Source organism: Nicotiana sylvestris, chromosome 11 (genome assembly GCF_000393655.2).
Source record: "Nicotiana sylvestris chromosome 11, ASM39365v2, whole genome shotgun sequence".
Taxonomy (NCBI): Eukaryota; Viridiplantae; Streptophyta; class Magnoliopsida; order Solanales; family Solanaceae; genus Nicotiana; species Nicotiana sylvestris.
Window position 1 is genome coordinate 79,528,432 of NC_091067.1, and position 72,089 is coordinate 79,600,520.

At 37.7% G+C, this 72,089-nt stretch overlaps 2 protein-coding genes across 2 annotated transcripts; one reads left to right on the forward strand and one right to left on the reverse strand.

The window, feature by feature from the left end:
* The first annotated feature begins 27,988 nt into the window (after positions 1-27,988).
* Positions 27,989-29,383, forward strand: LOC104245249 (hydrophobic protein RCI2B-like). The gene is made up of 3 exons (XM_009800830.2): positions 27,989-28,177; positions 28,669-28,766; positions 29,150-29,383. The coding sequence occupies exons 1-2, from the start codon at positions 28,097-28,099 to the stop codon at positions 28,756-28,758; spliced, it is 171 nt and encodes a 56-aa protein (XP_009799132.1). The 5' UTR covers positions 27,989-28,096; the 3' UTR covers positions 28,759-28,766; positions 29,150-29,383.
* A 14,933-nt stretch (positions 29,384-44,316) lies between these two features.
* Positions 44,317-55,488, reverse strand: LOC104245248 (anaphase-promoting complex subunit 11). The gene is made up of 3 exons (XM_070161425.1): positions 55,343-55,488; positions 49,311-49,429; positions 44,317-44,938 (listed from the first exon to the last, which is right to left on the reverse strand). Exons 1-3 carry the CDS (start codon positions 55,486-55,488, stop codon positions 44,823-44,825), a joined length of 381 nt encoding a protein of 126 aa, XP_070017526.1. The 3' UTR covers positions 44,317-44,822.
* Between the last annotated feature and the right edge of the window lie 16,601 nt (positions 55,489-72,089).

Genomic DNA, 72,089 nt, shown 5'->3' on the forward strand with positions numbered 1-72,089 from the left:
AAACCTAGTGGACTTTTGGACAGGGCTATCATAAAGGATTATTATGTGGATAACATTACTGACCTAGCTAGGTTTGACCATGATGCATGCATAATTAAAACAGAGTAAGGTTTCTATGGGGTTTTATACTGGTACCATTGAGCGGACAACTCAAGGGGGAAGGCACAGAACTATCGACTGCACCGCTGATCGACTAGTTTTACTGAAAATACGCCTTTCCGAATTTAAAGTCAACGATATAAGAAGAGCGCAACCACTCATCAAGCGTTGCTATAGTATTTGTTTGGCACGAGTGGAGTATGATGTTGAGCATGATTATGCAATAATTGAAAGCATGTTGACATGTATTTGCACACTAAGAAAGCGATAAATATAGCAGTTTTATAATTTAAAGCAACAATAAAGGAAGGAAAAAAGAAAGATATGTTAGTTTTACTTTTGAAGAAGAAATTGAATGCTTAAAGAAATTAAACAAGTAATTGAACATAGGGAGGGGTAAAAATTCACAAAAACGGTATGAAATGGTAAAAGCCTAAATATTCCCAGCGGAGTTGCCATGCTGCCGCGCCCCCTTTTTTCCCTTCCGCGGAAATCGGGTTTATGACATTTTTGGGTATGGGAAAATTCTTTCCTTTTGGGAAAGGGGTTTTCATTTTTGAAGAGTCGCCACCTAACGATTTTAAGGTGCGTTAGGGCACCCATAAGGTTCATTTGGTAACCAGAGATAGGGTAAGGGCTTGAAATTATCCTTAGGGGAAGGTGTTAGGCACCCTTCAGGATTCACTAGTGTGGTTCACGACCAGACAGTTTTGGTGAATTTGTACAATTAGCAAGTAGACAAGTAGGGATCAAATAGTAGGGTATTTGAGTTTAAATACACATGTGTTTGAAAACAGCTAGCGAAAGGCGGAATTTTGAAAAGAATTACAATCTGAAGCATGCTTATGAATGTAAAGGGGTGTCCTAGGTTTGTTTATAATATGGATCACATCGATGCAATACCCGGTATGACACTCCTCAAAAGAGGGGATACACATGGTATTAGTGCACCGATCATCATATCCATATCTACCCTTCCCACCCCATGAAGGTAATTGAAGCGAGGATTGGTCTCGACCACTATTGCATGTTGTTACCCGTCCCTTCCTATCAGTCCCAGAGGAATTTAGTACTTCAATCCTATTAGGGGGGTTCTAGGCAGACCCTCAGGTTTGAAGGCAAAATAGTAAGGCGACATACAAAACAGGTAGGACTGCATTTAAAAGGGAAACACAGAAACAAGCAGAAGGCTCAGTTATACCTCCACAAGTAATGCACATAGATAGCATCACCCATACACAGTTAAGGTCTGAATTCAGAATCCTAAAGCTAGGTGTTTAAGTGATAACATCAAAACCATATTTATTACATGACTCAGAAAAGAAGTTTGAATTAGGCTTGCCTACCGATTTTAATAGTTGATAATTAGACAAAGGCAGTTCTAGGTTTTATTTAAGCAGTTACCTAAGGCTTCCCTAGGCGTAAAGCAATTTGCAGTAGCTGTTCCAAGTCATTAAGACAGTTTGGAGATTATTTTTATTACCTAAACATGTTGATCTAGTTGCAGAGATTGTTGCCAATTTTATTCAGAAAACATCACAATGTGAAAATTATTTCTTTACTACCCTTTTTATGAATCGGTAGTTAACTAAGCGTTTTTTTGGACAAAATGCAAACAGGATCCTAGAACATGGTATCTAACATGCAAATGCAAATTGCAAGGTTGTTGAAAATAGAATCCTTAAGGCATGATTTCTATGTGTACACAAGAGTTGCAGAATTTTTGAAATAACAGCTTTTTATACTAGTGTTGTTATTGCCCTGGGAGCAGGATTTCTAAGTGATAGACATAAAGCATGGACTAATGAATGAAGTGTTGAAGCAATAAACATAGGTCCTAAGAACATGGTTTTCTAATGCATGTACGAATCCTAAACATGGTTTCTATTGCACAATTAAGAATATAAACCTAATAACATGCTTTCTACCCTTTAACAACTATAGCATGCGTATTTCCCCATCCCTTTTTCACTAGCCACCCCAATACTTATTCACAAATTATTACAGACCATGATAGAATTACGTAAGAAATGAAAAGTAAGAAGTTATAACTACAGGAAGCCTGATTCTGACTTCCTCTCTGAGTTATGTAATAAACCACCTCAAATGCCAATATTGTTCCAAAGCCTTTCTCATATCTGGGTGTATCAGAGTTCCCTAAGGACCTCAAGGGGTCTCGGACAGTGCTCACACCCAAATTGCATAACCAACAGTAAATACAGTGCGGATGGGCCAGCTCTTATGTGTCCAAGTTCAAAGGGAGCTCAAGGGTCTGAAAGAAAGGCTCACAAAAGAGGGGCAGAACCTATTGATCTAAGAGTGCGTGTGAGAGTGCTTGACATAGATTTAAGAGAGTTAAGTTGGAAAACAGTTTTGAAAATGATTGGTTTGAAATAAATTTGCACCAGTAACAGAAGAGTTGCATAGGGAAAACAGTTTTTGAAAGGGACAGGGGATAGGAGCAACTATCAACATATACAGAATAAGTTCAGAGGGTAGTACAGCTTCAGCAGTTACAAACATGGAAGTAGGGGTTAGGGACATAGAGGATCCAAATTAGAAACACATCATGAATCATGTGCATTAGAAAACATGCTAGTTGAAGGACATAAACAGGAACAAGTAAACATGTTGATTACATTTGAACAGAGGAGGGCAGAATTTTAAGCATGCTGAGTAAAGCAGTAAACAAGAAGTACCAATTAACAACATGAGCTAGTAAATTAGTGTAGAACGAAACAAGGGTTGACAAACAAGGGAACACATAGAGTTGAGTTTCAGTATTTAAACTAAGAACATACCAGTTAAAGAAGAAAAGTGCAGAAAAAGGTAAAGCAATCAGAGCTCCACAGTCTAGCCTTGGCTTTCAGCCGGCTAGACAAAGCAGTAGCACAAGTAGTAGTAGAGAAAGAGAGAGTTTGAGTGTGTAAGTGTGTGTTCTGAACTCAATTGTTCGTGTGCTTAGAGAAGAGAGGGTAGGGTATTTATAGCTTTGAAAACAAGTAGAAAATAAGGTAACAAGTAAAGGTTTAACACAAATATGGAAATAATAATCATCAGTATCAATTAATACAGGTATTTCCCCTTAATCAAGGAGTTACATCTCAAACGAATACTACAGGGATAATTAAGAAAAGGAAATCCATTTGAGAAAGATTGATTTTTACCATATAAGGGGGTAGTAAAGGTATAGAGCATATAATTGAGTCTAGGTACAGAATATATTTACTTTAGGGAAAGGATTCAGCAGGGGTGAAACATCACAACAAATAAAGGATGGGAATCAATTAACTTAAACAACCGAGTAAAATTATGGGTTTATAAGAAAACCTTGCAATCAAACCATAACTTAAGGAAGTCAAGATCAATCAAGAAGGAGTCATGATTCTGCACTTTGACATATAAATAGAAAAGAATGAACAGGCGTATCAGATATACAGGGTCAAGCATATTGACAAAAAAAGGCAAACTAGATGAACACAAACATACAAAGGTGACATGAGTAGGTTAAGGACTACTCGAATCATGGTAGTCAACAAAGTCAAGTAATCATGGCTAACACGTAGAACCAGAGTGGAAAACCAAACTAACTGGTAAAGAAGGTCAGAAACAAGAAACGAAAGCCTTTAAACTCATAGTAATAAGTGAAGAAAAACTTCTAAGAAATTAGGGTTTTGAGTTAAAAAGCAGTGAGAACTCAGAATCATTCAAGATAAACAAAGAAAGGGATCTAACCATCGAAGCAAGTATACATACAAAATAAACAAAGACAGTTTCAGAACCCCAGATAAAACCAAAAATACCTAGGGTTTTCAACACGATGAACCAGGTAGAAGAAGACATAAACAAACCATTTAAAAATAGTAAAATCATAAGACAACATTGAAAATCGGAGAAGAAGTCTTTAAAAAAGAGGTTAAGAAAACCCTAATCGTTGAAGACGAAGAGTCACTTTGAAAGAAATCAAAAAACTTTTGAGAAAATACCAAGAGATTCATAACATGCACTGATCTAAGACAGATCTGAAAGAAAATCGGAAAGCTCTTAAAGCTAGGGTTTCAGAGAACCCAAAAAAAGTGAAAAGACTTCGAAAAGTTACCGATCTAGCCGGAAAAGCCATGGATTTGACTCGAACGGCCATGGATGGCCGGAAAAAGGACCATTGATAGAAGCTGAGCAAGGTCTGAACTAAATCTCTTTGAGATATTTCCATGAAATCAAGAAAACAGGCAACCAATAGACATAGGAGACCGGTATACGTCTCAAACAGCCTTGGAAGTCCATGGACTGAGTGAGAATCGGAGGGGATTAGGGTTAGTTTGGGTGGCGGCGGCTAGGGTTTGGGTGAAGTTGTAGAGAGAGTTGGAGAGGGAGAGGATTCAAGGGCGGCGGGTTGGTGGAAATGAATTAGGTTAGGGGGTCGTTTAGGTTTATTTTAGGTATGTGAAATGGGGACAATTGATCTGAATGATCAACGATCCAGATTGAGTGGGGTTGGTGGGGATCCAGTTTGTGTTTGGGTTAAAATTGGGTTAGAGTCAGGTTTAATCATAATTGGGCTGGGGAATTGGGGTCCGATTTGGGTTATAATTGAAATACAAAAGGGGTTGTTATTTAAATAGCCAGTTTTCCCTTTTAATTTATAAAAATAGTAAATAACTTCTGAAAAATAAATTAAAGTATTAAAATGATTTATAATATATAATTAACAATTTAAAAATACAAGATCCAATTTTACAAATATAAAACCTAATTAAACCTTAAAATGGCTAATATTGCAATTATGTGCAATTTAGCTTTAAAAACATTAAATAAAATTATAAAAATATGTAAAAATTACATTAGTCATATTTTGGCATAAATATAAAAGTCCAATAGATTAATTATCAAAATAATAATTTTGAAAATAATTATTGGGATTTTATGGATAAAAAGGGGGAAATAAATCAATTAAAAATCTTTAAAATTATGGGAAAATAATAAAATACTTAGACATGCTTATATATGCATATATATGCTATTTTGAAGTTATTTTGAATATTGAAAATATAAAGGAAAAAATTGGATATCAACAGAGTCGCCACCTTACGGATTAAGGTGTGTTAGGGCACCTAGAGCAATTAACTCTTGGATTGGTTTGCATTACTAGAGATTAGGGTAAGGGATCGAAATGAACTCGAGGGGAAGGTTCTAGGCACCACTCTTGGTCTACAACTGTGGGTCCCGGTCGAACTTATATTTATGAATTAGTCCATTAACAAGTAAATAGTTGAATCAAATAATCTGCAAGTAAAGCACTCTGTATAACTCAAATAATAAGGCAAATATTTTACACAAGTTATATACATAAAAGGAATTTTGGGAAAGGAGGAGTCCTATGTTGGTTAGCTTATAGGATCACCCCACACAATGTCCGGTAAACACTCCTCAATGAGGGGCTACACGTGACATTAGCGCGTATTCATCATATCCCATATCTACCATTCCCACCCTCTTAGTGGTCATTAAAGTGTGTGTTGGTCAATGATCTCTATTGTGTGTTGTTACCCATCCCTTCTTAATGGTCTTGGAGGAAATTTAGGACCCCTACCTATAGGTAGTTCTAGACAGGCCCCTAAGGTTTTAAAGGAGAAAATACTAAGGCGACAGGCAAGAACAATTAGGACCTTAGCACATAAGATAGAAAAGCAGCAATTAGAGGCTCAAGTTTACCTCCACAAACATTGCACATAGGCAGCACGACTCAAACACAGATAAGGGCCTTTTGTTAAACAATATCCTAAGGCATGATGTCTAAGTGAATATCAAGACAAAGAAGATAGGCTATTTATTTTATAAACTCGGAAGTAACGGCCTTATCAGTTTGCCTACTGATTTCAAGCTTGTTAAATCAGTACAACATTAAGTAACAGAAACAGTTTCAGAGTTACAGGATTTGAAAACGCTTTATAGGCTCGCCTACACGCGAAATAATGATAACTACGTTTTTATATAGTAAAACATGGGCAGATTTTAAAACTGAATCTTAAGTCCCTATAGGCATGCTTTCTAATAGTGACTTAAAGCAGTTTTTGAAAGAACTCATTTCAGGAAAACACTGTTAATTAAACCAACTTCGAAGCGAACTAATCAAGAACTGGATTAACTTATTTAAACTAAACTTGTTTTAGATCTATAGGCAGAATTTCTGATGTTGTTTCCTATAGGCATGACATCTAATTGTTTAAGAGATGATGTTAAAAACTTGTAGGAATGATAACAAATGAAAACACATGTAAACACTCGTTATAATAGAAGTTGAACTAGACCATATCCTATAGGCATGGTATCTACTTGTGAAGTCGATTTTAAGACCCATAAACATGATTTATAGTATTGGAACTACTTGACCTATAGGCATGATTTCTAACATGGTAAGGCAAAACATAGCAAAATATAAAGTCCTATAGGCATGGTATTCTACCCGTATTACCCCACAAATATGTAACTACCCACCCTTTTTCACTAGTTACCCCAATATTCGTTTACAAATTATTACAGACCATATGAATTGAATTACATAAATAGATAAATAGAAAAGAAGAAGTTATTAAGCATATTGGGTCTTACTCACCTAGTTGGTATACCAGTTTTCATTTAAAATACAACTCAAAGCCATATCATTCTTAATAAGAAACCCATACTTTAATCATTTATTGTTCAATATAAGGCTCGTTCAGCATAGTCAAGTTTATGAGTTTATAGGGGATAACCCGGAATGTAGAAATTAGGGGTTTGGACCGATCATACTTAAACTTACGGAAATATTATGGAATTCAATTCCGAGAGATAAAGTTTAGCCCACATACCTAGTTGAGCTTTCCCTTAAGTTACTACAACATTTCGAAAGTCCTAGAATTCCCAATCTATTTCGAGATATAACAAAATTGAACACAAATTAGGAAGATATTCATAGTCTTAGCTCGTTTGAGCATTCCATCAAACACTAGGTGTGCATTAAGTCTTTAAGGTCCTTTTATAGAGGATTTCATCAACCTTCAACCCATCCTTAAACATATTTAGCTCAACAATGTTCCTACACATGTTGATAACACATGCAAGCAAGATAACAACTCCAATACCCACAAACTTTCTTGATAATTACACATCTTTTAGTTAAAATTCGAAATTAAGTGTTAAGGTGTAGAATCTTACCTCAAGGATGAAGATATAGTGTATTTTCCTTATTAATCTTCAAAGCTTTTTGTAAGAATTGAAGAATGATTTAATGGAGATCATTTTCTCACTATAGGGATCCCTCTCTCACTCTATAACATCAGATTTTTGCTCAAAAATGACCCATTGTGTGTATTTAATGAAGTTGTGTTGCTTTATAAAGATAGAAGAATGGACAGTCCAAGATTCCGGATCAGGCTACAGGCTGGCATCGCTAGCTTAAAGCCTAGTCTAGCCTGGCTTTATCTAGGCCTCCCCAACTTAAAGCCTGATCTAACCTGGCTTTATCCAGGCCTCGTCGGCTTAAAGTCTGGTCTAGCCTGGCTTTATCCAAGCTTCGCCAGCTTAAAGCCTGGTCCAGCCTGGCTAAAGCTGGTCTAGCCGTAATGAAAAATTTCAACTCCCTAACGCATTGTTCAACCCAAAACTCTGAAAATACAATGTATTAGCCTACCTTGACACCACAAAATCTTAATTTACATAGTGAAGTTTTCCGGGGCCTTACACCCCCGCCCCCCAAACCCTTAGTAAGTTTTGAGCTCTTCTAACAATGAGATGGGTAGAATTGAGAATATGTTTAAACAGATGATGGAGATGAATGCCGACTCTAATGCTCAATTAACCTCTCATAACACTTATATTCGCAATTTGGAGTTCAATTAGGCCAAATCTCGCAAGCTTTGACCATTCGTCCTAAGGGGCACTACCTAGTGATATGTTGGTGAACCTGAAGGGTGGGAATAATACGGGACATACTATGGTCGTGACTACTAGAAGTGGAAAAGGTGGAGATGCAACCATCTCAAATCAATGAAGAATTGTTGATGAAGATATTGTGATTCAAGAAGATGAAATCCCAAGAAAAATGGTTCAAGATAATGAAGAAGTGAGAATTGATATTGATGAAAGTGTGGAGGAGACGCAAGAAGAAGTGAACCTGTCTAGGGAACACGTAATTGACATGCCGGAACTGGTAGTTGCAAAGGCTAAGTCACCAATGCCAAGGCCTCCTCCTCCATACCCTCAAAGGCTTGCAAAGCAAAATAGTGAGAACCAATTTAAAAGTTTATCGATATGATGAAGAGTTTGTCCATTAATGTGCCATTGGTTGAAGCCTTGGAACAAATGACGGGATATGAAAAATTAATGAAGGACTTGGTGATCAAGAAGAGATTGATGAATTGTGAGACAATCAAGATGACGCATCAAGTGAGTGATATTGTGCACTCAATGTTCCTAAGTTGGAGATCCGGGCGCTTTCACAATCCCATGTACAATTGGAAGAGCCAACTTTGCCAAAGCATTATTTGATCTTGGGGAGAGTATCAACTTGATGGTCTATTCAATCTTGGGAATTGGGAAAATAAGACCCACATCTATTAGGTTGCAAATGGCGGATCGAACATTGAAGAAGCCTTTGGGTATTATTAATGATGTGTTGGTTCGTGTTGACAAGTTCATCCTCCCAGTGGACTTTGTGATTCTTGATTGTGAAGTGGACTATGAGGTGCCTTTCATTTTGGGTAGACCTTTCCTTGCTACGGGGAAGGCTCTTATTGAGGTGGAAGCTGGTGAGCTCACTTTCTGGGTGGGTGACGAAAAGGTGGTTTTCCATGTGTGCAAATCTATGAGGAACCCGAATAGAAATGAAGTTATGTTCGTGGATTTAGTGACTGATGTGATAATTGATGGTGCTAGTGCCACAATGAATGTTGAGGACAAATTGAAAGATGTTTTTCTCAACCTTGATAATGATGAGGAGAACGAAGGTTATGTGGAGTGTGTGAATGCATTGCAAGGCATGGGGTCATAAACATTTGAGCCTCGCAAGCTATCTTTGGATCTTGAAAACTAGAAGACTCCCCCAACAAAGTCCTCAATCGAGGAGCCTCCTACTTTGGAGTTAAAGCCATTGCCTCTGCATCTCAAGTATGAATTCCTTGGCCCTTCTTCTACTTTACCGGTTATTCTTTCTTCGTGTTTGACTAACATGCAGGTAGAGTCCACATTGGAGGTGCTGCAAAGGAGAAAAAGAGCAATCAGATAGACATTGGCGAATATCATAGGCATAAGCCCCGCCTTTTGCATGCATAAGATTATTTTGGATGAGGGTGCCAAACCCTCCGTTGAACATCAAAGAATGATAAAAGAAGCAATGCAAGAGGTGGTGAAGAAAGAGGTAATCAAGTGGTTGGATGATGGGGTTGTGTACCCCATTTCCGATAGCTCGTGGACCTCTCCGGTGCAATGTGTCCCAGAGAAAGGGGGCATGGCTATGGTAACAAATGAAAAGAATGAATAGATCCCCACAAGAACCGTCCACCAGGTGGTGAGAGTGCATGGACTATAGGAAGCTCAACAAATTAACTCAGAAAGAATGTTTCCCATTTCCATTTCTTAACCAAATTCTTGAGATATTGGTCGGACGTGCTTTTTATTGCTTCCTTGATAGATACTCCAGCAACAACCAAATTCTTATTTCTCCCGAGGACCAAGAGAAGACCATTTTCAAATGTCCTTATGGTACTTTCGCATTCTCGCGGATGCCATTTGGGTTGTGTAATGCACTGATGACCTTTCAATAGTGTATGATTGCTATTTTCACCAACATGGTGGAGGATATTCTTGAGATTTTCATGGATGATTTTTTCGTGGTTGGGAACTCTTTTGAAGATTGCTTGAACAATTTGGATAGGGTATTAGCTAGAGGTGAGGAACCAAATTTAGTGTTGAATTGGGAGAAGTGTCACATCATGGTCGAGGAAGGCATTGTCATCGGCCACATAATTTCAAAGCCTGGTATTGAGGTCGATAAGGCCAAAATTGAGGTGATCTCCAAACTCCCTCACGTATATCCGTGAAGGGAGTGAGGAGCTTCTTGGGTCATGTGGGTTTCTATCGCCGATTTATCAAAGACTTTTCCAAGGTGGTATACCCTATGTGAAAGCTTTTGGAGAAGGATGCCAAGTTCCATTTCAATGAAGATTGTATGAAGGCATTCGAAATTGCTTAAGTTCAAGTTGACTACTACTCATGTGATTACCGCACCGAATTGGAGCTTGCCTTTTGAGCTCATGTGTAAAGCTAGTGATGTGGCGGTTGGAGTAGTGTTGGGGCAAAGAATCAAACAAAAATTCCACCCTGTCTACTATGCTAGCAAGACCATGAATGATGCCCAAGTCAACTATATAATGACCGAAAAAGAGCTACTTGCTATGGTTTTTTCTATGGAGAAGTTCCGCCTGTATTTGATGGGTACAAAGGAGATTGTTCACACCGACCATGTGGCATTTTAGTATTTGATGAGCAAGAAAGATTCTAAGGTAAGGTTGATGTGATGGGTGCTTTTATTGGAAGAGTTTCATCTTGAGATTCAAGACCACAACGGTAGTGAAAATCAAGTGGCGGACAACTTGTCTCGTTTAGAGGAGAAGGAGAGGCCACATGACGGCCTTGAGATCAATGATTCCTTCCCCGGTGAGCAATTTCTTGCCATTTCAATGGCCGGGGTGTTGTGGTTTGCCAATTTAGCAAATTATCTTGTGAGCGGCATTGTACCGAAGAGCTCTCTTCAAACCAAAGGAAGAAGCTCAAACGGGATTTGCCTTGACTATTAGGATGAGCCGTATCTTTTTCGGATATATACCGATGGTGTGATTCGACAATGTGTGCCGGAGGAAGAACAAATGGAAATTCTTGAGGCTTTCCACTCTTCACCATAGTGGAGCGAGAACGGCTACAAAAGTGTTGAGTTGTGGATTCTATTGGCCTACTCTCTACAAGGATGCTAGTGATCTAGTCATGCATTATGATGAATGTCAAAGGGCTGGTGGGATTTCTAAGAAGAATGATATGCCCCTCACCACCATCTTGGAAATTGATATCTTCGATGTTTGGGGTATTAATTTCATAGGATCATTTGTGAGCTCTTGTGGGAAAACTTACATTTTGGTAGTTGTAGACTATGTGTTAAAATGGGTTGAAATCGTGGCTTTACCCAATAACAAAGCTCAAAGTTTGGTGGCATTATTGAAAAAGAACATCTTCACAAGGTTTGGTACTCCGAGGGCCATTATTAGTGATGGGGGTTCGCATTATTGTAACATGGCTTTTGATACCTTACTCACAAAGTATGATATCACTCACAAAGTATTGACCCCCTACCATCCTCAAGCAAGAGGATGAGTTGAAGTCTCCAACAGGGAGATCAAGAGTATTTTTTCAAAGACTGTGAATGCCAACCGGAGGGATTGGTCAAGAAAATATGATGATGCTTTTTGGGCTTATAGGACGGCCTATAGGACACCGATTGGGATGTGTCCATATCGATTGGTGTTTGGGAAGGCGTGTCATCTTCAGGTAGAACTTGAGCATAAGGCCATGTGGGCTTTGAAAAAGTTGAACCACGAATAGGGTGTTGCCGCAAACTTGAGGGTGGCACAATTGAATGAGCTTCATGAATTTTGGTATCATTCCTACACAAGTTCGTCCCTTTACGAGGAGAAAATGAAGTACCTCCATGACAAGTACATCCACAATAAGGAGTTTAAAGAGGGTGATCTAGTGCTATTGTTCAATTCCCTATTACCGATGTTTCCGGGCAAGTTGAAGTCAAAGTGGAGTGGCACCTTTGAAGTGGTGAATGTAACCCCCTCTGGTGCTTTAGATTTGAAAAATAAGAATGATGGGGTGCTTAGAGTCAATGACATCGGGTTAATCATTATCTTGGCAAGGTTGATGATGGCCACAATGTGGCGGTTCTTCATTTCAAGTGATTGGTAATATGCATCGTGTCAAAACGTTAAATCAGGCACTTCTTGGGAGGCAACCCATTTGTCTCTTTATTTTACTTATTTTTCTTCTTTATATTAGATAGGCTTTGTTTTGGGATAACTAATTTTGAAGTGTATGCAGGCATGGGTGTGCATTGTAGGGACTGTGCAAGAAATATAGGCTAAGTGTCACAAAAGTGCGGACCACACCAGAATTATGCGGACCGCACAATCACTCTGCGGCAGCACAATTCTGTGTACGATCGCACAACTGGAAGATCAAAAATGCATGTTCTCTGAAGATTGGCCTATCAAAATTCCTTAACAATCTACGGCCGCACAGAAAATTATAGGGTCCGCAAAAATTCTGCAGTCGCACTCATTTTTGTGCGGTCCACAGAACTTCTTCACAGGATCAGGTAAATAGTGCGGACTACACTCAAAATTATGTGGCCACACTCACTTTTGTGTGATGTGCACTTTTGGTTGTACGGCCACACACATACTTGTGCGGTCCGCACTCGGCTGTCTTCGGCCACATACAATTTTGTGCGGTCTGCACTGCCTCTTCTGAGACTGCTTTACTGCAACTTTCAAGCATGCTTCTGTATACACTAGGAGTTTCAAGTCTAACTAATTCCTATTACTTAATTATGTGTTGCAAAAAATGGTTAGATCAAGGGGCAGAGGTGATACATCAAAAGGGAGGGCAGTACCCTCCTGAGGCCGAGGTCGAGGCAAGAGTAACCTGCCACTTGCCATCCAAAGGGCCATAAGCAAGAAATATACTGCCAACAGAGTTATTAAACCCTGTGAGACCAGTGAGTATCTCCCATATGTGGAAGCTTCTGAGGGTAACTCCGTGCAAGCACAACCGGAAGCCCAATCACAACAAATCTGGGTAGATTCCACTTAGTGTATGAGTCTTCTTCCGCTGCTAGTTCATCTAAAGTTTCGGAAGAGGGCAACCAAGATTCTGAGCCCTCTTCCTCGCATGCCCCGGCTACTGAAATCAATTTAGATGATGATGATGGTAGAGGGGGTGATACAGTAGTGGGGGTAAAGAAAGTTCTAGGAGAAGGGAGATGTGGGAAGATAGATTCTCCAGCTTCATTGCATTCAACAAATTTAGAGAGTGGTGGCCCCAGAGATCGCTCACTCTTGAGCGACAATTCTTCCAGGAGAGAAAATGATGGAAATAGTTCACCCAAAGCGTCCTCAATGCAAAATGAGCACTTGGTTAAGGAATTTTATGCCAATTTGGCTCACACTAAGAAGGGTTCCAAGGTGAATAAAGTGCAAAATCTAAACATCTGATTCGACTCTTGTGCTTTGAACTCTTATTTGGGATTTGACGAAGTGGAGGCAGTCTAATACTTGGAAAAGTTGGCTATGGGTAATGCAGCTCGCCCGTGGCTAGCTGAGATTTTGGCTATTCGAGGATCAATACCTCCATGGCTTACAGCAGGGGTTCCTATAGTCCAGGTCACCCTAAACTTTGAAGCAGAAGGGTGGCAGACATTCGTATGCAACCGCATTGATCCGTGCCTAAATGAGAACAACCTCCCAATTCCCGTGCAGTCCTGGTGGCCTCAATTATGGCTGGGTACCCGATTAATGTGGTTTCCATCATGTCCACCAACATCACTCTTACTGTCCAGAAGGATGAGAGATCATACCGTACCCAAACTTCCTTACAGAATACTTCAAGGATAAAAAGGTAGAGCCGAGGCAATATGATACAGAAGTTAAGGCCAAAAAGCCTTTCTCGTGGTACCATCTATAGGGTAGTGACAACCCGAAGTTCAAGGGTAAGGTAACTACCTCCACTGTCCAGTATGAGGAGCCAATAGTAGTAGTTACTGATTCAGCTATCGAGCCTTCCACAGCTACTATGCCTTTTACATCACCCGGTCCTTCTACCGGGATAGCAACCATGCCACCATCTTCTTCTTCTAGACCACCAGCCTCATTATCAGTGCCATTATCAGTGCCAGCCTCCTCTACTTATCCACAAATTGAACTGCGAGTCTCCCAGACATTGGCGAGTCTCAACAACGGGATGCAGGCAGCTACTTCAAAGTTGTATAACATATCCCTTGTTGTTGCAGCACAGTCTTCTGCCCCAGCAGCACCACAGGTACCTCCATCAATTAAGGAAATATTGAAAAAGCTTCTGGAAAACTAGAAGACTATCATGGGTACAATGGTGGCACACGGAAAAGCTATTGAGGATTTGGGAAAGCAAGCAAAGAAGATGCGCAAGTCTCAAGCGTTGAAGAAATCAGTGGAGAGGTTGAGGAAAGAGATTGCCAAGATTACATCTGCCGGAGATATACCATTGGACTTGCTTATAGAGCCAGCAGCACCAGTAGTACCCGAGGCATCAGAAGCAGCAACCGGTCAGTTTGAGGAGTCGGTTGTGACTGCCCATACCACTGAGGAGTTTTCTACCCGTATTACCCCACAAATATATAACTACCCACCCTTTTTCACTAGTTACCCCAATATTCGTTTACAAATTATTACAGACCATATGAAATGAATTATATAAATAGATAAATAGAAAAGAAGAAGTTATACTATAGGGAGCCAAAATCAGGCCCAAGTGATTTCCCAAGACCTCCAATAGTCTCAAATGCCAGTTTTATAGACAATATCATTGTCTAGGTGCATCAGAGCTCCCTAAGGATCTCAAAGATCCCGGGCAGTGCTCACACCTAGACTTTGTAACAAAATTGAGTAAGTGCAGTGTGGAAAGGCCAGCCTCAGCATGCTATAGTTCAAAGGGTTCTCAAGAGGATCCCAGGGCAGTACACACACTGGAGGGGACAGAACCTAGTGACTTGGGAGTAGAGTGAGAGTGCTTGACACAGTTTGAAAATTTTAGTGGGAAAACAGTGTTAAAGAGATTTGCTTGAAATAGTTTTGTAAATAAAAAGGTTGTTTAGTAAAACAGCTTTTGGAGAACAGTCATATAACTCAACAAACAACAGGTCAGTCAAGCAAAGTTCAGCAAACACTCAGGGAACAAGTCTCCACACAGGGTCAATTAGGGGTTGGGGGACAAATAGGGCAGGTGTGATGAACACATAGCAGACATAAGTCCTTTGCCCTTAGTGCAGGTAGTAAGACATAGATTAAGGAGTTTTAATTAGAGCACAGTTACAGAACCAGAGATGCCTAGGGGTATTCATGGGAGTTGGGAGATAGTAGAGTATAGGATTTTATACTAAACATGGTTGAGCATAATATTAAAACAACTTGGGCAATAGCCCAACAAGTGCATACTAGAACTAGTAGACAGGCATTAAACAGAGTAGAGTCAAGCTACTAGTTCATGAGAGCTTGTTGAAGCAAAGAGATTAAATATATGTTGAACAGCAACACCATAGGTAAAAACAAATCAAGAACATGATGAACTGAAGCATTGAAAAAAACATATTATTTTTGGGGCTTGAATTGAAATCAGAGCATACCAGTATAGAGATAGTAAGCACAAGGTGAAGAACAAGAGAGCACAATAATTAGCCTTGGCTTACAGCCAGCTAATTCAAATGGTAGCAAGTAACAAAGAAAGAAAGCAGAAAGCTTTTAGGGTGAGAAAGAGAGTTTTGAACCAATGTGTTTGTGTGTTTGTGTTAATGAGAGAGTAGGTATATATATAGTAGTCCGAAACTAGGTAAATAAGGCAATAATCATAATAGTGCAGTAATTATGGTAATCAGAATCAATTAGAGCAAAATCAGTACCAGCACTCCCATAAGTTAAGGGAATTAGTTCAAACGGTAAGAACAAATAACAAATAAGGAAAGAAATCACTGTATGACCAATAAGGAAAGATTTCAAATTCATTAAGTATAGGGTAAACAATTAGGGCTAAGTTCAAAAACTCTATTCAAGGAGATAATCAGTAGGAATAAGATACCAATGCAAACAAGGTAACAAATAAATCAACTTGAATAGAAAGAGTAGGAATCGAAGGTTTAAAGGAAGGTATTCTAATCAAACCATGAAATAGGGAATCCAGAATCAATCAAAGAGAAAGTCATGATTCAGTGTTCAGCGTATAAATAGAGTAAGATAAGAACAACCAGACATAGCAAACACGAAGGTTAAACAGCACTGATAGAAAGAATCAAGTCTTGATCAGTCAAGATGGACACAAGCACATAGAAGTGATATAAGTTAGGCTAAAACTCAGTAAGAACATATTCGAGGCAAGATAGTCACAGAAACTCAAACAAGCAACGATCAGTCATGCTAATACACAGAACCAAACGAAGAAATCTAGAAAATTATGGCTTTCAACATAGGCGAGTTGAGAAGGTAGTAAAACCATAGAATCAGTCGAAATATGCAAGAAATAGAAGTTTAAACATAAAGAATCAGTTTAAACAAAGTCTTAAAATAAGTTCTGTAACCCTAATTTTCAGATGAAGATAAAAACACTTGAAATCACATGATTCTTGTAAAGAGTTCCAAGGACAGTGTAAAACATTAAAGAAACAAACTCAAATCATTCTAGATCTGTACAGATCTAGGAGATATAGGCAGAAATTAGGATTTCAGAAGAAACGCATATAAAGATGAAAGAACAAGTCTAGAACCCCAAGGATCATAACAAATAAGGCATGATTTTGCTCGAAATCATACTGGAGTAGCCAAGAACAGACAAGTGATAAACCCTAGATGCAAGTCGGTGTGGCCCCGGGCCCTTGAAGACCTTAGAGAAGGCAAGCATGGCATGAGAGAAGCCATTGGAGGCTTACGAGTCGATGAGAGATCACTAGAGAAGACCGGAGAAGAGAGGTCTACGATTGAAGGGCTAGGGTTTGATTGAGTTACTGAGAGAGGAGAGGAGATGAGAGAATACAAAAGCAGTGGATTTGGGAGAATGAATTAGGGCTAGGGGTCGTTTAGAGTTAAAAAAGGTAAGAGTTGATACGGGCCGTTGATCTCTCAGATCAACGGCCATGATTTAATTAGTTCTGGGTCGGGTAGGCGGTTTTAGGGTTTGGGTTGGGTAATTTGATTAGAAATTGGGCTGGGGTTGGGTTAAAATTGGGGCTAAAGTTGAAATGCAATCTGGCTATGTCTTAAATAGCCAATTTAATTCCATATAATTTATAATAAATAACAGATAATTCCTAGAAAATAATTTTGTGTACTAAAATGATGTAAAATATATATTTAACATTTTAAAAATATAAAAGATCAATGTTATGCATATAAATATAATTATTAATAGGGCTAATATTACAATTATATGCAAATTAGCTTTAAAAATGCAAAATGTAATTATAAAAATGCATTAAATATTTTAACAATATTTTGGCATAAATATTAAATTTAGATGACTAAATTGCCCCAACAATAATTTGAGGGATAATTATTGGTGATTTTATGAGTAAAATGGGAGGAAATAAATCAATTTAAAATCTTTAAAATTATAGAAAAAATATTAAAATCTTGTGCATGCTTATATATGCATATATATGCTATTTCGAAAGTATTTATGCATATTAAAAATATATAGGGAAAAATTGGGTATCAACAACTCTCTCACCTTCACGAATTTACTTATTACTTGTTTGAAAAAGCATAATATTTTTAACCTCAAAATAATCTCATTCCCGAGCTTTCATCAATTCACTTATGGCATACTTTCATGTACGAAAACATGGGGTGTAACAGAACGGGAAGTAAAATCTAATGTAATATTCGATATCGTATGAGTTGGATAAACTTCCAATATATATGGGCACTAGATAAGCCAAGTATTCATGCAACAAGTGGCAGAACGACCAAGAAAAATAGTTGCTTACTTTTAACGAAAGTTGAGAAGGCACGAAAGGAATTATTCGATCTCACGTTATGAACACACTTAATATTTCGGAATGTTATCCATGCAGTATATATGTTGACAACGATACAGCTATAGGAAACACCAGTATAAGTTAAAAGAAAAAATTGAGTCCATGTCACAGACAAAAGCTTGATTTGCTAGAAGGTTATATCATGGATGTTCCATAGCGTGCAGGAGGGGCTAAAGTAAAAACTAATACCCTGATCCTCAGATCAGAAGATAGCGTAAGCCTACTTAAAGGCTGAGATAGAAGAGGAAACTAAAGAGCTACATCATCTAAGTGAATTAGGAGTTTGATTATTAAACCCTAGTGAGTATAGAAATCGTGATTCAGAACATTATAAAATCACTCTAAATATCATAGGTACAAAAGATATAGTACAACGACCATATTCTATAATGGCTCTACGATAAATCTAGTAAGAAGAGTATCAATCTCATAAGAAGTCAGTATGAAGCTTCTGCCATATTTTGTATGCCCGTGAGGTGCAAGAATTATAGTAGAGCTATAAAGTGTGGATGTGAATTCCACTTATGTAGAAATGAGGTATGAAAGAAATAGAAGATACGGGGCAAATTTAAAGGTAAGTAAGGTATAGGTAAAGAAGGTACGAGATGCCCAAGTAGAGAAGGTTACAAATAATCCAGATATCAGATAGAGGGTGGAAGCATCGTAATTCTGTATCAAGAAATGATAGTGGTGTCATCAGTGGCATATCTTCCAGCCTATAGTTTCCAAGTACAGATAGGTCTAGTTAAGAGAGAAAAGAAGAGTTAGAAACGATATGATGTCTCGCTTGAAGTTCCAGAATAACATAATAAAATCTATAGTTCTAGCAATTTAAAAGAAGGTTGCGAGTAGTATAAATAGATATATGTAGTTACAAGCTAAAGTATGGTAGAGCGATAAGGTTTTAGGTAGACAGGAGTAAGGATACAGAGAGGTGTAGTTAAGAGAGTAATGAAGAGCTAGAGACGATATGATGTCTCGCTTGAAGTTCCAGAATAACATAAGGAAATCTATAGTGCTAGCAAGTGAAAGGAAGGTTTCGAGCAGTATAAATAGATATATTTAGTTACAAGCTAAAGTATGGTAGAGTGATAAGGTTTTAGATAGACAGGAGTAAGAATAAGAAAATGTGAGTGAGAAGGTGACAAGAATAGGTAAGTCCTCGGGATTAAATCCACCATAACAAAAGATCATATGGTTTTCATAAGTTATAAAAATCTCAGTATAGCATGAATGATATCAGAGGAGTTTAAGACTATGAGAAGAGATGGAATGCTTAAGACTAGGAGAAGAGATGGAATGCTACCCTAGTGGTAGAATAAGGGTGTAATTGCGATAGATAAGAGGATGATGTTTAGTCCTTTGATTGGGTAATGATTTAAAGAAAAGTGATTTCACGAATTGTACAGGATTAAAATACCCCCATAATGTGAATCACGTTGGGATGTTATGAAATACGGTTATTGAAGTATAGTATTGTTCCTAAGTGGATCAAATAAATAACTTCAGATGTTCCCCCGATGAAACATGAGCCCTAGTGACAATATATTACATAAGAGGTTTCAAGTGATCAGTGGTAGATTATAGATCAATATTAAGGTGAATCAACAATAGATGGATAAATGTTCCAAAGTGTGAGATAGGATTAGGCTATCATTCTTAAGATGAATAGTAATGATGAAGCATTAAGGGACTTAAATTTATACATATAGGATAAGTAGCGAGAGAGTAACCTGGCTGGGTAGCAAACCTTGGTCATAATAAATAAAAGTAGGTATTCTAGAATAGTATAAGCTACCTAGATATAGTAAATCCATAAGCATGGCTAACCGAGGCTATGAAACAATAGTCGTAAGTTCGACAAAGTACCTGGCGAAAAACTTCAGTGCACCTATAGATCCCTAGAGGGATAGTTTGTCATAGTTCTGTATATGTTCACAAAAGTGAGGCCTAAAGATTGGCTAAAATCTAAAGGAAAAAGGAGAGAAGAGTAACATAGGCTCACATATAAAGACAGAGTCGTACAGGCTGCATGCTATAAGGCAGCAATAGTTACGAGATTGGAAGAATTTCGACCATAAGTCATTGAGAAATAGTCCTAAAGGGGTGAATGCCCTAGCCTATGGATTTATTCACAGAACAGTTACCTAGATGGAAAGGAAAGCAGTAAAGTATTTCTAAGAGCTATATGTTACACCCTTGTTTTCGTATGTAAGAGTACGACGTAAGTCAATTGATGTAAGATCAGAAATAAAATCATATTTGAAAAGTCTACAAAGTTAGTCAATCATGTTAAGGTGGAGGTTAGAAATATTTAAGATCATGAATACCAAGTACCAAGAGGGTTTGAACGCTTAAAAGCTACACGAATTGAAGAAAATAAGTTTTGTCAAAAGTCGACAAGTTGGAATGTTATAACATATACCTTTGGGGTGAGACTAGGGTGCTTAACATTATAAAGAGATTATGTTGTGAGCTATTTTAGTCATATGATAGTTGTATGTTATGTTTTGAAGTCAAGCGAGTTGTGGAATAAAATTTGGAAAAGGTCATCACAAGTTCAATTCATAAATGTGTTGAAACATAGGTCAAATGTAGCTGAGCTTTTTTTCCAATATACTTGGAATTAAGAGATGATCTACCTAACAAACTAAATATCTATGAGTCTAGTTTCTAACGCATTTAATTTTTATCTATACAACATTAGAGTAGAGATATATTTGCATTTTTGTGAGATTGCGCAAGCAGCTCCCATGGAACCCACAAAGTCGATGTAAAACTCCAGCTTGTATTTAAGTTCATTCTAAATAATTTTCACTCATTTTTCTCGTCCAAAAAAGTTCCTAAATCCTCCTAAATTCTTTCTAAGGGTTTATCCATGATTATAGGGTGAAACCCCAAGATAAAAATATGAATCCAACGCTAGAAACCTCGTGGTGCTTGCTAGATCGTAGTTCTTGATCTTGTGGCTGTTTTGGAGGGTTTTTCAAAGTGAAGTAACCTCAGGTTTTGTGTTGTTCTTGTTGATTAAGGTAATAATCAGTCCTTCCTTCATATATATTAGATTTTCAAGGCAAACTACAAGTGTTTACATACCAACTTGAACACCAAAAGTTGATTCAAGAAGAGAATACAATACATATAGTGTTGTGGTGTCATTGAGGATAATTGTGGGATGTTTTTGGCTGAAATTTCACGTTTTTGCTACTGTCTAAGGTGAGTATAACAGCCTAATAATTGTACTTAATCTTTCTTGTATGTTGGTTATGTTTTTAGGATGATAAAATACAAGATAATACTTGGTTTAGCTTGGGATGTTGTTGTTCGTGATGGATTAATTAGAAAGTTGCTTTTATGAACTATAAGTGGCTGGAAATTATAGAAACTAAGTTGGCTATGATATTCTTAGTATGATTATGTTGGTTTATATGTCAATGTTGTTGAGGAAATTGGTAACTAGAAAAGGAAATGGATATAAAGCACTTGGAAGTTGTCGACAGTGATATTATCATGTGTTGGGCTATTTCGGGTAACTCTAAAATTTAGTACAAGGTTGGAAATCCTTTAAAAGGCATTAGTTATTATATTGAATATATTACTAAGTTTGAGAATGAATGATAATGGGGTTGAAAGGTGCTGAAGGGATTCAATCCGAGCTTGCCGCTCGTCATGATATGTTGTTGACTTGTTATGAAATATTGTATACTCTATTGTTGATGTTGTTCTTATTGTATTGCTCTGGTTGTTGTTATTGGTATATGGTATTGGAGGAAGCCCTTGTTACAAGGGAGATGCTGCCCAAATTTACATAAAACGAGCTATTAGCTTAAGTTATAGACTTAGCCTTTACTCAGCACTAATTTTGAATCTTCCTATGTTATGGTAGACTGAGTTGAGTTGTTTGAAGAGTTGCTTGGAAGCTATCAAGGACTCAACGAGGTTAAGGTATGTTAAGGTTAAATTTTTCCTTCATTTTGGCATGTTCCATAACTACATATGTTTGATAACGAGACATAAAGAGAAGTTTATATTCCTGAATTTATGTACATTTTCCTAGTCTCATAAGTTACAGCGTTGTCCCTTATGGGGACTTCATATTCAGTTTAGTTTTGTCTTTTTTTAGCCAAGAGAGCAGAGAGTCTATATATATACAGTATTACAGTATTTTCACTACCATCGAGCTATAATCAATGGGTAGGCCTCTATTGGGCAACCTCTGATCAGATGGTAAGTTATATACCGAGCCTACTATGGCCGAGCACCTATGAGCAAGCCCAGAATGGCCGAGATATAGAGCCTAGTATGGCTGAGCGCCTATGAGCGAGCCTACTATGGCAGAGCAGTTACACATACCGAGCCTTATAAAGCCGGACAACTATTTTACTTATTATATTAAGAGAGTTGAGTTAGTATTAGCAGGTAAGCATATATTCAGATTATCTTTGACTCTCAGTTACTTTTAGTTATTGTATTATCAGTTCAGTTTCAGCTTTCAATTATTATATTGCCTTACATACTCGGTATATTATTTCATATTGACGTCCATTTTGCCAGGGATGCTGCATTTCATGCCTGCAGGTCCTGATTGTCAGTTGGACAGACCCTCCCAGCAGATAGAGTCAAACATCAGCTTGGTTAGTAAGCTCCACTTCATCGGAGTTACTAGGTCTAGAACTTGGAGTCCATTTCATATATACAGGTTTGATGGGTAGGTCGAGGTCATGTCCCAATCATGGTACAATTTAGTTATCTCTAGAGGCTTGTAGACGAGTTTGGTGTATTTTATATATCAGTAGATGTTCATGGCAGCCTCGCCGGCCTGCACAATTATGTATATGAGCTTTTAGGTATGTTTACCCCTCAAATATGAAAGACATTATTTTCATATTATTCAGAATATGGCCTTATCTGCCTAAGTTGAGGGTTACCCCTCCAGAGTTCACAATTACAGGGTGGTACACTCGGGCCGAGTATGGTATCGGGTGCTGGCCATGCCTCTTCAGGTTTGGGGCGTGATAACAAAAATATGCAGAATTGTAGTATGCGTACACTACAATCGGTACCTAGTAAGTGTCAAGACTAACCTCGGTGGAGTAGTGATAAGATTCAAGTCAAGACACTCACTAGTCAAATAATCTGTGCGAGTTATCAACATAAATGGACAACGGAAACCATAACAAAACAAATATTAACCACCTCGAAGAATGTGTAACAACAACTCAATATGGAATATTCCGGCTTTGCCAACAAAATATCAATGGGGTCGGGGCATGTGATAATATATCAAATTCCACCAACAACTCATAAAAACACAATGGGAAGTCATTTAATGAAAACAAGAATCTGGTCAAACATCAACCCTCTATTCCAACACATGAACAATAAGAAGAATCACCCCCGATATATCTCATAGCAATCTCCGCCATGCCACTCTTATGTCGCCGCATGCACATTAACAGTGGAATGTCGCCCTTATGCCGCCGCATGCACATAAATAGCCATCCTTATCTCTTCGCATGCATATTAACAATGGAATGCCTCCCTTATCTCGCAGCATGCGCTTCTCATTCACAACACAACAATCATCTCGCACAACACGTGCCCAAGTGCAACAATGTCACCAAACATAACCATACCAAAGTCACAACAAGATATAGCCCACGACTCCACAACAATGCATACAAGAATCATATCAATAATATAAGGGTACACGAATTTTTCAACAGGAAGGCATGTTTCATATAACAAACAAACTCAATTCAAGGCATATTAATAGACTAAGGTCTAATTCAGTCAATTTCCACACATACACCCACAGTATATACACGTTGCTCACATAGCATATCTAGTGTAAATTAGACCAAATTCTAAGGGTAAATTCTCCCACACAAAGTTAGGCAAGATACTTACCTCAAATTGCTCCAATCAATAATCTAAATATTCTTTTCCTTTAAAATTCACCTCCACACGGCTCAAATCTATTCAAAAATAACTTAATAACATCAAACAATGCAAGAGAAACCAACTCTGATTAATAAAATTAATATCTTTACATAATTTTTCAAAAGTTAACCTCGGGCCCGTTCGGTTAAAACAAGAGCCGAAAGGTAGATCACGACTACCCATAACCCCAAGAGTCCAGATATGCTTTTGGTCTTCAAATCCAAGTCCAATATGACTCTTAATTCTCAAATTTTTATTTTTCAAAACATAGTCAAAATCCCCCAAAATTCCTCTTCAAACCTCAAGGATTATATGTTAAAATTCATAAATAATCATGTTATAATATAAAAATGGAGTCAATATCACTTACCCAATAGATTTGTATGAAAATCCCCTCCTAAAATCACCTTTCACTGAGTCTAGGACTCAAAAAATATGATAAAGCGACCATTTGCTTGCAAGTGCGATGCTTGCTGAGCCTAGGGAATGTTGCAAAAGCGACATAGACTTCGCATTTGCAAAGTCAGTCCTCTTTGCAAAAGTGACCCCTTGATTGCAAATGCAGTCATCCCTGGCCAGATGCCTCATCGCAAATGCGATCCAAAATCCCGCAAAAGCAAACACCCCAACACTAGCGAGACTCGCAAATGCAATACCCACCTTGCAAATGCTAGGTCCTCAAATGCGAACATGATATCATATTTGTGCCAGCATCAACCCAAAAACCAGCAACATCGGAAATAGTTCAAATTACTCTGAATCATGCCCGAAACTCAGCCAAGCCCCGGAGGATCCATACCAAACATCCAAACATGTATAAAAATATCATATGAACTCTCTTGCGAACTCAAAATACCAAGATAATATCCAAAACCACGAATCTGGCACCAAAACACATAGAATTCACAATAAAACTCAAGAATTGTTAAAATCACAACCAAACATTCACTTCCTACCAAACAAACTCAGAATGATACCAAACTTTTCACACAAGTTCTAAATGAAAAAATGGACCTATTCCATGTTTGAAAACTACAATACAAACCCGATAGCCATAAAATTAACTCAAGGTAAAACTTAGAAAATTTCTAAACCTTAAAATTGCCTACTTTTGGCAAAAAAAAAAGCCAATTCAGCCTAGGAACCTTTGAATTCAATTCCAAGCATATTCCTAAATCCATAATCACCATACGAACCTATTGGAAACATCAAAATACCATTCTTGGAAGTTTTCACAAATGTCAAACCTCGCTCATACTTCCAACCTAAGCTTTCAAACCAAAAACCAAGTGTTCCAATTCAATCCAAAACCTCTCCGAAATCAAACCAACCATCCCTGCAAGTTACATAACCATAATTACAAGCGGGAAATTCCAAAAGGGGAAATGGGGCTCTAATAAATAAAAGGACCGGTAGCACAACAATATAGCGTTTGGGCTGAAGAAGCCCCTTGGGAGTCTGCACACATCCCTAGTGAGCGCAGTTGATTTTATATATATATAGGGGATCGGGTTGCACGCCGCAACGAGCCTTATGGCTATATATGTATATGGATCGGGTTGCACGCCGCAATGAGCCTTATGGCTATATATATGTGGATCGGTTTGCACACGCGCAGCGAGTATCATACAGTGCTGAGTAATTGAGTGTGCTGAGTATTGAGCATAGTAGAGAGAATTTGAGACAATGAGATTGAGTACTCTGAGAGTGTGAGTACATGAGTTCATCACTAAGAGGCATTTCATTTGACATGTGTACTTGAGATACATGCATAGAGATACAATTCCTTCTGCTACCTGGTTTTGGTGACAGTCATGATTTTACCAGTATCTTGACATGTAGGCATAGAGATGTACGTTCGTCATGCTATCTGAAAATGACATTTACCTGTTGAAAGATTTTTGGGAAAAATTACAGTTTTCAAAGTTACTCTTATTTTTCGACAATTTCGGTAAAAATTTGGGTTTTCACTGATATACTTGAAAAGCGGAACTATTTTCGGGAACTATGAATAAGCTGAGCATTTTAAATTTTGAGTTACTTCTTTTATTACTTGTATTACGTTATTATGAATTGTTGTTGGCTATATGTGTTGGACCCGACCTTTGTTCTAGCTCGTCACTACTTTCAACCTAAGGTTAGGTTTGTTACTTATCGAGTACATGGGGTCGGTTGTACTCATACTACACTTTTGCACCTTGCTGCAGATGTTGGATGCTGATGTTGTTATGTTCGACGGGAGCTGGATTATAAGATGTACCTGCATTTCAGTTGTGCTACCTCCTGTTCATGGTAGCCTTAGATTCATAAAGATCTGTTTATGTACTTTTAGAATGGGTGATGTATTTATTTTATACCGGCTCTGTAAATTCTATTCTTAGAAGCTCATGATTTGTGCTACCAGTCCTTGGGGAATGTATAAGATTCAGTTAACTTCTCTATTTAATTATTTTATTAATTTCATTGGAATTGGATAGTTGTTAGTTGGCTTACCTAGCGGGTTGAGTTACGTGTCATCACGACTAATTGAATTTTGGGTCGTGACAGCTTGAATCTTTTTTTTGGTTATTTATATATTGATTAATGTAGTGTTTGAGATCTATTTACTTTTGCAATAATCTCAAAATTTATGATAATAATATATACATATGATGATAAATGTGATTACTAGATATATGAAATTATTATCAAAGGCAACACTTTATAAGGGTGGCCTCAAGGTAGAAAAGGAAACGATTTAAACATGTAGCCTTAGAACATGAAAAATGTTGCCACACGAGGTATTACACGCGTAGCATTTGTACCTTGTAAGCCACACTTTTGAAGCGTGGCCTTTAAAACAACACTTAAAAAGTGTTGTCTTAGGGAAAATGTTATGTTAGTTTAGGTCAGCCCTAGAAGAGCGTTGCTTAAAGTTGAAAAGTGTGGCTTTTGGTCAAATGCCACACTTTTTGATAGTTTAAGCCACACTTTTCAGGAGTGGCTAAAGACCTAAAATGTTGTACAAAATGAGGCAAGTGTTCAATTTTGATTAATCCACCTTTTTACACGGTCATAACACCAAGGAGGATACAAATTCCTTGATCTTAATTTAAAATTACCTTTTTATACAAAAGTACTTCGTACTTATGTGGAGCTTATGTGTGCGTCAACAGTGAAAGTAAAATAGTTACTTATACTTGATGTTGCACTACATCGTATTAATTTAGCACGATTAAATGACAAATTAAGATAAAAATATATAGCATTAACTCTGATTACAATAATAGTATACCCAGTATTATTCCGCACCGTGGAGTCTAGGGAGAGTACTGTGTACGCAGACCTTACCCCTACCTGGTGAGGATAGAGAAGTTGTTTCCAATAGACCCTCGGCTCGGGAATAACATTAACTCTGGTTAAACAATAAAATTGTATATTAAAGATGCATGTCGTTTGTTGATTAATAATAGTTCGTATAAATACCAAGTGTAAGTGATTCTTTTTTTTTTTCAAGCTAGTGTCTACATTGAGAGTTGGAACGTTGAAAGGTACAGAGTCCAGTGCCATCCAGAAAGATTCAATTGGTGTGTTCGGCCATAAGAAGATGATGATAAATAAAGACGTATGGGGCCACATGGGACAGCCTAAACCTAACGTTGTTGTCCAGATAAATGAGAATGAGCTGTTGGATTTTAATTTGAAATTTACAAAGCAAGTGTTCAAAGCAACCATTACCAGAGGAAAGACGGAGAAATTGAGACTTCTTTAGCGGAAATTGTATCTATTTCTTTTATGTGATATTACTTTTTTTATTAATTTGTTCTAAAAAAAACATTTCTAGGTATTTAAAAATAATGTTAAATTTTTTTATCTGACCCATAATGATATGTTTTTACAATCATAAAAAGATTATGCAAATTTAAAATTACAAGAAGTGATGAGAAAGGCAAACCAGGAAAGTAAAAGAAGTGATGAGATTAAGGTAACAAGAAGCCTCCGCGTAAACATAGAAAAATATCGTCTTTTATCGAATAAACATACAACACATGGACGTGGGGTATCTCCTTTCCCTATATATCAGCAGCCACTTTCCCATTTCAGTTTCTGTGAAATCACTTTGGCCAGTCCTTAATATCCTCTTTCCCCAGTATATGCCCCTTGTCCTTTCTTCTTTTCCTGTGTAATTTCTATTGAATAATAAAAAATATGGGTGCGATGACTTGCATAGACATTCTTTTGGCCATCATATTACCTCCCCTTGGTGTCTTCCTCAAATTTGGCTGCAAGGTATCCTTCAATTCTCTGTTTTAGTTCTGTAATAAGTCGTGCAGTGTTGATCTGTGATGCATAAGTTTTACATTATCAGTGTATATAAAGTTACATCCCTAATGTTTTGGTGTATGTATCTTGTCCAACTTTTTTATCTTTTACATCATAGTAAAGTTGTAGGACAAGCAACTAGATATATATAGCTTTTTTAGGATTCGAATTTGTAATACTGTGGTTATAAGTTATAACGGGGCTCGACTGTCTCGAGAGGAACTCTAGTCTTGTTAAAATTAAAAAAAAAAAAAACAAATAACACCCTGCCAAGAAGTGAAAGATGAAAAATTACTGCTCATTGACGTAGTATGACTCCAAAACATCGTCGTTCATGATAGTGAAAAAGGAATTCGGAAACTTTATGATTATAACCGCAGGTTGTTTACTTGTGTGTGTAAAAACTTTAACCTGATAACGTTACTTATGGTTGTGTTTGTGTTAATTGATAAAAACAGTGTGAATTCTGGATCTGTTGTTTGCTGACTCTCTTTGGATGGCTGCCTGGTATTATTTATGCTATTTGGGTCCTTACCAAGAAAGAGTGATGCACATGGTAATTTTACTCAAATTCTCCACCTCTACTTCACATACCGCAACACCCCCCCCCCCCCCGGAATATATGAAATACTTTTATCTTTCTTTCCTTTTCAAAATAAATACTTTTTATCTTGAAGGATGGAGTAGTAGCATGGAATTTTTATTGTTACACCCGATCGATTTTTATAATAAATTATAATTTTATCATGATTAAATAATAAATTAAACTGAAAGCACACATTTTTTAACCATAATTAAGTGATAAAATTGTATATAAAAGACATATATTATGTTATGATTGGTTTGGTGTAAATACAAGATTTTCTTTGAGTATTATGCCAATTTGCTAAAAAGTCATATCTTATACGTGCAATCTTTTTCCTACTGTATTCTTGACAGGTAAAGATGTGGAACTTCTCTTTCTGCTAATGTTGCTGGTTCCTATGAATCAAGATGTGTTACTTTTAAAGCTGTATTTTTTTTGTTAAGTTTTCGTGAATTTTGCGTGCTTCAGTACAGAATTCTGGACAGGCTGTTTCATTTATTAGTGTTTGTATTCATTACATTGGTTGTATGTTTGAATTTGTAATGTGATTTAAAGTTTGTGATATTGTATATCAAGAGTTATTAGTACTTTGATGCTCTATATCAAAGGGCTGGTGATTAGAGGTGGAGCCAGAATTTAAAATTTATGGGTTCTAAATTTGTCACAGAATTCATAGTCGTCTTAGTTACTGGGTTCGTAATTAAATATTTATACATATTTAATAAATTTTCTAGTACAAATACAGTGTTTAAGCAAAAGTGACTGAGTTCGGCTGAACTCGTACCTCACACGCTAGCTCCACCTCTGCTAGTGATGTTCTAATAGTCTATATCTTAATATGTGTTGGCGTACACTGACTGTATTCTGTGCTGGCAAAAAGAAAAATCAGAAGGCAAATTGTTGAATCATGTTCGTGCTAGTTAGGAGTGTACATAGGTCGTGTTTGTTCGGGATTTTCAATTACGAAATCAAACCAATTGTATCACCAATTGTATCGGGTTTTTAAATTTATAAACCAAATCGAGATTGAAAAACCCGACTTTTGAATCACGTGGACTACCAGTAGTTTTTTTTTAAAAAAAAAAATTTAACAATTCGGTATTCTAAACTAACTAACCCAATTAATTTATATTGGTGTCAGATAGGTAAACTATTCTTTATTGAAAGATTTTTCATTTTCGGAATTTGAACAAAAATTTGTGATTAAGGCGAATGAATTTCAACCCTCACCACAGTCCTCGATGGTGTAAATTTGATATTTGATCACTTCATGCATCCAATCTTATCCAAGCACCTTAAGGTGTTTACTAATTATTTTATTATATGTATGATTTTTGTTGTTCCTTAAAGACAAAGAAGGAAATATATAAAAAGTAACACGGAATCAACATAACGTTTTAATTATTATCATGAAAGCAATAAGTTAGAAATTATTGCCTTGCTTTAGAATATTAAAAAAGAAGTTGCTTTCAGGCTCGGTAGTGGGGGTTGGTATTTTTGATACGTTTGCTGCCCTTCTTAGAGAAAATTTAGCCCTTCACGTGTTTGATTTTTTAAAATCATGCTCACATTATCAATTTTATAAGTTTGAATATGACGTGTGTATTCTATTGTTGGTAAAAACGAAAATGACAAGGAAAATTGATGAATCACGTTTTGCTACCCCTACCACTAATATAGTTTGGTAGGTAGGATACTTCAATAGACGCGTCAAATCTCATCCACTTATCCAAAGTTGTTAAGATGGTTTTGAAATATATATTTTAATTTAAATGTGTTTAGTGCGATATTTAAACTTTTTCTTAAAACTATAGTATCCCTTAACTTCATAATATTTACTTCAAAACTTACACTTAAATATCATTATTAATTAATCTTTTTTATTAACAATTTAACCAAACCACTCTTTAATTTGTTAATAATATTATTAAACGTTGATATATAATTTTTTGAAAGATATTTCTCAGTCACCAAATACTGAAAAATAATTTTCAGAAAATATTTTCATTGGATATATTTTTTCTAGAAAATAATTTCCATCATACCAAAAATACACACTTGTTTTCGCACACATGTAAGGTTTAATCCACAAATATTTGATTCTGCAAAATTCACGAACCTATGATTATGATTGTTAATTACTTTTATTGCATGAGTGGTTTTTTCTCCTTAAAGAAAAAAAAGGAAAATAAAATATATATTTAAGAAAAAAAAAAAGGAACTGGGGTTAAGATATAGTCATAATCATCATGAAATAAATAAAGTTAGAATTAGTGCCTCCCTTTAGAATATTAAAGTAGAAGTTGAGTTCAAGCTTAATAGTGGGGGTTATTTCTGATACGTTTTGCTTCCCCTCTTGGAACCAAATTTACCCCGTCCAAGTCAGCGGATTAACTCACTAATAATTGTCGGCAAATATTTGATTCTGCAAAATTCACGAACCTATGATTATGATTGTTAATTACTTTTATTGCATGAGTGGTTTTTTCTCCTTAAAGAAAAAAAAGGAAAATAAAAAATATATTTAAGAAAAAAAAAAGGAACTGGGGGTTAAGATATAGTCATAATCATCATGAAATAAATAAAGTTAGAATTAGTGCCTCCCTTTAGAATATTAAAGTAGAAGTTGAGTTCAAGCTTAATAGTGGGGGTTATTTTTGATACGTTTTGCTTCCCCTCTTGGAACCAAATTTACCCCGTCCAAGTCAGCGGATTAACTCACTAATAATTGTCGGCAGTGACCCCAATTACGAGCAATATCTTCACAATTAACAGGCGAAAGCACTATCGAGAAATGATGTACAATTGGTGATTGATGGAAATTTTTACGTGTCACATTGTTAGTGTGAATTATAAGACGCTAGTCACATAATTAGTCTAAAATGATACTGTATTTTAGACAAAATTAAGATAAAAACATCATTTAAAAGCAAAACGTGTAAAGAGACAAATGAGTTGCATTGTTTAAATGGATCTGTTATAATAAAGCTTTTGCGTTAGTTAAGTGAGCCCTCGAAGATTAATAACCACTCAAACAAACAAAACAAATAATTTGAGCCCTCGATACAGTAAATTTTCTCTTTGATTGATTATAGGAATAATTGCAAGCACCACTAATGTTTGGTTTCTTCAAAGTAATTTTCTTTAGGATTTACGAAATTATACTTATCTCTAATCTGTAATAATAATTAGGAAAAAAATTGATTATTTGTCGAGGGATGTGCACAGATAGCCAATTGATTAAGTACATAAATTTTTGCAAGTCTAGCCGTTTCAGTCACTACTTCAAACATACACAACTGAAGGAAGTTACAAATTTTGCTTGAAGTTTGACATATTGCTGGTGCAGGCAAACAGATATTTTTATCTAAACTACAGATTTGAGACTAAAGTTTAGGTTGCCATAGCCAAATTTCATACATATGCGACTAAACTTCAGACATATACTAAGCCAAAGTTCAAGCATTTGTTGTGTCAGTGGTTTGCCATTTTGAATCTAAAAATTGTGAAAATCTAATTGGTCTCGTTGTTTGAGCTTCGTGTGATTTGGTGTTTATCTGAGTGAAATTGAACGAGCCAAGGGTTGAAGAGTTTGGGGTAATTAAAATTTTTGTTCCAACTGCAGATTGTTTACGACTCTGTGATTGGAATTTAAATTGCGGAGTTGCTGATTACTGAAATCTGATTGTGAGTTTTTTGTTTGAGTTGGAGGCTGACTTGGAAGAATCTTTGAATCGTCTGTTCTTTGAAGCCAACTCACTGTGTTTTAATTTTGTCAAATTACATTCTACACGAAAGGAGCTGCCACATATTGACTTGAAGTTACAACAGAAGATAAGAATTGAAGAGGTAAACTAGTATAGATGTCATATGCTGGACTTTTGTAACGATCCGGCCGGTCGTTTTAAGAAATTACGTCCCGATCCCCTATTAACTGCTTTCTCCTTGTTTGTTTCTGCTGTTTTGAATTGCCGTGATGTTTGGTTTTGAGTTTCAGAGTGTTTTGGGACACTTAGTCCCTAAAAAAGAGCTTAAGCTTTAGAATTTGGACCACAATCGGAGCAGTGTGAAGACGGCCTCAGAATGGAATTATGTCGGTTCCGTTAGCTCCATTGGGTGATTTTGGGCTTAGGGGCATGTTCGGACTATGTTTTGGAGGTCCGTAGCTTATTTAGGCTTGAAATGCCGAAAGTTGAATTTTTGAAGTTTGCGGTTCGATAGTGAGATTTTGATATCGGGGTCAGAATGAGATTCCGGAAGTTGGAATAGCTCCGTAGTGTTGAATGTGACGTGCTTGCAAAATTTCAGGTCATTCGGACGATGTTTGATAGACTTTTTGATCGAAAGCGTAATTTGAGAGTTTTTGGAGTTCTTAGGCTTGAATCCGATGTTAAATTGGTGTTTTGATATTGTTTTGAGCGTTCCGAAGGTTGGAACAAGTTTGAATGATGTTTTAGGTTTGGTTGGCATGTTTGGTTGAGGTCCCGGGGGCCTCGGGTGTGTTTCGGATGCTCAACGGACCATTTTTGGACTTAGAGAATTTGCAGAAAAATTGCAGCAGGTCAGTTCTGGTTTCCTTCTTCGCGTTCGCGAGTGGGGTCTCGCATTCGCAAAGAGGAGATGGTGCTGGTGGAAGTTTAATGCTTCGCGTTCGCGAAGGTGTTCCCGCGTTCGCGAGGCTGTGTGGTCTCATACCTACGCGTTCACGAAAATGGTCCCGCGTTCGCGTAGGAGGGGGAAAGATGGTCACCGCGTTCCCGACAGGGACATCGCGTTCGCGATGAAGGAAGACTGGACCAAGCGAAGTTGTGCTTTGCGAACGCGAGGGTCCTTCCGCGTTCGCAAAGAAGGATTAATCCGGGCAAAAGATAAAATTTCAAGGTCGAGGGTTTGGCCATTTTTATCAAAACTAGAGCTTGGGAGCTCGGATTTGAGCGGGATTTTGAGGGATTTTCAGAGATAGCGATTGGGTAATGATTCTTAACTCCTTTTTGCTTATAACTCATTAATCTAAAATGAATTCATCATCTAATTTCGGATTTAGGGTGAGAAATTGGGGAAAATTTTGGAAAAGTTCTTAGACTAAATTTTTGAGTTTTGATTGGGAATTTGACATTGGATTTGGATAATTTTGGTATGGTTAGACTCGTGAGTGAATGAGGGTTCATAATCTGTAAATTTTACCCGATTCCGAGACGTGGGCTCGGGGGGCATTTTGGTCATTTTACCAAATTTCGCGTATTAGCTTAGAATTTATTTGTGGAATCAGTTACTTGAAGTTATATTTATATTGTGCAATTGAATTGAATAGATTTGAGCCATTTGGAGTCGAGTGCTCGTGGCAAAAACGTGGTTTCGGGTTGATTTTGAGCCGATTCGAGGTAAGTGGCTTGCCTAACTTTATGTGGGGGAACTCCCTTTAGGATTTGGTATTGTTGATATTTGAAATACCTTGTACGTGAGGTGATGAGTGCGTACTTGTGCTAATTGTTGAAAATCCAGTTTTCATTAAGTAACTTTAATTGTGTTTCCCTTCCTGTTTTATACTACTTGCAATTTAAGCCTGCTGTTAGCTTAGGGAAGAATGTCTAATTGACTTAATTGTTTTACTTGCTCAAACTGCCTTATTTGCATTATGTGTAGCATGCTAGGTTAGAAATACCTGTTTTACCTTGGTATGAAATTTGAATTTTAATTAGTATTCTTCGTGTTGCCGCTGTGTGTTTACTTTGGGACTACGGGACGGTATCCCGGGAGATCCCCTGCACATATATTTATTGGACTGTAGTGCGGGATACCGAGAGATCTCCAGCACGTATATTGAAGATACTAAGAGATCCTTGGGATACCGAGAGATCCCCAGCATATATATATAGGATACTAAGAGATCCCCGGGATACTGAGAGATCCCCAACGCACATATTGAGAATACTAAGAGATCCTCAGGGATACTGAGAGATCCCCGATTGTTATCTCTATGTTGAGTGGTATTCTTTTTGTGATTATTTTGTCTCTGTTATAGTTATTGTCATTCTTATTATCCAGTGTTACTTCTTACTGTTAGCATTTGATTATATTGTCGTATTCTATACTATTTTACCTCGTTTTTCAGCTATAATCAGTAGGGCACTGACCTTCCTCATCACTACTCGACCGAGGTTAGGCTTGGCACTTACTGAGTACCACTGTAGTGTACTCATGCCTTTTCTGCGCATGTTTTTCATGTGCAGATCCAGGTACTTCAACTCAGTCCTACCACCCTTGAGGCGACGCGATTCTCCAGAGACTTCGAGGTATATCTTCCGCGTCCGCAGACCGAGGAGTCTCTTTCTATTCTCTCTCATAATATCAGCCCTTCTGTATTTACTTTTCTTTAGACATTCTGGAGTTAGACACTTGTAGTTATTCAACAGCTTGTGATTTCATGAGATTCCGGGTTTTGGGAAGTTGTTTAGTTTTTGAGATCTTGTATTAGTATATGCCGAGCGGCATCTTAAACGTTTCTATATTTTTCTTATCTTCAGTTTTTATTAGTTTTTCTGCATTTTGGTTGTTTTTCCGCAATTGTTAGTCTTACCTAGTCGTAGATACTAGGTGCCGTCACGACAGTTCACGAAGAGCGAACTTGTGTTGTGACAAGTTGGTATCAGAGCTCTAGGTTCATAGGAGTCATGAATCACAAGTCGGTTTATTAGTCTCGCTGATCGGTACAGAGACGTCTGTACTTATCTACGAGAGGCTATGTAATTGTTAGGAAAATTTCCACTTCATTTGATTTCCTTGGCGTGCGAGATTTTGATATCACAATTCTAAACTTCTGTATTCTATTCTCTCACAGATGGTGAGGACACGTGCTACCAGAGATGATCAGGCACCCGCGCCCCCTACTAGAGCCGTCAGAGATCGGGGTCGTGGTAGAGGCCGAGGACGCGCACGTGGTACAGCCAGAGCACCCTGCGCGAGCTGCCACCGAGGTGCCACCAGTAGTTCCAGCCGGAGTCCAGGCACCTGATACGCCTACTACTACTACTACTCCAGCTCTCCAGGAGACTCTTGCACAATTCATGAGCATGTACACAATTCTGGCTCAGGCAGGGTTGCTTCCCCTTGTTGCAGCTACATCTTAGGCCGGGGGAGGAGCACAGACTCCCGCCGCCCGCACTCCTGAGCAGCGAGTGCATGTTGATCAGGTCCCAGAAATTATTCCTATACAGCCTGCAGTCCTAGATCAGCCTGAGGACAGGGCAACGACTTTCGAGGATGAACAACTGAGGCTTGAGAGGTTCAAAAAGTACAAGCCTCTTGTATTCAGTGGTCTAGCATCAGATGATGCTTTGGGATTTCTAGATGAGTGCTACTGTATCCTTCGTACCATGGGTATATCAGGATCGAGCGGGGTTTCTTTCACTATCTTCCAGCTTCGAGGAGCCGCCTATGAGTGGTGGCGTACCTATGAGTTAGATAGTCCGGATGAGGTAGCTTCCTGACTTGGACTCAGTTTTCAGATATGTTCCTGATAGAGTATGTTCCTCAGAGCCTTAGGGACGCATGGCGCGCAGAGTTTGAGCATTTGTGCCAGGGTGCTATGACTATCTCGGAGTATGTTGTCCATTATACTAGCTTGGCTAGACATGCCCCAGCCTTGGTTTCTACTCTTCGCGAGAGGGTTCGCCGGTTTATTGAGGGGCTTATTCTCAGCATTAGGTCCAGCATGGCTCGTGAGTTGGAGATGGATATTTCTTATCAGCAGGTAGTGATCATTGCTAGGAGGATAGAGGGTATGCATGCTAGGGACAGAGAGGAGACAGAGGCCAAGATGTCTCGAGAGTCGGGCCAATATTCTGGTGTCGTGCCCCAACTGCAGTTCGTAATGGTAGGGGTTATATGACTCGCCCCGTTCATTCAACTCTTACAGCATCCAGTGGTATTCCAGCTCCTCCTAGGCCTCAGGAGCCTTATTATGCACCTCCAGTATCTACTGCGCCTCCTGCGCGGGGTGCTTTCAGAGGTCAGTCCAGCAGACCTGGTCCGAGCTAGTCACAGCCACCACGTCCTCCCAGAGCTTGTTTTAAGTGTGGTGACACACGTTGTGTGGTGAGGGATTGCCCTAGACTTGGGAGGAGTGCACCTCCACAGACTTCTCAGCCACAGCATGCCCCGCAGAGTTCTCAGGCTATGGTTACAGCTCCAGTTGCTACCCCACCTGCTCAGCTAGCTAGAGATGGAGGTCGGGGAGGTAGAGGTCACCCCAGAGGAGGAGGCCAGGCCAGATATTATGCCCTTCCTACCCGTACCGAGGTTGTCGCCTCTAATTCTGTCATCACAGGTATTGTCTTGGTTTGTCATAGGGATGCACCACTTTTATTTGATCCAGGCTCCACATATTCTTATGTGTCTTCTTATTTTGCCCTGCATTTGGGTGTATCTCGGGATTCTTTGAGTTCTCCTATTTATGTTTCTACTCCTGTGGGAGATTCTCTTGTTGTGGACCGCGTTTATCGGTCGTGTGTGGTTGCTCTTAGTGATTTTGAGACCAAAGATGATTTATTATTGCTCAGCATGGTAGATTTTGATGTTATCTTGGGCATGGACTGGTTGTCGCCCAATTATGTTATTCTTGATTGTCACGCCAAAACCGTGACGCTGGCTATGCCAGGTGTACCGCAAGTAGAGTGGAGGGGTACCTTAGATCATACTTCCAGTAGAGTTATTTCATTCCTTAAGGCTCAGCGTATGGTTGAGAAGGGGTGTGACGCGTATCTAGCCTATGTGAGAGACGTGAGTATTGATACCCCTATAGTTGATTAAGTCCTAGTAGTACGGGATTTTTCTGATGTGTTTCCAGCTGATCTTCCGGGCATGCGGCCCGATAGAGATATTGATTTTGGCATTGATCTGTTGCTAGGTACTCAGCCCATTTCTATTCCTCCGTATCGTATGGCCCCTCCTGAGTTGAAGGAGTTGAAGGATCAGTTACAGGAATTGCTTGATAAGGGTTTTATTCGGCCTAGTGTATCACCTTAGGGTGCTCATGTCTTGTTTGTGAAGAAAAAGGATGGTTCTATGCGTATGTGCATTGATTATCTCCAGTTGAACAAAGTTACAGTGAAGAACCGTTATATTTTGCCTTGTATTGATGATTTGTTTGACAAGTTACAAGGTGCACGTGTGTTTTCTAAGATTGACTTGCGTTCAGGTTACCACCAATTGAAGATTCGGGAGCCAGATATCCCGAAGACTACTTTTAGGACTCGGTATGGTCATTACGAGTTTCTTGTTAAGTCATTTGGGCTGACCAATGCCCCAATAGCCTTTATGCATTTGATACACAGTATGTTCCGGTCATATCTTGACTCGTTCGTCATTGTCTTTATTGATGATATTCTAGTATACTCCCGGAGTCGGGAAGATCATGAGCAGCACCTGAGGACAGTGCTTCAGACTTTGAGGAAAAAGAAGTTATATGCGAAATTCTCGAAATGTGAGTTTTGGTTGGATTCCGTATCATTCTTAGGCCATGTGGTATCGAGTGAGGGTATTCAGGTGGATCCAAAGAAAGTGGAGACAGTGCAGAGTTGGCCCAGACCATCCTCAGCTACAGAGATCTGTAGTTTTCTTGGCTTGGCGGGTTATTACCGTCGATTTGTTGAGGGGTTTTCATCTATTGCAGCCCCTATGTCCAGGCTGACCCAGAAGGGTGCTCCGTTCCAGTGGACAAAAGAGTGTGAGGCAAGCTTTCAGAAGCTCAAGACAACTTTGACTACAACCTCAGTTTTGATATTGCCTATAGGTTCGGGGTCATATACTGTCTATTGTGATGCCTCGAGGATTGGCTTGGAGCGGTATTGATGCAGGACGGCAGGGTGATTGCCTACACGTCCAAACAGTTGAAGGTACATGAGAAGAATTATCTTGTCCATGACCTCGAGTTAGCTGCTATTGTTCACGCCTTGAAGATCTTGCGTTATTATTTGTACGGTGTGCCTTGTGTGATTTATACTGATCACCGGAGTTTGAAGTATCTGTTCAAGTAGAAGGATCTTAACTTGCGCCATAGGAGATGGTTAGAGCTGCTGAAGGACTATGATATCACTATCTTGTATCACTCGGGCAAGGCCAATGTGGTGGCTGATGCCTTGAGTCGCCGTGCAGAGAGTTTGGGGAGTTTGGCTTATTTAACACCAGTAGAGAGACCCATGGCAATGGATGTTCAGGCCTTAGCCAGCCAGTTTGTGAGATTGGATCTTTCGGAGCCCAGTCGGGTTCTAGCTTGCGTGGTTTCCCGGTCTTTCTTGTTTGATCGTATTTTCCTTGTTTGATCGTATTCGGGAGCGTCAGTTTGATGACCCTCACTTGCTTGTCCTCAAGGACAAAGTTCTGCACGGTGATGCCAGAGATGTGACTATTGGTGATGATGGGGTATTGTGCAGTGTCGGGTTTGAGTACCCAATATTGATAGGCTTCGGGAGTTGATTTTACAGGAGGCCCATAGTTCGCGGTATTTTATTCATCTGAGTGCCGCGAAGATGTACCAAGATTTGAGGCAGCACTATTGGTGGAGGCGGATGAAGAAAGATATAGTTGGATTTGTAGCTCGGTGCCTCAATTGTCAGCAGGTGAAGTATGAACACCAGAGACCGGGTGGGTTGCTTCAGCAGATAGAGATTCCGGAGTGGAAGTGGGAGCGGATCACCATGGACTTCGTAGTTGGTCTCCCACGGACTTTGAGAAAGTTCAATGCCATTTGGGTGATTGTGGATCGGCTGACCAAGTCTGCGCACTTCATTCATGTGTGTACTACCTATTCTTTGGCGTGTTTGGCGGAGATTTATATCCGGGAGATTATTCGTCTACATGGTATTCCAGTTTCCATCATTTCAGATAGAGGTACTCAGTTAACATTACGGTTCTAGAGGGCCATACAAAATGAGTTGGGTACTCGGGTGGAGTTGAGTACATCATTTCACCCTCAGACGGACGGACGGACAGTCCGAACACACTATTTAGATTCTTGAGGATATGCTTCGTGCGTGTGTGATTGAGTTTGGAGGGTCTTGGGATTAGTTCTTGCCATTGGCGAAGTTTGCCTACAACAACAATTATCAATCCAGCATTCAGATGGCATCATATGAGACTTTATACGGTAGGCGGTGTAGATCCTCGGTGGGTTGGTTTGAGCCGGGTGAGGCTAGATTATTGGGCACAGATTTGGTTCAGGATGTTTTGGAGAAGTTTGAGGTGATTCAGGATAGACTCCGTACAGCCTAGTCCAGACAGAATAGTTACGCGAACTGGAAGGTTCGTGATGTTTCCTATATGGTTGGAGAGCGGGTTCTGCTCCGGGTTTCGCCTATGAAAAGCGTTATGAGATTTGGGAAGAAAGGGAAGTTGAGTCCGAGGTTTATTGATCCTTTTGAGATATTGAGACATGTTGAGGATGTTGCTTATGAGCTTGCCTTACCTCCCAGCTTGGTAGGAGTTTATCCAGTATTTCATGTTTCAATGCTCCGGAAGTATCACGGTGATCCGTCGCACGTGTTGGATTTCAGTTCAGTCCAGTTGGATAAGGATCTATCTTATGTTGGGGAGCCAGTGGCGATATTGGACATGCAGGTTCGAAAGCTGAGGTCAAAGAACATTGCATCAGTGAAGGTTCAATGGCGGGGTAAGTCGGTCGAGGAGGCGACCTGAGAGACCGAGCAGGATATGCGCAGCTGTTACCCTCATCTTTTCACTACTTCAGACATTTCTCTATGCTCGTTCGAGGACGAACAAATGTTTAAGTGTAGGATGATGTAACGACCTGACTGGTCGTTTTAAGAAATTACGCCCCGATCCCCTATTAACTGCTTTCCCCGTATTTTTTTCTGCTATTTTGAATTGCCAGGATGTTTGGTTTTAAGTTTCGGAGTATTTTGGGACACTTAGACCCTAAAAGAGAGCTTAAGCTTTGAAATTTGGACCATAGTCGGAGCAGTGTGAAGACGGCCTTGGAATGGAATTCTGTCAGTTTCGTTAGTTCTGTTGGGTGATTTCGGGCTTAGGGGAGTGTTCAGATTGTGTTTTGGAGGTCCGTAGATTATTTGGGCTTGAAATGCCGAAAGTTGAATTTTTGAAGTTTGCGGTTCGATAGTTAGATTTTGATATCGGGGTCGGAATGTGATTCCGGAAGTTGGAGTAACTCCTTAGTGTTGAATGTGACGTGCTTGCAAAATTTCAGGTCATTCGGACGAGGTTTGATAGACTTTTTAATCGAAAGCGTAATTTGAGAGTTTTTGGAGTTCTTAGGCTTGAATCCGATGTTAAATTGGTGTTTTGATGTTGTTTTGAGCATTTCGAAGGTTGGAACAAGTTTGAATGATGTTTTAGGTTTGGTTGGCATGTTTGGTTGATGTCCCGGGGGCCTCGGGTGTATTTCGGATGCTCAACGGGCCATTTTTAGACTTAGAGAATTTGCAGAAAAATTGCAGCAGGTCAATTCTGGTTTCCTTCTTCGTGTTCGCGAGTGGGGTCTCGCGTTGGCGAAGAGGAGCTGGGGCTGGTGGAAGTTTAATGCTTCGCGTTCGCGAAGGTGATCCCGCGTTCGCGAGGCTGTGAAGTCTCATACCTACGCATTCGTGAAGATGGTCCCGCGTTCGCGCAAGAGAGAGGAAGATGGCCACCGCGTTCGCGATGAAGGAAGACTGGACCAAGCGAAGTTGTGCTTCGCGAGCGCGAGGGTCCTTCCGCGTTCGCGAAGAACGATTTATCTGGGCAGAATATAAAATTTCAAAGTCGAGGGTTTGGCCATTTTTATCAAAACTAGAGCTTGGGAGCTCGGATTTGAGCGAGATTTTGAGGGATTTTCAGAGATATCGATTGTGTAATGATTCTTAACTCCTTTTTTCTTATAACCCATTAATCTAAACATGAATTCATCATCTAATTTTGGATTTGGGGTGAGAAATTGGGGAAAACTTTGGAAAAGTTCTTAGACCTAATTTTCGAGTTTTGATTGGGAATTTGACATTGGATTTGGATAATTTTAGTATGGTTAGACTCGTGAGTGAATGAAGGTTCATAATCTGTAAATTTTACCCGATTCCGAGACATGGGCATGGGGGGGCATTTTGGCCATTTTACCCAATTTTGTGTATTAGCTTAGAATTTATTTGTGGAATCAGTTACTCAAAGTTATATTTACATTGTGCAATTGAATTGAATTGATTTTAGCCATTTGGAGTCGAGTACTCGTGGCAAGAACGTGATTTCGGATTGATTTTGAGCCGGTTCAAGGTAAGTGGCTTGCCTAACCTTGTGGGGGGAACTCCCCTTAGGATTTGCTATTGTTGATATTTGAAATGCCTTGTACGTGAGGTGACGAGTGCGTACTTGTGCTAATTGTTGAAAATCCTGTTTTCATTAAGTAACTTTAATTGTGTTTCCTTTCCTGTTTATACTACTTGCAATTTAAGCCTGTTGTTAGCATAGGGAAGCATGTCTAATTGACTTAATTGCTTTACTTGCTCAAACTGCCTTATTTGGATTATGTGTAGCATGCTAGGTTAGAAATACTTGTTTTACCTTGGTATGAAATTTGAATTTTAATTAGTATTCTTCGTGTTGCTGTTGTGTGTTTACTTTGGGACTACGGGACGGTATCCCGGGAGATCCCCTGCACATATATTTATTGGACTGTAGTGCGGGATACCGAGAGATCCCTAGCACACATATATATATATATATATATATATATAGAGAGAGAGAGAGAGAGAGAGGATACTAAGAGATCCTCGGGATACTGAGAGATCCCCAGCGCACATATTGAGCAGTATTCCTTTTGCGAGTATTTTGTCTCTATTATAGTTGTTCCCATTCTTATTATCCTGTGTTACTTCTTACTGTTAGCATTTGATTATATTATCGTATTCTATACTATTTTACCTCGTTTTTCAGCTATAATCAGTAAGGCCCTGACCTTCCTCGTCACTACTCGACCGATGTTAGGCTTGGCACTTACTGAGTACCACTATGGTGTACTCATGCCCTTTCTGCGCATGTTTTTTATGTGCAGATCCAGGTACTTCGACTCAGTCCTACCACCTTTGAGGCGACGCGATTCTCCAGTGACTTCGAGGTATATCTGCCGCGTCCGCAGACCGATGAATCCCTTTCTATTCTCTCTCATAATATCAACCCTTCTGTATTTACTTTTGTTTAGACATTCTGGAGTTAGACACTTGTAGTTATTCAACAGCTTGTGATTTCATGAGATTCCGGGTTTTGGGAAGTTGTTCAGTTTTTGAGATCTTGTATTAGTATATGCCGAGCGGCATCTTAATCGTTTCTATATTTTTCTTATCTTCAGTTTTTATTAGTTTTTCCGCAATTGTTAAGCTTACCTAATCACTAAGTACCGTCACAACAGTTCACGGAGGGCAAACTTGGATCGTGACAACTTTGGAGACATCTCAAACTCAAATTTATCTGAAAGAGTCTATCCAATACGAAGAACTGAGTTGCGGATTCTATTGTTGAAGGTTGTGGTTGTCCCATTGAGCAACAACCAATGGGTTTAGCGAGCAACAGAAGAAGAAGCAGCGCAATGGAGGAGGAAGCTTTTGTCTGAAGTTCTCTAACACTAGCTACGAGTTAAAATTTTAGAAGAAAACTAGATATAGTTTTAAATAACAGGATAAAACCTGGCCACCCTATTAAACTTTTACTTATTTAACCCAAATGTCCCATAAAATTTCACTTGCAGGCTTCCCTTCCTTTCTCCAAAATCTATCGGTGTAAAACTAAATTCCAAGTTTTACTGGTTAGTGCTCCTAATTTTCCTTACTTTTAAAATGTGATAATAAAAACCGTTCTCTCCTCTTTTGCTTTAAATATTTACAGGTTATCTCGCTGTAACAACTAATCTTTTCCCTAATCAACTTCCTGAATGATTTTCCCCTTAATTACTCCAATTGCCAGAGAACCCAACAGTGTTTTCTCATAAGGGTTTATCAATCAGCAATAGTTGCACACGATATATTACAACTGTTCTATCTCGGTCAGAAAAAGTTTTCGAGGCAAAAAGAAACACCAAAGGGAAGTTAAGTATATACAATTATATTTGGGTTTTTAATAAAGTGCCGAGTACTCATAGTAGACCAGATTACTGATATAAAATTTCTGGGACTCGAAAACTACAATGTGGTAATAATGCAACTTACTTCTTTCAGAAATGACCAACGGTGTTAAGCTTAAAATTGTTAGACATAATTTGGTAACTTTTAAGATACACTAGTTATGAACTCATATGAGCGCTACAAAGAAAAACGCAACAACCTAAAAAAGTTACAAAGATTTAATGTGCATTTTCCCCTGTAAAATAGAACGGTGCAATCAAAGAACTAAATGTCATGTTACAATTAAAACGACAAAAGGACTTCCCTCAGAAAATAGTCCCTTTGTTAGGTTAAAAATAAAAAACTGCAATACGCGCAACCACTACCAAGACATTGCACATGGAGATCAATTGAAGTCATTATCATAACGTCAAGGAAGTCCTTTTGTCTTGCCTCTTACTCATGTTATAAATCACAGAGGGATGTGAATGGTATATTTCAGACAGTTTAAGGAAGAAAGAAAATGGAAAAGATATTGGAATCCTGAACTAAATTTACAATCACCCACATTATTCTGTGCCAACCTATATTGCTCGGACTCTTCGAAAATGTGGCAGGATACGTGTCGGATCCTCCAATAGTAGTGCATTTTTGAAGGATCCGACACGGGTGCGGCTACATTTTGGAGAGTCCTCGCAACATAGGTGCCAACCATGACTGGCCTAAAAACTAATAATGGTACTCGGCGGTTGAGTGCGAATAAGATAGCTATACTTTCTAAAATGTTCCAGTATCGCATGTATAGATAACATAATACCTAAACAGAATTGAAGAAACCTGTAATTCATCTCGTTTTTAAAGAGAAATTGCGATGAGGAGCTGAGGGACATAATAGAAAGAAACTGCCAAAGAGGTGCAAACAATTTTGAGCTCATTCTTTAAACTGCCACTCTCGACGACACATGGGGCAATGAGCCTGAGAAGTTTGTGAGTTTACCCACTTCAGGATGCAATGAAGATGAAATGCATGGTTGCAAGCACCCCAGACTGCAAAACAAGCAAATAATTGAAGCTGTAGTAGTAAGTCAATGCACCAAAGGTATTACTTTTGAACTAAACAAGCAGAGAATTGTGAACAACCTCTGGGCATGCACCAAACTAAGCCCCCGTTTGACCATAGATTTTGCAAAAAATTTCCAAATTTCTTTTTGGCAAATACCTGTTTGTTTATAGATCTTATCCATATTTTGGCAAATTTTCAAATCCCAAAACCAGCTCAAGGGCTATTTTGGCCCAAAATATTACCATTTGGTTTTTTAAAAAAATTCAAAAATTGCTCTAAGCTTTTGTACAAACAACAACAACCCAGTGGAATCCCACGAGTGGGCTTTTATATTTTAGGAAAAAGCCCACTTTCTGTTATTATAACCCAACTAGTCCATATCTACCCACCTTTCCCTCATTAAACTTACGCGACTTTGCCCTTCTCTATAAAGAGAAGAAAACCTTCGCCAAAATTGTTGTGCCAATCTGTGGCAATCCACCGCAAAGATAAAATTTGAAGGTAATTTGCTAAAATCTGCTAATGTTTGTATAAATTTTCTTGAGTATTGTTTCGCTTGTTTTGTATGAATTTTTTTCAGATTTGTTTCGCTTGTTTTGTATGAACTTTTTTCAGATTTGTTTCGCTTGTTTTGTATGAATTTTCTATAGAGTTGTTGGGTATTTTTTATTGTTTTTAAAACTTATGGGTTTAAGTCACATTTCATGTTTTTTCAAAAAAAAAAAAAAAAAAAAAAAAGTGAAGTATGTCTTAAAAATTATGTCCAAACAAATTTTTATATTCAAACCAAATTTCATCCAAATTAAATTTTTTAAAACAAATTTGGGAATTTATGGTCAAACGCTAGCTAAATGTTGCCATGATATAAGTTTTTTAGTTCTGATGATTAATGGGGGATGGTGGTTAAGCAAGTATGATTAAGATCCTCCCCGGAGAGAGAGAACGAGAAAAAAGGTTGCAGGGCTCCAACTAAGACCTTTTTTGACCCTGAACTCTATAAGCTTGAACCGAAAACCAAATACTGCCGTGATGGAAGGAGTGTGGTGTCATGCATTTGGGGGGATGGAGAGAGAACACTAGTGGGCTGGGAAGGCAAGGGAGGAAGCAGAGTGGTGCAGGCGAGGGGGGTAGGCATTCTAGGAGGCAAGAAAAATGACCGGCAAGATTAGGGGAGGGGTGATTGTGGGCTGGGGTAGCAGTAGGGATTTATACTTTCTACAAATCCTTGCATTTGTGTTTTTGTTTTGCTTTTACATTTATTCCCTTTGTGATCCTTGCATTTGTGTTTTTGTTTTGTGTTTACATTTATTCCTTTTCTGATCTTATATTCTATTTAATTTCAATTTCACCCTTTTACTGTGCGACATTCGCAAGTATCCCTTAATTTAATTTGTTAGAAATAGAGAGCTGAAAGATTTACTTGGATAATGACTACAAATATATTATTTGTTCTCATAGTAGGATGGGAGACTCATTCCAGATAATTCAGAAAGAGAAAAGGATATCTAAATGTTTCTTGGTAATCTATGCTTTTGGCTAGGGAGGATCTTAAAAAGGTCTCAAATTTCTTGGTCATCTATAAGACAAATGTCTGTAGGCAAGACTTGAGCTAGGATCCAAAGTGATTTTTGGCCAACTGTAGTTGGTATAAACAGTCAAATCATAACTGGCGGTTTGCCATTTCAAGCCAAAATACACATGTAATAAAATGCAACATCACCCTAAAAGTCACACTTGAGTGGAAGGGATATTGTAACTATTCAGGTTCTGGCTGTCAGGACTCAAGACAAGGTACCAACAGAACTCCACTGCTGGAAGCATGATGCAATTATAGATCATAAGATTTAAATAGGATGAAAAAAATCAGAAATTCCTTAGACATAAATAAACAAATAAATATATAATAGGAAATGAAACTAAAATGCTGTTTCAATCTTTTTTTCTAGTAGCATTTGTTTCTGCTAAATACCAAAGAATTGGGATAGGGACCTGGCCTTGTTCCTATATAAGAGATAGAGCGATAACTGCTATGTATCTTACTCTAAAGAACTTTTTATGAAGTATCTTATTCTAATCTTTAAGGAAAGGAAGGCAAAGCAAAACTTAAACTAGGAAGAAATGCCTCACAAAAGAACAATTAAGTGAACAAATGAAAAGATGGCAACTCTTAACCACATCTGTAAATTTTGAGTCAGCAGAGAAGGCATTACACAAGGCAAAACAGTCAACAGCTGAAAAGGCCTACATTATGTAGCACCAAAACACATCAATAGGTCACTGACATAATATGGCAATTAAATTATCCGTCCCTAATTGCTTAGTTTCGTAGCCAATTAATAAATTCGACCAATAGTTAACACTTTTTCAAAACATGTTAAACACATTTACATTAATTAACTTTTTATGGTATGGTAAAATCTCATGTTCAATCCCTTATATCCTAGAATCCAACAATGGTCTCTTTCACCCTTGCTCACTTTGTGAGTCGATCCAACTTTATGGTTGGAGGTGGAAGATTCTCACCATTAAGCTACTCCTCCGTTCTCATGTCTATATTAATATATGATCTTATATAGCCTCTTCTTTCTGAATTTAGACCCATCATTCGAAAAGTTTTAAAGATTCGGATGTGTACGTATATCATGCATTCTAAAGAGAAGATCACCGTCTAGAAAGGATTCGATCTTTTTGCACATATAAGACATGCCAAAAACATACTTCCTCCGTCTCAAATTATTTGTCGTGATTTCTAAAAATAATTGTCTCAAATTATTGTCATTTTAGAAGTTCAAGACAAATTTAATTATTTTCCCTATTTTACCTCGGTAGTAATTGTTCTTGAAAACTACAAATACCTCAATTATGGGTTAATATGATGATTGTTGAAATACCAATAAGATATAAATAAGGGTAAAATAGTCAAAATACCTCTTAATTATTATTTTCTTAAGGGGTGCGTAAAACACAAATACGACAGATAATTTGAGACGGAAGGAGTAGCTATTGCAAGTGGAGGAAATTCTAGACAAGTAAAATCATCTTAGATGCGTCTCTCACGCGTTTGACTATCCAAGACAGCATCTGTGTTGGAAGAAAAAAGCTCTTAGAAATAATTTTGATTCACACTAACTATTCTCACTTCATGAAATTATCTTATTCAATTAATCATTGTTTCGCTCCTCAGGGGAGACGTCATTAAATGGAAATCCAATCTTTTGACTGCAAATGATTAAGCTTTTCAGGAAAAAGTTACTAACCATTTGTTAGCTAGAAGGTAGAAAATGCAAAACAGATAATCAATTGTCTAAGTTAACATAACCAAACATTTTAAGGTTTTAAAAAGATAAATGTCCATGTTTGATGCCCAAAGCCCACTATGGTCATATATACAGCTTTAAGGCCCCATGAAGCACAACATATTAGTTCTTCTGAACTTTCAAGGCCGACCAAGGAGCTTAAAGCTATGCTTATAACTTATCAGCACCTTGGTGCTTATCGACAACTAGGCGCTTGGGGATACATTAGCTTAACAAATACGGTGGTTCACCAATCCACAATGGGGTTAGCAATGCAGTGACTTACTTTTAAGAAAGCTAGTAACTACAGTGAGTAACTGAATAATAGTTGCTTCCTCAGTTTAGTTCTTTACCGAATTTATTGGTTGATTAAAAGGACTCAATATATATATAGCAATAAAAATTTAGGGAATATCACTATTAAGCAGTGACCAGAAGCATTTCGAAATGGTAATGTGTAATAGCATTTTCAAACAAGTAGACTCTCATTACACCAAATAACATTGATTATAACTAAATACGAGCGTCCTGTTCTGCAGGGCAGTGACAGGAAAAACTTTGTTGGTGTAGTGAGCCTGAATGAAGTGTTACCATAAATCTTATTGGATATTCTCAAGGAAAACTTGATACCTGACCTTATCATTATGATTATACTGACCTAAGAATATCTAAACCTCAGGGACTAACTATCCTAAAAGAAAAAAAAGGGATAAACCTAGAATTATCTACACCTAAGAGACTAAATTAGAGACGGTGTTCGCCTCAACTCAACACGTCGTGAATTTACAAGAAGTCATTCTCGCGAAAACAGTCAAGCATACTTGTAGCCACACTTAATTGTAAGGTTCAAATACAACGTTTACTAACAAATGTGGCCCGAACTATTCCTGATGACTAAGTTATCTTATGAAATTACTTCAGCATTATATTACAAAGATGAGAGTACACATTAGTATACAAACAAAAACTGACACATAGACACACAACAAATTAAGCCCCATACAGAATCTATAGTTTTCATCCCAAAGTTTAGCTATAATATAGAGATAGATCGGCTTACTTAGCGGGCAATCATCCCCAGGGAGTTTACAATCAGGACAGCAACCATCAAAAGCCATCCTACATATCCCACAAGTTTCATCCTGAGCATCCCATGTCCATGAAGCAACAGCGTGCCATCTGCAATACATAAGGAAGTAAAAAAGTGAGATAGAACAAGCTACACATGTAGCAAGACATCTGAGACTAGTAAAATCAAATGCCATGAAGAGGACATACTCTATTCATGATTCCAGAGAAGCGCCCCGAAATAATAGGTCAAGGGAATCTTTTGATGAAGTAAAAAGCAAAAAAACAATACAAGAAAAGTCCTTCCATCAAAGCATGTAATCAACTTGCAGTATAAAGCTACTCTAACGATTGGGTTAGCACAATAAGAAGTAGAGTTTCCAACGCATACGAACAAGAAACGTGAAAATTCCCATGGCATATAAAATGTCACGAAAATAAAGACTTTAGGGCAGTTCAAACTTAAGCATTTATGTGCACCTTTTCTCTTAGAAATTAAACTTGTGAAGTGGTCATAAAAACCAATACATGGAAATGGTTCCTGAAGTAAAATTAATTTGGCAATACAATGAAGGTTCATGGTCAATGCTGATTTGTCAATCACAAAGTAATTTGGTAGTCTTCTTAAACAAGTTAGAATCTACAATTTCCCAAGATTACTGAGGATTTGACTGAATATGTGCTTTCCTGCCAGTATGATCTGCTAATAGTTGAGATTATAAAATGCACTTGTCATATAATCCTAACTAATGAAAAAAAATTACTGACTGGCCATAATTGAAGCAGTTGGCTAAATATTAACCCAGCTAATTCTAGTAATTGGCAACAAACATGAAGCACCTACTGGTGTGATAGATCAGATGCAAACCACTATGTGATTATTGGACACGTGTCACGGTATATAAGAAAAACAATCAAAAGGATACGCAGTATTTTCACTTTCATTGCCCCGTCCCTGCAACATAGATATCATATAACAATTGTAAGTGGTATTTAAATTCAGTTCCCTGTTAGAAAATCTGGTATTTATGTAGACAAAAACAAAAACTCCCCTAACTCCAGCAAATAAGAATGAATATTCTTGAAAAGAATCACTAAGAACCGTAGTAATTGGAGTTGAGATTTTCTATATTAAAAGACGAAGAGGGCACATACTCTCGATTTCGCAAGCTCAGAGCAGAGGAAAGCTGGCGCAATTTTTAAAGTTACAAATTTGGGTTTTTGCATTTGTTCTCTATCCGACCCGCCAGAAGGAATTTGGGCTCTTCAGTTTGAAATACACGGGCCTAATATAACTTGGAGAATTTTTACGGGAGAAATTCAAAAATAGCCAGATTTATAAGTAGTTATTCAAAAATAGTTACGCTTTCAACAGTAATCGAAATTTAGTCATTTTTCATGTAAAGATAAATCTGAGCGAAAATACTGTTCAAAACCCGAAAAATACGCCAGTATATTATGCTGGAATTTCAGCATAAGTATATTTGAACTCCAACATATTATACTGGAGTTCCAGCATAAGTATACTGGAACTCCAGCATAATATGATGGAGTTCCAGCATAAGTACACTAGAACTCCAGCATAATATACGGGAGTTCCAGCAAAGTATATCGATCCAATATAATATGCTGGAAGTTCATAAACAAGTGCTCCAATCTCCAGCATAATATGCTGGAACTTTCCATGTGTTGGAGTTCCAACATAATATGCTGGAAGTTCATTTACAGGTGTATCGAACTCCAATATATTATGCTTGACAGGTCTCTATTGCAGCAAAATAGTGGTTATTTTTCAATGACTTGGCAAATGCTGACTATTTTTGAATGACCAATCCGAAAACTGACCAGCCCGTACTATTTTTACAATTTTTACAGGTAGGTCAAAATTCTAATTTTTTTATTTATATATAAACAAACAGCATACTTAACTCTCTCTTTTTTCCTTTCATCTAAACAACATAACTCTTGGTTTATTTCGTATGTAACAAAATTTATTTACCTTTAAAAAATTTTAAACTTTCACGTGATTTTTAAAATAAATAATAAAGCATAAACTAAGGACCTACTTTATTAAAACGCTAGTATTAAAAAATAGGAGTTTCAAAACCCTTTCTCTTTCCCACCCGTCTCCATCTCTTACCCCCAACACACACACAATTATTTTGGCGTGTATTAAGACTTTCTATTTAAAAAATGTTTTCTATGTTGCAAATGATGCACTCTTAGTTAAGGGTTGTTTGATATATATTTTTCATGTGAGAAGCCGCTGAAATTGCAAATCACATAACTGATTTATTCTAAGATTATACAATATTATTAATTATACATGGTTTTTATTGTATAATTATCATATATATATATATTTCTAAAATTTGTCATTATACCGTACGTAATTAGAATATATCACTATTATACTGGAATTATACAATGTATAATAGCTAGTGACAAAATATCATGTATATTATCTACAAATAACTTACTTAAAAACATATGCGAAACATCTGATACTATTATTATATTAGTTAATATATAAGACCTCTAAATAATTAAAACTAAAACACGTGATTATCGAGATAACATTATTAAGCAAATATTAAACAAAGTATATTTATTTAATTATATATTTATCGTACAAATACAAGATAGACGTGTCAAATTATAGTGGATAGCTGTAGCCAATTAGGAAAGTAACATTTTGAGCTAAAACCCCAAAAAGGAACCAGTTTGTTAACGCGATTCTCGTCTCGACCCAAGTGGATTCTTTTGGGGGAAATTAAAAAATAGCTAGATTTACAAGCGGTAATTGAAAAATAGCCATTGTTTTAAAAGTAACTGCAATTTAGTCGCTTTTTATGTAAAAAAAAAATTTGAACGAAAACACTGTTCAAAATCCGAAAAATATTCCAGCATAATATACTGGAGTTCGAATTTTTTACATATGAACTTCCAGCATAATAGACTGGAGCTCTAGTATATTATGCTAGAACTCCAGTATGTTATGATGGAGTTCTAGTATAAATATACTGGAACTCCATCATAATATGATTGAGTTCCAGCATAATATGCTGGTCCAGCATAATATGCTGGAAGTTCATACACATGTACATCAATCTCCAGTATATTATGTTGGAACCTTCTGTGTTGCAGTAAAATAATGGCTATTTTTCAATGACTTTACAAATGCTGGTTATTTTTCAATTACCAGCCCGAAACCTGGCTAGTCCGTGCTACTTTTACATTCTTTTGACATATTGAAATTTTTAATATGGTATGTTGATATTTTAGTTGCTATTGACTGTAAATTAAATAATTCTTCTATGATTTTGTTAAAACATTCTAAATATTGTACAATTTATGTTTTTCCCCGTCCCTATCCAACCTTAGTTATTTTTATTTCACCAGAAAATGTTAATACCAAATATATTTATAATGAATAACTTTAATTGCCTTACATTTTTCATAGAAACACAAAATAATAGAATGTATGTGATTGTATGTATTTAATGTTAAGGGATGGTATAGAACTATATTAGTCATTAATTTGTATTGTATTGTATTGTATTGTTTAATGAATATAATGTTTGGATAGATTGTATCATTTACCGTCGTTTTATGACGTCACACACCAATAATATGAAGAATAAAGTTACAACATTACCAAGAAAAAATAGGATACAAAGTAGAATTATTGTATAAAAAAGTAGGATAAAGAATAAAATTATTATTTAATAATAAAGAAGAGCAAGATGAGAGAAAAAAGTTAGGTAACGACGCCACCACACCAAATCCATCCTTTCATAAAGTGACACTTTTCGTCGTTACGTAACAACGGATTTAACGATACAGTACAATAAAATTTAAGTAACAATCAAAACAAATATTTTATTTAAAGTAACAATAGGATACAATACAATGGGTAACAACCATCCAAAAAGCTGGAATTTGTCTTAGTCAATGAGCTCCACCTTTTTTTAATCTTGTTAATTTTGCCTACTTTCCGCACAATTTTGTCTTCATGAATTTTTAAGGTGGCAAAATGATTCAGCCTTGCAAGTTCTTCAAAATCAACATCATCATTCGGATCAGACTCTTTCTCTTGATGATCATTGCCTTGGTAAATAACTGTTTGGTTCTCTATGTTAACTATCTAAGTTGGGGATTTAGGGTCTTGAGCATCCTTCTCACTTTCATTTGTAGGCTTAGCCATCCATTGAGGTTGCGCCTTTTTCTTCTTTTTACTATTTTCTGTTATTTTAGACTTCACCTAGACACAAGAAGAATGGTTGAATTGTATCTTGCTTGATTTTCGAGTTTTCAAAGAACCTGGTTCTTTGAACAAGTTTAGCACAGTCAAACAAGAATAATTGCGGAACAATAATCAACATAAGGATTTTTACGTAAAAAACTTCATTGCTCAAGGGAGTAAAAATCACGACTTACCCAATATGATTTGCCTTCAAAAATTAACTAACTTAAAAGAGCAATTTTTAGGTTACAGTTAAATAATCAAGGAAACTACCTCTAGTACCCAACAATCAACCCAATTGTAGAAACCCCTTTCTAAATTAACTCTAGCTTAGAAAGCGTAACACAACAAAGTCTCAACAATAACCTATTACAAAACATTCATGAAAGTAAATAGGTTACAACTCAGAGCACACGACTCAACCTAACAACTAAAGAACTTAAGCAACTTTATCTTCAAGAACCCGTTCTTCGGCTGATTGGATTGAATCTTCAGAAGTACCTTGTTGCTTTGCTTTGATATTGTCATAAGTATACTTACGATTTCTCTCAATAGCAGTAGTCTTGAATTGTGGCAAAAGGTCTTCTTTTACAGGTGCAAGGTTGGCCGATTTTTTTTCCAATTAATGCTCCAAAACCCAGAGTATTTCGGTTAAGGAAATCCTTTCCTGTTTAGGCTAGGTCTCCTTATTTACCTCCAACTTGCATCATTCTTGCTTCCCACGAGTATTTTCCATATACGCGTATTTCTTTTATTACACAAAGTCCTCCAAACATATATAACTTCTTAGACACGGATAGATCTTCTAGGAAACCTTACTCGTAGGGGAATGCTAGTCTTTTGCCTCTGACTTGGTGACTTCAGTTGATCTATAACAAACCTGGTTATTTTGTCGTCCAATGATCTTACTTTGTCACATCTTCACAACAGTCATGCCAGTCTTGCTTTTGCCAAAATAAACCCTGAAACTTGGTTTTTATCATAGGTTGTTAATCATCAAAGCGTAATAATTTCTTAGCTTAACAAATTTTCCCTTTTTGATGATGACAAACCCTTATGTAACTTCAGAAACTGGCTTGTTCCAAGTTCATCGGCTTTTGGCATAAGAACCAGTTTCATGCAGAACTTCCTCTACAATTTGTCCATGTTTGCACAAGTGTGAGGGAATCGCCTTTCATTCATCGCAAACCCAGTAGATGGCTAGGCATATTTCATTGTTAGACCTGCAAATAGACAACTCATGATATCTCCAAAAAATTAGCTCAAGTAGTTTTCATAAGAACTAGGTTTTTAAGCACACACCGAACTTTTCCTTTTTGGCATCATCAAAAATATGCTATGTCAGTAAGCATAATGAGAGAGTATACTAATGTAAAACTCATGGCCGCTGGGACTACACTAACATATATATTTCATCAATAAAAAATAGACAATCCAGACCATTAGACTAAGCTAAAATATGAAGTGTTATAGATTATCGTTTGAAAACATTATGTACTATATTAAGCCCAAAGGGACCAAACCAAAAGACGGTTGAACAAACCCATCAGACTACCAATGACACCAAACAACACAAAAAGAACAACCAAGAAACAAACAAACAAACATTGGTCATAGGGGGGTTGTTGGACAATGGACTGACACCAGGACTACTAGGAACCTAAGAGGATTGAGGATAAGGTTCTTTGGTGGAAGAGGATTGTTCTAAAATTATTACTAGAAGCCTGTCGATCCTTGTAGCAGAGGCTTCTTGTTATTTCTTCTTCTCCTTTTTCAACCTCCTGTTTTCCTCCTTCAATGAGGCAAGCTCATCTTTCAGCTTTGTTTTTTCCTCATTGACAGTAGCCAATTCCTCAAGTACGTTGGTAACCATAATTTTGCTCTTGGTTCTAGATGGTCGAGCAATACAATCACATTCCTTCATAGTCTCCTCATCAAGAAAATCCTTCTTCGTACCATTCTTAGGACCTCCACCTTAAAATGCTCAAATACTCTGGTCAACAGGAACCCATATGGCAAAGCATGAGTACTGTGTTCCTGATCAGCAACCCTAGCCATATACTTCAACATCAGAGATGGGAGGTTGATTGGTCTATTCTGCTATAGACTTCCATAACAGCCAAGTCCAAGTAGGTTGCCTCATGCCTCTCAGATCGAGGTAGCAAATAATTATTCACAAACTCAAAGACCAGCTTGTGGAATGGCTTCATCTCCTCCTTTTCTACCTTCCTAGCAGTCATTTTTTCCCTTTTATTAGTGTACTTGTTGGTCAGATACATGGAATCCTCCTTTTCCCCTAACTCATGACACTTACGCCTCACATAAGTTTCAAAGCCCTTGGTTGGCACTTTCAAAATATCACTCAGTATTTTTGCGTCAAGAACTAGGTTCACTTATCTAACTTCTGTACTCACTTGATCATTCTCCAACACTTTAAAATTCATGTAAAAATGAAGCATTGCTTCACCATATATGACTGTCAATGAGCACAGGAACAGATAAGTTCACCCCTGGACCTCCAGCAATTCCTTCGTCCCAAACATAGTCACCACAGCAGGGTCGATCACTCTCCCTTTCAGCATCATCACCCCAGCAAACCACTCCTCTCTCCCAACTATACAATTTTTCTTTGAGTCTTTTTCCTTCTTTTGGAACTGGTTCCTTTCACTTCTGGATCAGAGACTGCATCTTTTCTTTCCTTGGTAGATTTTCTTTGGGTGTGGCTTCAGAAGATTCAACTTTCTTTAGAAGAACTTCCTTCTTCTCATCCTCCTCCTCTTCTTCATTACTGTCATCTTCACTCACTAAGTCCACCACTTTTATAGCAGGCTCATCAATTAGCCTGGATCTTTCTCTTTATTTCTTCATTTTCTTGCTCTCCTCCATAGCTTTCTCTAGTACTGCATTGCTTCTTCCTCTAGTCACAAGTGTTATTCCTCCTAAATTCGCAGCCCCAAGAGGAAAGACTACTTTCTTTGCACCAATCTTCACACTCTTGGGTGCAGATTTTTCTTCAATTTGCCGCTTCTCCTTTAGCTTGGCAATGAGTTTCACCAGAGCCTTATCATCACTGTCTTCACTATCTTCCTTTGCAAGTTCTTCTTCTCCCTCATTTTCATCCTCTTTTTCTTCTGTATCAATCCAATCAAGAGACTCAACTTTTTCAGGTTCATTATTTAAAGAAGCTAGTTCTTGACTGTCAATCTCTTCTTGTTTAGTAACAACTTCCATAACAAATTCTCCCTCACCAGCAACAGAAGAACCTGATTTTTGTCCAGAGGCTTCTGGTGCTTCTACTCCGGTGCCTATAGTTTCCCGATGTTCTCCTACCTCTTCCTCCTATGTCCCCTTGTTTGAACCCTCAACAAGATTTTCACCCTCTTTTACTGCATTCACCTTACTCTCTACAACCACCACACTTTGATGTTCATCCTTTTCCACCGTACATGTTTTATTGGTAGTGACCGTATCCGCCTGTTGTTTACCGGCCTCCTCCATATTATCAGTTATTACCTCCCCCTCAATTTATGTCTCATCCACAACTTGTTTCTCACTTCAAATCCTTCATTATCATCTTTATCAAAGTAGTCGACTAATCCAGTAACAAGTTTTGGGATCCACTAAGGTGCAGTTGTGTTAGGGCTTGTAGTTCCAGTGGTTTTAGATGGGACTTTGCTTGGTGAAGTTTCCATGATAATGGAGAATTTTTTGTTTACCTAGGAAGATGAAGTTAGAGTTTCAAATTTTGGGACAAAACTTTGTAAGGATTTTGATTAGAATAGGAAGAATGAAAAGAGAGGAAGGATATATAGAGAGTGATTGACAGTTTGATTGTTTTAATTTTTTCTTTTAATTGGGAGAAGGAGTAACCGTAAAAGGATTTTAAATTTCGAAAAAGTGGTGGTTAGAGTGAGTTAATTGTGCGATAGAGACGTATGCATATGGTTTAAGAAATTAGTCCTAATTGCATGTGTACTGATGCTAATCATGATTACCCTATGATTTAACAGTTTTGGAACCTGATCCACTAATTATTTTTTTAGTTTTTTTAGAGGCTAAATGACACAATAATTGGAACCTGGTTTTAATAACACGACAGTCTATCAATTAAGTGCAACAATCAATTGGAAAGGGGGTACATACCTGGATGTCAAACAACCAGATTCTTTGAATTATTTCCTCAATGTTGGATGTGACACATTTTCTAGTATAGACTGTTGTCTTTAGATTACGCATCCATACCCTAGATTTCATGCCATGCATGCACACCTGTTACAGTATAATACCTAGTTAGAAATTTTCAACACATTTACTTACTAAACATATTATTTATTCATAGCCAATCATTGAGGGAAGTCAATAGTATCTTAGTACATCTTGATTAAACCAAGCTCCAAGTGGTTTATTTCAAAGTGGTCCTTGCTTAAAGCTTTGGTGTACATGTCAACAATTTAATCTTCAGTTTTGCAAAACTCTATAGTTATGTAAATACTGTCTCTCAAGAACTGGTGTCTCACATCAATATGTTTGGTTCTCTTGTGGTGGACCGGGTTCTTGGCTATATTCATTGAACTTGTATTGTCACAAAATATGGGCACCTTTTTAGTCATCATTCCATAATCTTCAAGTTGTTATTTGATCCATAGTATCTGATCATAGCATGATGCAACAACCACATACTCAGCTTTAGCAGTTGATAAGGTTACATAGTTTTGTTTCTTAATGAGACATGATCCCAGAAAGGGAGCCATTATAGATGTACTTTTCCTATCCGCCAAGTATCAAGCGTAGTCAGCATCTGCATAGCAACCAATTCGAAGGAGTATCCTATTGGATACAAAAGAATAAGGTCTTGTATACCCTTAAGATATCTTAAAATCCTTTTGACAACCTTCAATTGTGATTCTTTTGGACTGGATTGGAACCTTGCCCACATCCCGAAATTGTACACAATGTCAGGTCTACTTGCTGTCAGGTAGAGTAGGGATCCTATCATACCTCAGTACTTCTTTTCATCAACAAGAGTATCGATTCATCCACATCCAATCTGGCCGCAGCGGCAATAGAAGTATCAATTATTTTAGCATTGTCCATATCAAACTTTTTGAGCAGCTCACTGATGTACTTATGTTGGTGTATCATAGTTCCTTTTTCTGTATACTTAACTTGAAGTCTAAGGAAGAAATTTAATTCTCCCATCGTGGTCATTTCAAATTCAATTCCCATAAGTACAACAAATACATTGCAAAGAGATTCACTTGTGGCTTCAAAGATAATGTCATCAACATATATCTGCACTATTAGCAGGTTCTACCACTCTCTAACATGAATAGTGTGCTATCATTTTTTTTCTCTTAAGAAACTCTTCTCAAGGAGAAATTTTGACAATATTTCATACCATGCTCTTGGGGCCTACTTGTAACGACCCAGCCGGTTGTTTCGAGATTTATAGCCCCGTTTTCCCATTTCTGCTTCTTTTTATGTCCTTCATCTATATTATGATATGTTGGGTCAGTTGGTTCGGGTCTGGAATGGATTCAGAGAGGATTTGAGATACTTAGTTTCTTTTGTGAAGGCTTAAGTTTGGAAAGTTGACCGGATGTTGACTTATATGTAAACAATCTCGGATGTGAATTATGATTATTTTGTTAGCTCCGTTAGGTAATTTTGGACTTAGGGAGCACATCCGAAAGGTAAGTTGGATGTCCGTGGTAGAATTAGGCTTGAATTGGCAAAAGTTGGAAATTTAGCGATTCTGGTCTGTAGTGGAAAGTTTGATATCGGGATCGGAATGGAATTCCGGAAATTGGAGTAGGTTTGTGGTGTTATTTGTGACGTTTGTGCTAAATTTCAGGTCATTCGGAGGTGATTTGATAGGTTTTAGCGTCGTTTGTAGAAATTAGAAGTTTAGAAGTTCTTAGGCTTGAATCCGAGGGTAATTTGATATTTTGATGTTGTTTTGAGTATTCTGAAGGTTCGACTAAGTTTATGTGTTGATATATGAATTGTCGGTATATTTGGTAGAGGTCCCGAGGGCCTCAGGTTGATTTCGGGTGATTGATAGAACAAGGTTGGAATTTGAGGAATGCTGAAGTTGAACTCAGATGTCATAACCGCACCTGCGGAGAGGGGACTACAGGTGCGAGCCAACAGAAGTGGAGAAGGAGGTTCAGATGTTTCCAAGACTGAGGCGGGCAGGAGCCGCAAGTGCGAATAGTGGAGCGCACCTGCGAGACCGCTGGTGCGATAAGTAGACCGCAGAAACGGATTCTAAAGGAATAAGTGGGAACCGCACCTGCGATGATTTTTCCGCAGGTGCGACATTGCAAAAGCAATATTTGGACCGCAGATGCAGTATCTCTGAGCAGAAAGTAGAAATTGTGAACTTTGCGAATTTTGGTTCATTTTCCACCATTTTTAGTCGGCTTTGAAGCTTTTGAGAGTGATTTTGAGGAGTAATTCAAGGGATTATCAGTAAGGTAAGTTTCTTGAGCCCTAATACTCATATATGTGATGATTTCCCATTGTTTAATCATGTAATTAGTAAAGATTAGGGGTGAAAATGAGGGGTTAGGGCTTGGGATTTTGGAGAGTTTGATTTGAGAATTTGAGGGGTCAAGCGGAGTCGGATTTTGATGAATTTTGTATGTATGGACTCATGAGTGTAAGGGCTTTCTAGTTTTGTAATTTTTGTTGGATTCCGAGGCGTAGGCCCAAGTTTGGGTGAATTTCAGGATTTTGGTCTAAGTTGATTCAGAGTAAGCTGACATTATCCTAGTGTTGCCTGAGAATGGTGTTCTGTGGAAGGAGCATTGTGTATTGATTTGCGGATTCTTGAATTACTTTACAGAATTAGTACAGCTGGTGGTATAGAGGTGCAGACCTTGCTACCTAGTGCGGAAGGCCGTGTAAGCATAGATCACAGAGAATTGTATAAGCGTGGCATATTAGTCACTTGATGGTTATAAATTGGAACCAAGTATGGAGATTTTGGTACCGGCGCTAATGTGAGAGTTTATACCTGAAAGGCATTCTATTCCTTTGGTTATAGATTGTGTGACTTTGTTCTGGATTTGACGACTATTCTTATGTGTCATGGATAGGGTTATTGTGGATCCTTGAAAGGTTATTAGCCCAGTATGGAATGATCAGAATCGGCTTAGGGTCTATTGATGGGTCTAATGTGAATGTTTGCTCTACATAAAGCCAGATGTGTTCATTCAGCATAGCATTGCTTACGGAAGAGTCGTCGGGCATCAAATGTGATTCCCATCATCAACTATTCCATGTAATACTCTATTGTGCCATGTGGGTTGTGAAATGGCTTGATTGTTCTCACATGTATTGTGGTCCCGTGTAGCTTGTAGTGTTATATGAGAAGGATGGCTCTTGAGGTGCAGGTCATTTATCGCACCTTAGTTGTGCTTGGGTTTTGTAGTGTATGGCGCTATCTGTCTCCCCAAAGTTGTATTTTTGCACTTGGCGTGCTTGTGATCGATATTCGGGCATTTCATAAGTATAAGCATTACTTATGAATGACTAATTCATAAGCTGAGTGATAGCCTACTTGGAGGGCTCTCGACCTGTCTATCAGGACCTGCGGGCATGAAACGCAGAGTCCCCAGGCAAAAAGGACGTTAGTACAAAAATGTACCGAGTATGTAAGGCACATAAATAAGTATATAACAAATATGGAAGAACTATAGAGTAATTAATTCAACCTGTAAGTCTAGATAACTCTGTAAATCATAAATTACTTTTAGCATCATACATATACATATGAATGTCATGTCGTGCATAGGTACATGTTTCATAACATCATCAGCCTCTGAGGGCATCCCATCATATCATATCATATCGTCCACTGTGGGCAAAATCATCAACGTATAGGCGGTAGTGCGTATATAATGCCATAACCTCTCCTATATCCCATATACATATATATACATACATATATACGCGTATATAATGCTATCTGGTTATGGGTCAATGTACATGAATGCAATGCATGAAAAGTACGTTAATAAAATCTTTCAGAATATCATAAGTCCATTTTGCCTTTGAGTAATATCATAAAGTAAACTCTTTTCATCTTTCGTATTTTTCTGAGACCCATGAACAAATGATAAAATATTATGACACATGAAAATTTAAGAACATAGATATCTCTAATACTTCTATGAATAGAGTCATTCATGGAATTTGTGCATTTTCATAAGCATCTGCACATGATTAAGTAAATGAGCTGTAAATCATGCTAGATATCCTGTTAGGGATTCACGCCGATACTGTTGAGACCCGAGTGGTTGTTTCTTGCTGTCATCTCATTAGTTTCATTGATATTTTGTACTCAGTCTTATTTATGCATATCATATCATGTCTCTATCTCAGTTGTTATTATTTGGCACATCATATCATTGTTTCAGGCTAGTTTCATGGCATTGTGAGCCTGTGTGTGTGAGACTGGAGAGTGATGACTGAAAGCCTAATTATGAGTGATAGTTATGGGATCGGGCTACACGCTGCAGTGGTTATGTTGATGATTATGATAACACTTGGACTCTAGGAGCCCCCGGGAGTCTGTAACACACCCCTAGTGAGCGCAGATGATATTATTGAGGGATGGATTTTCCTGAACATGGATTTGTCCGAAGTATTGATATTTGGAGATGGATTTGTCCATAGGGTTGGATTACCCTTTCCTCGGTACCGAGTGACTTATAGTTAGCGAAGAGTATATTTCGGGATAGATTTCCCTGGGCCGGATGGCCATATGCGGTACCGAGTGGTTGAGTATGTATGTGTATATATATATATATATATACCTAGATATGGATTTCTTCTCAGGGTTGGATTACCTTTTTTCCTCGGTACTAGATGACTTGCAGTCAGTGTTGTATATGTTCCGGGATGGATTTTCCCAGGCCGGATGGCCATATGCAGTACCGAGTGGTTGCGTACTTGAGAGTGGGAGTACATGGTGCATTTCATACATTCTATGCATTGGTATGTAGAGTTAGCTGAGCTTTATATCTCACATTGTTCAGATCTGTATTTATTTTTAATGCTTGAGCCGTATACTTGAATTGATAGCATGTCTACTTTTCCTGCACAGTTTATTTTTATTACTTGTTGAGGTTAAGTTCGTCACTACCTATCAGTCCATAGTTTGGACTTGTTACCTACTAAGTTGGTGTACTCTCATTATCCCCTGCACCTTGTGTGCAGATCCAGGTATCTCTGGCCACGCTAGTGGCTGTTGACTATTCCAGCTGCTGACTTTCATCGGAGATAGCGAGGTAGCTGCCTGGCAATCGCAGACCTGTTTTTCTCCCTCTTTATCTTTTCTTTAGTGTATTTTGGCTACTCTTAGACTATGTTAGTCTTGCTATATTTCGGAATAGTAGTAGTAGTTGTTCATGTCTTAGTGACACCCCGATGTCAGGCTATTTATTTCCGTATTTTGTTTTCGAGTTGATCTCTTTTATGAAATTTTAGTATAGAAAAGGCTTTTATCTATCTTTTAATGAAATATTGAATTATTTGGGAGTGTGTTAGCTTGCCTAGTTCTATGATAGGCGCCATCACGACCAGGTTAGTTTTGGGTCGTGACATTGCTTTAACCCATACAATGCCTTGTCTAACTTGTACACATAGTCTGGGAACTCGTGACTTTCAAACAGTGGAGGTTGTTCAACAAACATTTCTTCCTTGAAGTATCCATTTAGCAAAGCACTTTTGACATTCATTTGATACAACTTGAGACCCTTGTATGATGCAAACGTAATAAGCATTCGAATTGCCTCCATCTTGTCTACAGGAGAAAATGTTTCATCGTAATTAATTCCTTCTTCTTGATTATATCCCTGCACAACCAATCTTTCTCTATTTCTATTAATATTTCCTTGATCATTTAGCTTGTTCCTGAATACCCACCCACCTTATTCCAATAATCGTTGTATCTTTTGGGCCGGGAACCAGGTGCCAAACTTTATTTCTTTTAAAATGATTTAGTTTCTTGTGCATGGACACTATCTAGTCTGCATTTACAAGAGCCTCTATGATTTTCTTAGGCTCTGCCATGAATATGTATGCTCAGAATGCAATAATGTTCCTAAATATTGAACCTGTGACCATTCTAGAGTCAATTAGGGTGAGAACATTTGTCAGAGGATGATCTTTGATGTTTCCATACACTGGAATGTGATATTTGATTCTTAGTGTTTTCTTCATGTTCAATAGAGGTAGCAGGTGCTACAGGTTCATCTCAAGTCTTTTCTATTGTTCTCCTTATCTGTGACATTTCCTGAACTGGTTCCAAAGGACCTAGTTTCTATTATGTGGCAGATTCTGTTGTTTCATGGTTTGTTTGCTCCTCATGGCTTTCAATTGGGCCAAACTCACCATCATCAACAACTTGTGTAACTTTCTCAGCGAAACGGTTAGGCTCATCAAAATATTACATGAATACTTTGTTCAACACATTTTGTTCTTTTGTCATACACTTTATAGGATTTACCACCTAGGAAGACACCCTCATCACTTTTAGCATCAAACTTCCCTAAAACCTTTTTCCATTGTTGTGTACAAAACACTTGCTTTCATAGTATCTTAGGTGGGTTACATTTGGTTTTTTTCCTTTTAGTAATTCATAGAGGGTCTTCTCAATTATTGGTCTAATTATGCATCTGTTTATAATATAACAAGAATTGTTCACAACTTTAGCCTAGAATATTTTTGGAAGACCACTACTAATTAGCATGGTCCTGGCCATGTTCTCTAGAGTTTTGTTTTTTCTTTTAAAAATACTATTTTGCTGTGGGGTTCTAGGAGCAGAGAAATTGTGATCAATACCATTTTTAGTGCAAAATTTAAGAAAGTAAGCATTTTCAAATTCAGTTCCATGGTTAGATCTAATACTAGCTACATGACTATTCATCTTTCTTTATAGTTTCTTCACAAAGGTTACGAACATATCAAAAGTTTCATTTTTAGCTGCAAGAAATATAGTCCACTTAAATCTATAATAATCATCAATAATTACAAACATACACCTCTTGCCACCTCTACTCGAAACCCTTATTGGTCTACACAAGTCCGTAAGAAGTGGTCTGGAGGTGCTTACTACCTTTTTGGACTTGAATGTGGTCATGACCTGTTTAATTCTTACACATGCATCCCAAATTTTATCTTCCTTGAATCTCGACTTATGCAGCCCAAGGATCAGGTCCTTGGCAATTAGCTTGTTCAACATAGAGAAGCTGACATGCCCTAGTCTTTTGTGCCACAAGGAGGAATCAGTATCTAGTGCACTAAGACATGAAAGTTCATTTTTAGGTGCAAACATGATATCAGCTTTGTAAATAATTTTATGCCTTTTTTTCCTTTGAGAACTATGTTTCCAAAATTTTTATTTGACACCAAAAATCTTTTGGAAGTACAGAGTACCCAATTCCTTTTGTCATACATTTGAGATACACTTAGCAAACTGTGCTTCAAGTCTTTTACATAGTACACATTATCTATAGCATGAAAGTGGGACTTACCAACCTTACCTATGCCGATGATGTTTCCTTTGTTGCCATTTCCAAAGCCCACACTCCCTCTTCATAGGCTCTGAATGAGAGGAAATTGTTTCTATTTTCGGTCATGTGGCGGGAGCAAGCCCTGTCCACATACCACCAATTTTTGCTTCCTCTTATCTTAAGCTGCAAAAATATTCATGGGTTAGTTTTAGAATTAGACTAGCTTGGGTCTCTTTCATTGAGTAAAAGGATAATTCTTTTTAGTCTATCCTGACAGTTTATTAACCTTTCGAGAAGGATCATGTTTCACTGAATTCCTTTTCTGAACATATGCAACATTTTTTAGTCCTGCTTGATTTTAGATGGGCATGTTTCCTTGAAGTTTTCATTATTTCCACAGTTAGTGCATAAGCGATTATCAGGGATGTCTATAGACTTGCTATGGGGATTGTAAGGAGTCTTGACCTTAGTATGTCCAAGCCCCTTTTTATTGTTACTATAGTTTTATTCATTTTGAACATTATCTAGGAAGACCTGGTCTAGTTTAAGTTCCTTTCCAATTCAAACTTGACCTTATCTAGGTTTTCTTAAAGTATCCTAGCCTTTTTAGATTCAACCAGAAATTTATATTTGGTTTCTTTCAGTTCACTTTTTAGTCTCTCCTGAATGCCAGTGGATGGATCCTTGACTTTATTTGTTGCTAAGCAATCTATTTTTTTCAGTTTCCAAGGCAAATATTTCTTCTTCTAGCACAAGAACCTGCTCCTTGAGGTCCAGGACAAAGACCTTATGGTCCTCTCTACTTACTTCTAGATCAATGTGTTCAAGTCTAAACGATGAATATTTAGTTATCAGTTGCTCCTTTTCCTCAGAAATCTATTGATATGCATCAATTAAAATAACTGATAAAGAGATCAATTGCTTTTTAGAATATGTGTGAATTTATCTTTGATATCTTGAAAGTTTACCTCATGTTCTTCTTCCTCATCAGCGTCAAAGTCTGAGTTAGCCATCAATGTTAGGAGATCTTCTAATTTTGAGTCACAATGTTCTTTGGACATTAGTGACTAATCCTCATTTTCACTTCCATCGTCTTCTTCGTCGCCAGTAGAAGATGAATGCATGGCATCCATTGCCTTTTTCACAATTTTGTCCATTGCTTTGTTCGTCATTCTTCGCACATGAACTCGGTGTTTAACCTGTTGCTTTCCTTTATCAGAATTGTTCTTTTCCATTCAACTTCCCATAAGGAATCCTTGATTAATGGCCTTTCTTTCCGTACTTGTAGCAGCCATCAGTACCACTATTATTATTGTTCTTTTCAATAATTTTTGATTTTGATGAGCTACCCTATTTTAAGAAACCACATTTCCTTATTGTTGTCGGAAAGCGTCGAGTCAGCAATGGCATATCATCTTCTTTAGTGTCCTATTTGTGGGTTGTTTTAAGCACCGGGTTCTTGGTCATGTGAGGTTCAGTAGCTTGTTGATCCAGGCGATCCCGATTCAATTTTAGCTCATAGGTTTCCAGATATCCAATTAGGTCATCAAAGGTCGTTGTATTCAGATTCCTTGCTTCAATAATTACATTTACTTTGTTGTCCCATGACGAAGGTAGCATGCTTAGAATATTTCTCACAATTTTGTTGTGGGGAATCACTTCTCCAAGAGGTATTAATTCATTGATAATGATTGTGAGTCTGGTATGCATCTCCAGGATAGTTTCCAACTCTTTCATCTTGAACAAGTTAGCATGTCAATCTTTGACTGCTTTACTTGAGAGTTACCTTCATGAGCATACTGCAGGGCATCCCATATAGCTTTTGCATATCTGCAGGCAGATATTCTATTGTATTCATCATGTCTAATTCCACAGATCAAGATCTTCTTAGCTTTGGTATTCTTATGAACTCCTTCGACATCTTCCTTAGAGTAGTTTTCTCTTGGCTTTGGTCCAGTAAGGACACCCTTGTCATCAAACATCATTGGGATTTTTGGTGCCTTCTCAAAAATATCCCAAAGTTCCAGGTTTTCTCCATCCAAGAAATCACGCATCCTTTTCTTCCACCACCCATAGTATTTTCCATTGAATAGTGGCGGCCTAATAGTTGATTGTCCTTCTTGAGCATCTGTTGGTGTAGCCATAATAGATCCTTTCAAGTGTTAGACTCTTATGAAAGAACCTACTTTGATAGCAATTGTTATTTTAGACTCCACCTAGACACAAGAAGGGGGGTTGAATTGTATCTTGCCTTATTTTTGCTATTTCAAAGAACCTGGTTCTTTGAACAAGTTTAGCACAGTCAAATAAGAATAATTGCTGAACAATAATCAATATAACAATTTTTAAGTGGAAAACCTCCTTGCACAAGGTGTCACACCTCCTTTTTGCGCGCCCGCCCCGAAGGATAGAAATGCGCGAGGGGAGTTTTTCCAATTTAAGTGACAATATTCGAAATGAGATTATTTATTTAATTTAGAGTCGCCACTTGGGAAAGGTTTGGCTTTTGGTGTCCCAAGTCACCGGTTTATCTTGAATCCCAAATCGAGGAAATTTTCGACTTTTCCAAATGAAGTCTACGAACCAGAAATTCTAAGTAAGGAATTCTGTTGACCCGAGGGAAGGTGTTAGGCACCCTCGAATCCCGTGGTTCTAGCACGGTCGCTTAAATTGTTATAATGGCTAAATATCTGATTTAAATACATGTTATGACTTACGTGCTTTTATTAAGTTTAAACCGCTTTTATTATTATCATTTATTTTTATAGAATTGCAACGTCATGAAAATGCATCTTGAACCACGTCACAATCAATGCACCCGTAGTTGTTAACACATTTCGACTCCGTTGAGATTTGGATTCGGGTCACATCAATGTGCACCCGAGTTTAAGAAGGTTAAATTATTAAAGGTACGCCTAAAGCAACTAGCGTATTGTTATTTTAGGAAGAGGCCGTGAAGGTTCATTAAACGACCAAATCCAAAGTCTAGTCAATGGTTATGTATTTTATTGAGGGCCCCAGCGGTTTGTGATTTATTTGGCGAGGCTCGTCTCATTTTTATTTTAAAGGATAAACCTATAGTGACTATATTTTCTATTAAGTTTGTCTCTAAAAATAAAAGAAAATCTCTTAATTATTTACATGCTGAAAACGTAACCTATTAGTTATTAGTTTACGGCTAATGCGATTGGAAAATTGCGATCGAGTTTGTACAAAGAAAAACTGCTTTCATTTTTATACTCTATTATTTACTAATGCTGGAACATGAGAGGGATACACAATAATATCAAAGCCGATTAACTATTCTTCAAGTAATTTAAACTAGCATTATTAGATGAAGAAATCATACATATGCAGCCTCATTACTCATTAATTAATCGACTACATTTTTATACAAAGAGAGGAAAATTAATATTCAAACACAGATCCAAACAAAAGAATTCAACAGGAACAGGAGCCTGATTAATATTTCATTTTTTCGCTTCAAGCCAAGAGTGTACAAATGTGTACCTGGAAACAGCAGTACAAGAACAAAAGAAGTAGGAGTCAGCAACAGTAATAACGCGGCAACAGCAGGTTCAGCAACACCGCAAAACCAGTAACAACCAGTAGAATAACCCAGTAACAGATTGAAAACTCAGCAGTGCAAAAGTACAATCGCAGTCAAAGCAGAAGAGAGAAAAGATACGAGATGCAGTAGTTTCTGACTTTTGAATAACACTCGAAGAAAAGCAAACAGAATTGTTCGAGTGAAAGTTCAAATTGTCTTTCTCTTTTACTATCACAAACTCTCTCAAGTATAAAAGTATGTCAACTCTCAAGTGTAAAAGAATCTGTCAACTCTCTCTAAAAATCCTCTCAATAATATTCAACTCTTTTTCTCTCCCCCAAAAATCCTTCTTAAAACTCTCTAGTCTTCTCCTCAATGTCAAGAAATGACCCTATATATAGCAAGACAAGTCTTCAATTCCCAACCCCAAATTATTCCCCCAATGGCATGTTGTGTCCCACTATTAAATGTCTTCTTTAAATAAATATCACATTCCCAACCCATTACCATATGTCCCCCATGCCTACATTAAATAAATGCCACATTACCAACCCATTACAATATGTCCCCCATGCCTACATTAAACAAGTGCAAGATTCCTCCCATTATGTTTTGTCTTGTCCCCCATTATATTAAACAAGTACATCAAAAACCCCACCCCATTATATTTGTCCCCCATGCTTAACATAAAGAATCAAAATAATGTTCAATTACCAAATTACCCCTCCGACCTTATTGCAATTACAAATTTATCCCCGAATGCAATGCAATTTACCAAATTACCCCTCTGCTCTAAACAATCAATTAATCATAACTCAACCAAAATATAGTCAAGATGACCAATTTCTCAACAATCTTCAACAACAATTTACATGAACATGATGAACAACACAAACTCCAAATTAATGGAAATAAATCAACCATATCGGGAACCAATCCTGGTTAATTTAGACCATTAATGGATGAACAAAGAGACAATGATACAAACAACAATATGCATGATTCAAATTAAATCAAGCAAATCACAAACAAACATGAATTCACATTAAATCACTGGATTTAAACATGAACTTCAAACAAAGATGAACATGAATTAAATCTGTTTTTAAGCGACAAACATGACGGATTCTAACGATTCAAACAACATTAACATTTTCTGGAAAATTATAACAACATGAAACAAATTGAAGAAATAATTAATTAAATTTCAATTTGAATCTAACAAGCATTAAACTAACAAATATTCATTTAAAACAACAATACAAACATGAAATAAACATGAAAAATAATTAATTAATCTTTCATTTGGAATCTGAAAAATTAATTTAACAAACAACACATGAACATGAACTAAAAATTAATTCAAACGATAAACAAAACAAACATTTGCCGATTTTAGATCCGAAAATATCAAAACAAAATACGGACAAAATAAAACTCAAAAATCTACTAACCGGAGATGAGCAACGATGAATTCGATCGTATGGACTGTTTCGATGAACCTCAAACATGGGAATAAATCTGTCCGGACTCAACGGCGAACTCAACGACGAACTCACCTTTCTTATAAACTTGAACGAACTCAAAACGACGCTCGACGACCTCGACTAAAACTCGACCGAACGAAAAGGTGGCAACAGCTCGTCTGAAGATACAGCAGCTGGAAGTGCTTGGTTTGTTCACGCGAAGAAGATGAGGGCAGCAACAATAGCTTGAAGACAGCTTGGCCATGGTGATGCCCAAGCTCGAAGAGAACGAAACAGCAACGGAGGTCGTTTGGCCATGGAAACGAACGGTCGACGAAGTCTGTTTGGAGGTGAAGAAGCAGTAGCTGGGGGGACTGGACGTCGAGCAACAACAGTCATGGTGAGCTGCTTTCGTCGTTCATGGTGAAGCAGCTTGGAGAAGATGAAGCTCGACCAAACGATGACGAACTCGACGGAGCGGATCAGCAGCTCAGAGCAGATGAAGCTCGGAGAAGATGAAACAACAGCTGGTTGACGAGGAGGAGGAAGGTGGTCGATGCAGCACATAGAAAACTTGAGCTTGAAGCAGCGTCAATGGCGGGAAGGCAGCTGGGGTGGTGGTGTTTGGACGTGAGGGAGTCCGGACTGCGTCCATGGTGGTGGTGTTTGCGGTGGGAAGGTGATGGGTGGTAGACGCAGAAGAAGGGAGCTGGTTTGGGCAGCCATGGATGGGGTGTTCTTGGAGTTTGGAGAAGAAGAAGCCAAAATGGGGGCGGAAGGTTTAGGTCCATTTTTTAGGGTTTTTGTTCTTTCTTTTTTTTCTTTTGTTTTTGTGTCTTTGAAATGCAAGATAGGGGTATTGGGTTATAGATTGGGTTAATGGGGCAGACCGGGTCGACCCATGTTGAGATGGACTGGGTCATGGAGAAGGTTGGACAAATGTTTGGGCCTGGGGTTGAATTTTGAAGAAGTGGCCCAATCCGATTTTTCTTTGTATTTTTGTTCTCTTTTCTTCTTTTATTTTCTAAAACTAAATTATAAAAATACTTAAATTATTATTAAGAACTAAATTAAATTATAAAAGCGCAAATTAACTCCCAATAACAATTAACGCACAATTAAGTAATAATTAAGCATAAAATTGTTCATTTGGACATTAAATGCTAAAAATGCAAAAGATGCCTATTTTTGTAATTTTTAATTTTTGTAAAACTAATTTAATTACTAACAATTGTAGAATGAAATCCTACATGCAAAATGCGACATATTTTTATATTTTTTATTAATTTAACAAATAAGCAAACACAGACAAATACAAATAATTATCCAAAAATATCACAAAAATACTCAAAATTGCACACCAAGGAAAATTATTTTATTTTGCATTTTCTGGGAGTATTTCTCATATAGGGCAAAAATCACGTGCTTACAGCTGCCCCTCTTTGCCCGAAGACACGAAGGGTTTTCGCGCAAAGATAAAGTGAGCGATTTTTGCATATCCGAGTACTCCGTGTGAAGCATTTTTTTGAAAAAGATTTAACCAATGCGCCCGTGATTGTCAACACATTTTGACTTCGTTGAGATTTGGATTTGGGTCACATCAATGTGCACCCGAATTTAAGAATATGATTTAATTAAGCCGCGCCTCAAAAGTCTAACGCGTTATTATTTTTTCGTGGAAGGCCATGAAATTCGCTAAACGGCCTATCCTGGACTCTAAATAATTATTATGGTTATTTATTGAGGGCCACGCAATTTTGCATTTTTTGTTTGGCGAGGCTCGCCTCTATTTTAGAAAAAAGGATATCCTAAAGTGGCTACATTTCTAACTATGTTCAATCTAAAATAGAAGAAAGAAGATACATGTCAATTCAAATATATGCTTTGGGCCTAAATCTTATCAATTTCTGATTAGTTATTTGTAAAAAAGACGTCCTACTTTTATGAGAAATGTTCTACTTTGACAAAGAAATTACGTGACAAA

Excerpts from the sequence above, each read along its gene's own strand:
- LOC104245249 (XM_009800830.2), top strand. The coding sequence starts at position 28,097 with ATGGGTGCGATGACTTGCATAGACATTCTTTTGGCCATCATATTACCT. Across the intron at positions 28,178-28,668 it reads TCCTCAAATTTGGCTGCAAG|TGTGAATTCTGGATCTGTTG; the intron begins GTATCCTTCAAT and ends TGATAAAAACAG.
- LOC104245248 (XM_070161425.1), bottom strand. The coding sequence starts at position 55,488 with ATGAAGGAATGTGATTGTATTGCTCGACCATCTAGAACCAAGAGCAAA. Across the intron at positions 49,430-55,342 it reads TTGAAGGAGGAAAACAGGAG|ATGGCACGCTGTTGCTTCAT; the intron begins GTTGAAAAAGGA and ends TATGTATTGCAG. Across the intron at positions 44,939-49,310 it reads TGGGGATGATTGCCCGCTAA|TCTGGGGTGCTTGCAACCAT; the intron begins GTAAGCCGATCT and ends CTTGTTTTGCAG.